The 72089-nt window shown below is 40.6% G+C and overlaps 1 long non-coding RNA gene and 1 pseudogene across 1 annotated transcript; both read left to right on the top strand.

Moving 5' to 3' along the window:
* Positions 1–42753: 42753 nt before the first annotated feature.
* On the top strand, positions 42754–43478 carry LOC109173343 (annotated as a pseudogene).
* A 318-nt stretch (positions 43479–43796) lies between these two features.
* LOC109173344 lies at positions 43797–44312 on the top strand. The gene is made up of 3 exons (XR_002052881.1): positions 43797–43960; positions 44032–44086; positions 44209–44312. It is a non-coding gene; the product is annotated as an uncharacterized LOC109173344 (long non-coding RNA).
* Positions 44313–72089: the final 27777 nt, after the last annotated feature.

Raw genomic sequence — 72089 nt, 5'->3', positions numbered from 1 at the left:
AGCCCAGGTGTGGCATAGCACCCCGAACACTTGTATTATATTCTGGGATTTAATAAGATTCTACCTTTATTATAAGCTTTAAAAAGTCTAAAAAAATCTGGGGTGTTACAGAAGGCCGATTGGCCAAACTCTTGAAGTTAACCGCCACAGGCGTGTCAACCTATGGCCGGAAGGCTTGGATTGGTACCCGAGACTTGGGGTACATGGACTATCTAAGTTACCTATTGGGAAGAAACGACGGGATCACATGGCCAAACAAGCAAATGTTGACCGCCGAACAAAAGCTCTTGGTGATGATTGTGACAGGCAGTCTCTTGCCCAATAACAATAAAAGAAAAGACGTGGGGAGCCTCGAGTGCACCTTTGCTTACTTCCTTAAGCACAAGGTCAAATTCAATTTGCATGCCCTCATGCTGAAACACATTGAGTTTTGCAAAACTAACAACAGGTTGAGTTTTCCCTATGGCATGATCCTGAGTTGGATCATGGTGAGAAAAGGGATTGATGTGAGCCAAACCGAGGCTAAAGCCATAGGTGGTATGGTTTTCAATGCCCAAAACCTCCAGCGCAGCAACATCTACCATGTTGGCGAGGGAAATTACATCACCCTCAATGAGGTTTGCAGGAAACCCGCGGACGGCAGAGATTGCTCGTGGAGCGGTTGAGCATCCCGAACAAGAAGTTGAAGCAAGCCGCCCAAGAGGTGGAGGAACATGAAGAACATGGAGAGCAGGAGGAAGAAAACGCCGAACCAAGCAACCCGAAACCCGCACAGAGAGGAAGGAGAACCGAAGGGGAACATGCCGGGATGTCGGTCAATGAGCGCATCCTAACACAAACTCACAAGACAAAACCAAATCATGGTAGAAGGGTTCTCCTCCTTGAATGTCTCGATTAGATCCTTGGATCAGAGGGTTGCAGTGGTGGAGGCCATGGGCATACCCGGACCATCAGGAGCCTCCAGCTCGGGAGCTAGGAACCAAGGTAAACTCACTCCATAACTTATTAATCTCCGAATGTAATACTCGCGATCTGCATGATGCGTAGAATTGAGCCAAGCCAAATTACATTCCAATTTGCTTAAATCACGTTGTGCTAGAGTGTAACACCCCGTGTTACGCCTTCAAATTCGGATTAATTATTCAATTGATTATGCTAAAAGAATAGCTAAAAATAATTTAATTCAGTCAGGGTTCCTTAAATAAATTAGTGCGATCCACGGTTGTAACACCCCGTGTTACGACCCCTAAAACCAATTAATCATTTAACCAATTATCCAAAGAAAGAATTAAATTACAATAATTAAATTGGAAAGGCCCACCATAGTCCATGGGCCCCCCACCTCTAAAACCCAACCCCTAGCCCTAAAGGGAATAGAATTAGCAAGCCTATAGTATTTAGATCCTAATAAGGACTCCTAGGTATATAAATAGGGGACATAAGAGGCACCTAGAACCCCCACCACAATAATCCCTCACCACACAAGAAGTTCCAAGAATTCCCTTAGGAGAAATCAAGAAAGAAGAAAGCTTAAAGAAAGACCCTTCATAGCCAAGGAATTAATTAAGGCTAAGAGGTAACCCATGTCTCAACAAAACCTATTTTTCTAGCTATGATCTCCCTCTTAGGCATCCTCCTATATTCTTGTGTCTTGATGAATTGTTATAATATTGATGATGCGATCTTGATAATTGGTGATATGATTTTATCTTGATATCCTTGATGATGATAAGGGTTTCTTGATGATTGTGTGATGTTTTTGATGAATCTTGATATTTCTTGATATTAAAAGATGGGTTACGTTCTTGATGATTTAATTGTGATTAGAGCCCTAGGATGTAACGTGAAACTCGTATGATGTTATTCTTAATGTATTGGGTGGGAATTCGCATGTTTGGGGTGTTAATTATGTTTAGAAAGCATGATAGGATATGTGTGTAACACCCCGTGTTACGGCCCTTAATCCTGAATTAATTATTTAATTAATTCCATTAATAATAATTAAAAAAGATTTAATTTGATTAGAAATCCCTTTAATTAATTAACGTGGTCCACCACGGATCATGGACCCTTGCCTAAACTAGAGTCATAAGCCTATTAGGAATAAAGAAAGTATACCTTTACTATTCAGATTATGGTTAGGATTCTCTTTAATTAATTAATATGTTCCACCATGGTCAATGGGCCCTTATCCCTAAAGTCAACCCCTTAGTCCTATAAGGAATAGAATTAGTAAACCCATGCCACTTAGACCATAATTAGGACTCTTAATTATATAAATAGGGACATAGAAGGCACCTAGAACACACACCACAAATAATCCCTCGCCACACAAGAAAGTTCCAAGAAATCCCGTAGTAGAAATCAAGAAAGGAGAAATCTTAAAGAAAGACCCTTCATAGCCAAGGAAATTAATTAAGGCTAAGAGGTAACCCATGTATCAACAAAACGTATTTTCTTCGCTATAATCTCTTTCCTTGGCCTCCCTCTATATTCTTGTGTCTTGATTGATTTCTTCTATGATAATTATGTTATGTTCTTGATGATTGATAAGATGATTTATATGCTTTCTTGGGAATCTTGATGACCTTGATGTTAAAAAGTTCTTGATTATGATATGATGATTCTTGACGAATCTAGATATTTTCTTGATATTAAGAATAAAATATGTTCTTGATGATTTGGGTGGGATTAGAGCCCTAGGTTGGAGTGGGAATTTGTATTGAGGATGTTCTTGATTTATATTTGGGTGGGAATTCGCATGTTCGGGTGTTGTTTATATTTAGAAGTCATAATAGTATAAGTCCTACATGATTATTGCTTTTGATCCGTTAATTGCTTATCTGATGTCGTTATTTGCGTTTAAAAGTGTCTAAGCATGGTTTCGGGTTCCCCAAAGGATCCCGGGACGAATTTGTGATGAATGAGTCAGTGGGGGGGTAGGTGGGGGTGGGGGGGTAGGTGGGGGTGGGGGGGTAGGTGGGGGTGGGGGGGAACCCACCACCTACCCGCTGCCCAAAGAGGCGCTGCCCGGCAGCGGGCAGCCACCGGGCAGCCGGCTACCCGCTGCCCGAAACAGCGCCCACCGGCGGGCAGCCGGCGGGTGACCCCCACCCACCGGCTACCCGCTGGTCCACACCCCACCCCGGGTCCCCGGGTCCCCGGCTTCCCCGTTTTATGTTCCCCGTTCCCCATGGTGTCCCAACGGACCCCGTTTGTCGTGCCTGAGTCTAGTCTGGAATTTCATGTATCATTCGTAGGTTAAACGAGTCTTAGGAATTGCATGCTAGTTGAAGTGGTAACCCGTGGACCTAGGTGGAAGTTATATGAGCCCTTAGGAACTATTCTTAGAATGTGAATGATCACATGTAAGCTTAATTATATGTTCCCCCTTCCCTATGTGAACAATGTGTCATTATGTGCTATTGTGTGTTACGTGATGCATGACCCCAACTTGGTTAAGACCAATTGGGCTATACAGGAAGTTGAATGGGCTGAGAACCATCCCAACTGTTAACTAGGCCGGTTAAGATCGGTCAGGGATATTGATATGATGTAGGACTGAGGTCCACTATACGGGCAGTTGAATGGGTTGAGAACCATCCCAACTGTTAACCAGGCTGGTAGAGACCGGTCAGGTATATAAAGATTATGTATAGGACTGAAGGTCCACATGGGCCTCGGTGATATGACCCACCGACCGGGATGCGCCAGGCGGTATGGGGCCAACAAGCCGAGGAAGGTTGTAGTCCACCGACCTGAGTAATCAGGCGGTGTGTAGGGCTACGACTGGCTGCGATCCACCGATGGGACATCGGTATGCAGGACCGTAGTCTCTGAGGATCTTTGCCCACCGACTGAGTTTAGCTCAGCGGTGTGTCGGGCTTGATCCGCTACAGCCTGCCGATTGTGCGCACCAACGGTGTGTAGGGTCGTAAGTCCCCCCTTGTAAAGGGGATCACGGTCCACCGACTGGGCGCGCCAGCGGTGTGTCGAATCGTGGTCCGACGTTGAGTTCGTCAGCGGTTCTCCAAGGATTGGTTGTGATCAACTCCCCTCGTACTGCGGTACTGAGGTAGGGTGCTGCGGGGCCATGTTAATGCTATAGGCATTAACCCTCATGTTCGGGGCATGCGATTGGTCCCGTGGCGCCATCGATGATTATGTGCTATGAATGATGATTGGATGACGATGTGGATTGGAATTGAGAAGTGGCTTGTGACCGTAAGTGCGTATTCCTTATGATGTTGTTATTATTGTCAGATATGCTTATCCCTATCTGTCGAGTCTATTCCGGTTTTGAAACTAGAGTTTCCTAGGATATCTCTTCCTGCTTCAAAATGGTTTTTCCTATGTCTATATCTATACATATACCTATATTGTATTTTAACGCGTTGGAGTGGGTTACCAGCATCTCTCGCTGAACAGATATATTTGGCTTTCAGGCACAGGGGAGTAGGCACTGGAGCGCGCTAGAGACTTGGAGCGTAGAGTAGATAGTTTCCCTTTCGGCCTGCGTGCCATGCTTATGTATTTACATTATTGAGGATATTAGTTAGTTAGCCTGTGCACCTGAGTTCTCTAACTCAGGTGTGGCATAGCACCCCGTACTCCTTCATATTATGTTTTGGGATTTAATGAGAATCTACCTTTATTATATAAGTCTTAAAAATTGAAAAATTTCGGGGTGTTACAATGTGCCGTATGATTCTCGCTTTTGATCTGTAAATTGTCTACGTTTTAAAGTGTCTAAGCATGGTTCGGGTTCCACAAAGGTTCCCGGGGCGTCATTGCTGAAAAAGAGTCAGTGGGGGGTAGGTGGGGGTAGGTGTAACACCCCAGATTTTTAAGACTTTTAAAACTTATAAAGTAGAGGTGAAATCCCATTAAATCCCAAAACATAATACAAGAGTATGGGGTGTTATGCCACACCGGGGCTAGAGAACCCAGGTGCACAGGCGGTCTAACTAATATCCAACGAAACATAATGCATAACATGGCACGCAGGCCGAAATGGAGACTATTCTACTTCTACGCTCCAGTTCTAGCGCGCTCCAGTGCTCTAGTCATCTGTGCCTGAAAGCCAAATATATCTGTTCAGCGAGAGATGCTGGTAACCCACTTCAACGTGTTGAAATACAATACATATAGAGATATATATAGGTATACGAAAACCATTTTGAGCATGAAGATATATCCTACGAACTCTAGCTTTAAAAACCGGGAATGACTCGACAGATAAGGCCAGACACAAGCAATAGTCATAACGAGCATATGCAGTTCACAACAGATGAGGCAGTTAGGGCAAGGCATAGACAATAATCATAACCCAATATGAACAATCCCCAATATAAACCCCATAGTCACATCCCCAAGATACTCATAATAACAACTCATCCATATCTCATCACATAGCACACTTTGTTGGCGCCACAGGACCAATCGCATGCCCATACATGAGGGTCAGCGCATATAGCTCTGACACGGCCCCGCAGCACCCTGCCCCGTATCACCACACGGAGGGGTCGATCGCAACCGACCAATGAACCGCAACTCATAAGAATGTGTAATCTGACTGTAGCCAGGAATTCCCATCTGACTACAGCCAGCCTCCGAACCGCTGTTCGGGAAAATGTCATCTGATTGCAGCCAGGAATTCCCATCTGACTACAACCAGCTTCTGGACCGCTGCCCAGGATACCGTCATCCGACCACAGCCAGGAATTCCCATCTGACTGTAGCCGGCTTCTGAACCGCAGCTCAGGAATAACCAATCCGATCGCAACCGAATTGGGGTAACACGCACACATATCACATAGCAAGCACATGCAACCCACATTACACGTTGGGAAGGGGAATAAACGTATAAATAAACCTATGCGTGAACCATCACCAACTAAGAATAGTCCTAAGGGGTTCATACTTCTTCCACCTAGGTCAACCGGGTACCAATTCAACTAGCATGCAATATAATCGACTCATAAACCTACGAACGGTACCCGAAATACCAAACTAGACATAGGCACGACAAACGGGGTCCATTGGGACACCACGGGGATCGGGGAAACATCAAACGGGGAAGCCGGGGTCCCGAGGGGGAAGGATTCCAGCGGGTAGCCGGTGGGTGGGGGTCACCCGCCGGCTGCCCGCCGGACATTACTGTTCCGGGCAGCGGGTCGCCGGCGGGTAGCTGCCCGCCCGCCGGCTGCCCGCTGCCGGAACAGTGTTCTCGGCCGTGGGTAGGTGGCGGGTCCCCTACCCCCACCTACCCCCCACTGACTCTTTTCATCAACTTTTCGCTCCGGGAACCAAAGTGGAACCCGAAACCATGCTTGGACACTTTACAACGTAATTAACGGCAACACGTAGACAATTAACGGATCAAATACGAGAGAAACGAATTACACTTATCCTATCATGCTTTTCTAACATAATCAACTCCCAAACATGCGATTTCCCCACCCGATAATCCAAGAATAAGATTATACTATACAACCTAGGGTTCTAATCACTTTTATATCAACAAGAATACGGTTCGTCTTCTAATTGCAAGATTCGGTAAGAATAACACATAATTATCAAGGATACCAATTAATCATCAAGAACATTATAATCGTCAAGCACATAATCACCAAGAATACCAATTAATCATCAAGACATCATAATTATCAAGAAACTCCCAATATCAAGATTATCAAGATTCCCCATGGAATCATCAATCAACGTTAATAATAATCACCATAATTTCGCCATTCACAATAATATGGGGGAAACCCTAAGGGGAATTCATAACTATGAAAATAGGTTTTGTTGAGACATGGGTTACCTCTTAGCCTTAATTAATTCCTTGGCTATGAAGGATCTTTCTTTAAGCTTTCTTGATTTCTTGATTTCTCCTAGGGGAATTCTTGGAGCTCTCCTGGGGTGATTGGGGCGTCTGGGCGTGTGGGAAGTTCTAGGTGTCTCCTAAGCCCCTTATTTATATATCTAGGAGTCCTAATTAGGAACTAATATTATAGGCTTGCTAGTTCTATTCCTTCCGGAACTAAGGATTGGGTTTAGGGGTTGGGTTTCTACATGGGGCCCATGGGCTATGGTGGGCCTCTTTCCTAATTAGTCATTATGATTTATCCCTTCACTTGGGCTAGAGATTGATTAATTAAATGGTTTTAGGGGCCGCAACACGGGGTGTTACACTCTCCCCCCCTTACAAGGGGCTTCGTCCCCGAAGCCCGGTGTTATAGTCCACCCTTTCACCCCCTAGACACCTCGTAGCTTGGCCTCCCGTTTAGGGTTGCGGCCTTACGTTTGTCCTGGCTTGGGGAAGGCTGAACTTCTGACGGTGTTGTGATAGGGAAGTTTTTGGTTGTACCTTGGTTTCCTGTGCTGGAACTGGGTGCACCGCGTGTGCCCAAGGCGGCCTCGATCGCTGCTACCCTTTGGTCGAGTGCGTGTGTGGTGCGGATCAGGGATGAGAACCCTTCTTCCATGATTTGATTTTGTCGGTTGAGCTGTGCGAGTATGCGTTCGTTGACCGAACCCTCGTCTTGTCCCCTCGGGTTCCCTCCTGGCGGTGGGTGCACTGACGGGTTAGGCCCGTCTTCCTCCCCTTGTCCTTCATTTTCTTCCGTGCCTCCGCAATCTTGCATGGCCCGCTTGAGCTTTTTGTTGGAGATGTCCAACCATTCAACCAATTCCCTACGTTCCTCATCGGGTTTGTGGCAGATTTCTTCGAGGGTGAGATAGTGTCCTCCTTCGATGAAGTAGATGTCGTTGCGGCGGAGGTTTTGGGCATTGAAAACCATGCCATTGGCGGTTTTGACCTCGGTGTGGCTTAGGTCTACCCCCTTTTTCTCCATGATCCAACTTAGGATCATCCCGTAAGGTAGGCTAAGCCGGTTGTTTGTTTTGCAGAACTCTATGTGCTTTAGCATGAATGCCGGTAGGTTGAACTTGATTTTATGTTTTAGGAGATACGCAAAGGTGCACTCCAAGCTTCCCACATCCTTGCTCTTGTTATTGGTGGGCAAGAGGCTATCGGTTATAATCATAACCAATATCTTTTGCTCCGCCGATAGCCATTTCCGGTTTGGTCGGGTGGCCGAAGTGAACCCATCCTCTTTCCCGAGTAAGTACCCGAGGTAGTCCTTGTATCCCGTAGTTTGGGTGTCAATCCACCCCTTCCGGTCATAGTTGGACACACCCGTGGTGGTCAATTTCAAGAGCTTGGCCAAACGGCCTTCGGAAAGCACAATTTCCTTGCCGCGGACTTTGGTGGTGATTTCTACCTTGTCACCCCGTTTGGTGGCTACAAGGTGTCGATAGAACTCCTTCACCAATTCGGGGTACGTATCCCCCTTGATGGTGAGATACGTATCTAAAAGTCCTTGGTGTTTAAGCATATCAACCAATTCCGGAGAGAATTGGTCGGGTTCAAGTGCTTTACCTCCGATCACGGTGTAATCGGCATTGTTCCACTCCGGGGTGCGGATTCCGAGGGGTTTCTTTGGCATTGCGATAGGTGGTACTTTTCCGGTGGATTTTCCGGCGAGGTTTCCGGCGAGATTTCCGGCGAGGTGTGGAGGCGGCGTCTTCCGATTGCGGGGGAGGCGGCGGCGAGGCGGGATTCACGAAGAGGAGGGGGTGGCGTTCGGTGGAGGTGGCAGCGGGTCTCGGCTGGGCGGACTCCGGGCGGACGGCGGGTGGTCTCCGGCGGCTTGGTCTGGACGGCGGCGAGGCGAGCGGCTCTGCCGGGGTGCGTCCGGGCGGTGGCGGCGTCGGTGGGAGGTGGTGGCTGTGGTGGGGCGGGTATGCGAGAGGGAGGAGGAGAGGGTGTGGGGAGAGAGAGAGAAGAAGAAGAAGAAGAAGAAGAAGAAGAAGAAGAAGAAGAAGAAGAAGAAGAAGAAGAAGGGTTTTTGATTTGGGGATTTTGTGGGTTTTAGGGATTTAGAGGGGTTTAACAAGGGAGTGTCCCTTGAGGTTTCAAGAAACACTCATGGCTTTGTGGTTAGGGGCTTGGACTTGTAAATAGGAGGTCTGGGGTTCAATTCCTAATGGTGCCATTAGGTATTTCTTGATGAGGTGATTTTTGTCCTTTTCCTTGTTTCGTCTTTTAGTGAGGAAGGGTTGGGTGGATGGCATAACTTGTGTTTTATTCTCGTAGTGGAATCGGAATTTGAACGAAAAGGGATCTTTATTCATAACACCATCTAAGTGGCTAAGCTAAGTAGGCATAATGCTCCCGAAGTAATTAAACTAAATAAGTGGTCTATACGATACAGGGGGCGGTTACAAGGGGGTGATGGCTTATCCTAGACAGAATTCGTTTTCGGGGTTTTCTTCGGCGGGATCCGTATGGTCCTCGTCTTCAGGGATTGGGTTTTCCCCTTCTAGGTCTTCTTCGTTTCCGAGGTTGGCTTGCGTTTGGCTCATGACGAATACTTTTCCGGGAGCGCCGTAGCCCCCTTGGTGACCGGTACCCCCGTGTTGGCCCGTGGTGGTGGGACGCGGTCTTTGGGGCCGAGCGCATTGAAAGGCCCTGTGTCCTTCCTCCCCGCAGTTGAAGCATCGCCAGGGGTTGCCTGCGCAGTCCTTGCCTCTGTGACTTTTGTTGCATCTTGGGCAAGGAAAGTTTCTTGGGTTCGCTTCGTTGCTTCCCGGGGGCGGCCTTAGGTTAGTCGGGTTGTTTGACTTCGTACCGATGTCGTTCCTTGTTCTTTTCCCTGGTGGTGCCCCACTCCCGGGGTTCCTTCTTCGCATCTGTTCTTGAACTCCGCGTTGGAGTAGTTGGATTCGATAGAGGTTCGCGGCACTGGAGTAAGCCTCATTAAGGGTTCGGGGCCTGCTTACCACTAGCGCCTTTCGAGCTTCGAAGTTGAGGCCTGACACGAATCTCTCTATCTTGGTTACTTCGGTGGGGACTAGCTCTGGCGCGAAGCGTGCCAGCTCTAGGAATCGCTTATGGTATTCCATGACGGTGGCCGTTCCTTGTTTTAGATGAAGGAACTCTTCGTACATGGATGCTTTTACGTGGGTTGGATAGAATCTCTCTCGTAGATGCGTCTTGAGGTTCTCCCATTTGAATCCCGGTTCTTGTTGATAAGTGGGCCCCTCGTGGATCCACCAGAGATCGGCCTCGTGTCCGAAGTAGAACGAGGCTATCTCTACGCGGCGTTCCTCCGGGCATTCTACTACCCCAAAAATCTTATCAAGGGTTCGGATCCATTCTTCTAGAATCGCGGGATCCTCTTCTCCCGAAAACGTGGGTGGTCGGTGATTTGAGACTTGTCGGGCGACGTCTGAGCTTGCGTTTGGTGGGGGCCTGTTGTTGCGAAGGGCCGCGTCACTTAGTGCCTGCGCGACTTGTGTTAGCTGCTGTAGGGTTTGGGTCAAGGGGTCGCCTGTGGTGGGCTCTGGAGTTCTTGATTGCCTTCTGTTTGGTGCCATGCTATCGTCTTTCTGGTCAGTGTTCCATAAGAATGTTGAATTAGAGTCTGATGCACTTCTTATGAAGTGATAAGTGGGGAAGGGTCTTAGAATGTGGAAGAGTAAGGTGTAGGGGAGTTGTGTGCAGGTTTCACAATCTCACCGCTCGTCCAAAGATTCCTGAGTCCTATGTTCCTAGGTTCCTGGAGTTCAAGCCTAGTGTTCTAAAGTCGGGTCTTACGAGTCTTTCCCTAGGGTCAAACTTAGGCTCTGATACCAACTGTAACACCCCAGATTTTTAAGACTTTTAAAACTTATAAAGTAGAGGTGAAATCCCATTAAATCCCAAAACATAATACAAGAGTATGGGGTGTTATGCCACACCGGGGCTAGAGAACCCAGGTGCACAGGCGGTCTAACTAATATCCAACGAAACATAATGCATAACATGGCACACAGGCCGAAAGGGAGACTATTCTACTTCTACGCTCCAGTTCTAGCGCGCTCCAGTGCTCTAGTCATCTGTGCCTGAAAGCCAAATATATCTATTCAGCGAGAGATGCTGGTAACCCACTTCAACGTGTTGAAATACAATACATATAGAGATATATATAGGTATACGAAAACCATTTTGAGCATGAAGATATATCCTACGAACTCTAGCTTTAAAAACCGGGAATGACTCGACAGATAAGGCCAGACACAAGCAATAGTCATAACGAGCATATGCAGTTCACAACAGATGAGGCAGTTAGGGCAAGGCATAGACAATAATCATAACCCAATATGAACAATCCCCAATATAAACCCCATAGTCACATCCCCAAGATACTCATAATAACAACTCATCCATATCTCATCACATAGCACACTTTGTTGGCGCCACAGGACCAATCGCATGCCCATACATGAGGGTCAGCGCATATAGCTCTGACACGGCCCCGCAGCACCCTGCCCCGTATCACCACACGGAGGGGTCGATCGCAACCAACCAATGAACCGCAGCTCATAAGAATGTGTAATCTGACTGTAGCCAGGAATTCCCATCTGACTACAGCCAGCCTCCGAACCGCTGTTCGGGAAAATGTCATCTGATTGCAGCCAGGAATTCCCATCTGACTACAACCAGCTTCTGGACCGCTGCCCAGGATACCGTCATCCGACCACAGCCAGGAATTCCCATCTGACTGTAGCCGGCTTCTGAACCGCAGCTCAGGAATAACTAATCCGATCGCAACCAAATTGGGGTAACACGCACACATATCACATAGCAAGCACATGCAACCCACATTACACGTTGGGAAGGGGAATAAACGTATAAATAAACCTATGCGTGAACCATCACCAACTAAGAATAGTCCTAAGGGGTTCATACTTCTTCCACCTAGGTCAACCGGGTACCAATTCAACTAGCATGCAATATAATCGACTCATAAACCTACGAACGGTACCCGAAATACCAAACTAGACATAGGCACGACAAACGGGGTCCGTTGGGACACCACGGGGATCGGGGAAACATCAAACGGGGAAGCCGGGGTCCCGAGGGGGAAGGATTCCAGCGGGTAGCCGGTGGGTGGGGGTCACCCGCCGGCTGCCCGCCGGACATTACTGTTCCGGGCAGCGGGTCGCCGGCGGGTAGCTGCCCGCCCGCCGGCTGCCCGCTGCCGAAACAGTGTTCTCGGCCGTGGGTAGGTGGCGGGTCCCCTACCCCCCACTGACTCTTTTCATCAACTTTTCGCTCCGGGAACCAAAGTGGAACCCGAAACCATGCTTGGACACTTTACAACGTAATTAACGGCAACACGTAGACAATTAACGGATCAAATACGAGAGAAACGAATTACACTTATCCTATCATGCTTTTCTAACATAATCAACTCCCAAACATGCGATTTCCCCACCCGATAATCCAAGAATAAGATTATACTATACAACCTAGGGTTCTAATCACTTTTATATCAACAAGAATACGGTTCGTCTTCTAATTGCAAGATTCGGTAAGAATAACACATAATCATCAAGGATACCAATTAATCATCAAGAACATTATAATCGTCAAGCACATAATCACCAAGAATACCAATTAATCATCAAGACATCATAATTATCAAGAAACTCCCAATATCAAGATTATCAAGATTCCCCATGGAATCATCAATCAACGTTAATAATAATCACCATAATTTCGCCATTCACAATAATATGGGGGAAACCCTAAGGGGAATTCATAACTATGAAAATAGGTTTTGTTGAGACATGGGTTACCTCTTAGCCTTAATTAATTCCTTGGCTATGAAGGATCTTTCTTTAAGCTTTCTTGATTTCTTGATTTCTCCTAGGGGAATTCTTGGAGCTCTCCTGGGGTGATTGGGGCGTCTGGGCGTGTGGGAAGTTCTAGGTGTCTCCTAAGCCCCTTATTTATATATCTAGGAGTCCTAATTAGGAACTAATATTATAGGCTTGCTAGTTCTATTCCTTCCGGAACTAAGGATTGGGTTTAGGGGTTGGGTTTCTACATGGGGCCCATGGGCTATGGTGGGCCTCTTTCCTAATTAGTCATTATGATTTATCCCTTCACTTGGGCTAGAGATTGATTAATTAAATGGTTTTAGGGGCCGCAACACGGGGTGTTACACTCTCCCCCCCTTACAAGGGGCTTCGTCCCCGAAGCCCGGTGTTATAGTCCACCCTTTCACCCCCTAGACACCTCGTAGCTTGGCCTCCCGTTTAGGGTTGCGGCCTTACGTTTGTCCTGGCTTGGGGAAGGCTGAACTTCTGACGGTGTTGTGATAGGGAAGTTTTTGGTTGTACCTTGGTTTCCTGTGCTGGAACTGGGTGCACCGCGTGTGCCCAAGGCGGCCTCGATCGCTGCTACCCTTTGGTCGAGTGCGTGTGTGGTGCGGATCAGGGATGAGAACCCTTCTTCCATGATTTGATTTTGTCGGTTGAGCTGTGCGAGTATGCGTTCGTTGACCGAACCCTCGTCTTGTCCCCTCGGGTTCCCTCCTGGCGGTGGGTGCACTGACGGGTTAGGCCCGTCTTCCTCCCCTTGTCCTTCATTTTCTTCCGTGCCTCCGCAATCTTGCATGGCCCGCTTGAGCTTTTTGTTGGAGATGTCCAACCGTTCAACCAATTCCCTACGTTCCTCATCGGGTTTGTGGCAGATTTCTTCGAGGGTGAGATAGTGTCCTCCTTCGATGAAGTAGATGTCGTTGCGGCGGAGGTTTTGGGCATTGAAAACCATGCCATTGGCGGTTTTGACCTCGGTGTGGCTTAGGTCTACCCCCTTTTTCTCCATGATCCAACTTAGGATCATCCCGTAAGGTAGGCTAAGCCGGTTGTTTGTTTTGCAGAACTCTATGTGCTTTAGCATGAATGCCGGTAGGTTGAACTTGATTTTATGTTTTAGGAGATACGCAAAGGTGCACTCCAAGCTTCCCACATCCTTGCTCTTGTTATTGGTGGGCAAGAGGCTATCGGTTATAATCATAACCAATATCTTTTGCTCCGCCGATAGCCATTTCCGGTTTGGTCGGGTGGCCGAAGTGAACCCATCCTCTTTCCCGAGTAAGTACCCGAGGTAGTCCTTGTATCCCGTAGTTTGGGTGTCAATCCACCCCTTCCGGTCATAGTTGGACACACCCGTGGTGGTCAATTTCAAGAGCTTGGCCAAACGGCCTTCGAAAAGCACAATTTCCTTGCCGCGGACTTTGGTGGTGATTTCTACCTTGTCACCCCGTTTGGTGGCTACAAGGTGTCGATAGAACTCCTTCACCAATTCGGGGTACGTATCCCCCTTGATGGTGAGATACGTATCTAAAAGTCCTTGGTGTTTAAGCATATCAACCAATTCCGGAGAGAATTGGTCGGGTTCAAGTGCTTTACCTCCGATCACGGTGTAATCGGCATTGTTCCACTCCGGGGTGCGGATTCCGAGGGGTTTCTTTGGCATTGCGATAGGTGGTACTTTTCCGGTGGATTTTCCGGCGAGGTTTCCGGCGAGATTTCCGGCGAGGTGTGGAGGCGGCGTCTTCCGATTGCGGGGGAGGCGGCGGCGAGGCGGGATTCACGAAGAGGAGGGGGTGGCGTTCGGTGGAGGTGGCAGCGGGTCTCGGCTGGGCGGACTCCGGGCGGACGGCGGGTGGTCTCCGGCGGCTTGGTCTGGACGGCGGCGAGGCGAGCGGCTCTGCCGGGGTGCGTCCGGGCGGTGGCGGCGTCGGTGGGAGGTGGTGGCTGTGGTGGGGCGGGTATGCGAGAGGGAGGAGGAGAGGGTGTGGGGAGAGAGAGAGAAGAAGAAGAAGAAGAAGAAGAAGAAGAAGAAGAAGAAGAAGAAGAAGAAGAAGAAGGGTTTTTGATTTGGGGATTTTGTGGGTTTTAGGGATTTAGAGGGGTTTAACAAGGGAGTGTCCCCTTGAGGTTTCAAGAAACACTCATGGCTTTGTGGTTAGGGGCTTGGACTTGTAAATAGGAGGTCTGGGGTTCAATTCCTAATGGTGCCATTAGGTATTTCTTGATGAGGTGATTTTTGTCCTTTTCCTTGTTTCGTCTTTTAGTGAGGAAGGGTTGGGTGGATGGCATAACTTGTGTTTTATTCTCGTAGTGGAATCGGAATTTGAACGAAAAGGGATCTTTATTCATAACACCATCTAAGTGGCTAAGCTAAGTAGGCATAATGCTCCCGAAGTAATTAAACTAAATAAGTGGTCTATACGATACAGGGGGCGGTTACAAGGGGGTGATGGCTTATCCTAGACAGAATTCGTTTTCGGGGTTTTCTTCGGCGGGATCCGTATGGTCCTCGTCTTCAGGGATTGGGTTTTCCCCTTCTAGGTCTTCTTCGTTTCCGAGGTTGGCTTGCGTTTGGCTCATGACGAATACTTTTCCGGGAGCGCCGTAGCCCCCTTGGTGACCGGTACCCCCGTGTTGGCCCGTGGTGGTGGGACGCGGTCTTTGGGGCCGAGCGCATTGAAAGGCCCTGTGTCCTTCCTCCCCGCAGTTGAAGCATCGCCAGGGGTTGCCTGCGCAGTCCTTGCCTCTGTGACTTTTGTTGCATCTTGGGCAAGGAAAGTTTCTTGGGTTCGCTTCGTTGCTTCCCGGGGGCGGCCTTAGGTTAGTCGGGTTGTTTGACTTCGTACCGATGTCGTTCCTTGTTCTTTTCCCTGGTGGTGCCCCACTCCCGGGGTTCCTTCTTCGCATCTGTTCTTGAACTCCGCGTTGGAGTAGTTGGATTCGATAGAGGTTCGCGGCACTGGAGTAAGCCTCATTAAGGGTTCGGGGCCTGCTTACCACTAGCGCCTTTCGAGCTTCGAAGTTGAGGCCTGACACGAATCTCTCTATCTTGGTTACTTCGGTGGGGACTAGCTCTGGCGCGTAGCGTGCCAGCTCTAGGAATCGCTTATGGTATTCCATGACGGTGGCCGTTCCTTGTTTTAGATGAAGGAACTCTTCGTACATGGATGCTTTTACGTGGGTTGGATAGAATCTCTCTCGTAGATGCGTCTTGAGGTTCTCCCATTTGAATCCCGGTTCTTGTTGATAAGTGGGCCCCTCGTGGATCCACCAGAGATCGGCCTCGTGTCCGAAGTAGAACGAGGCTATCTCTACGCGGCGTTCCTCCGGGCATTCTACTACCCCAAAAATCTTATCAAGGGTTCGGATCCATTCTTCTAGAATCGCGGGATCCTCTTCTCCCGAAAACGTGGGTGGTCGGTGATTTGAGACTTGTCGGGCGACGTCTGAGCTTGCGTTTGGTGGGGGCCTGTTGTTGCGAAGGGCCGCGTCACTTAGTGCCTGCGCGACTTGTGTTAGCTGCTGTAGGGTTTGGGTCAAGGGGTCGCCTGTGGTGGGCTCTGGAGTTCTTGATTGCCTTCTGTTTGGTGCCATGCTATCGTCTTTCTAGTCAGTGTTCCATAAGAATGTTGAATTAGAGTCTGATGCACTTCTTATGAAGTGATAAGTGGGGAAGGGTCTTAGAATGTGGAAGAGTAAGGTGTAGGGGAGTTGTGTGCAGGTTTCACAATCTCACCGCTCGTCCAAAGATTCCTGAGTCCTATGTTCCTAGGTTCCTGGAGTTCAAGCCTAGTGTTCTAAAGTCGGGTCTTACGAGTCTTTCCCTAGGGTCAAACTTAGGCTCTGATACCAACTGTAACACCCCAGATTTTTAAGACTTTTAAAACTTATAAAGTAGAGGTGAAATCCCATTAAATCCCAAAACATAATACAAGAGTATGGGGTGTTATGCCACACCGGGGCTAGAGAACCCAGGTGCACAGGCGGTCTAACTAATATCCAACGAAACATAATGCATAACATGGCACACAGGCCGAAAGGGAGACTATTCTACTTCTACGCTCCAGTTCTAGCGCGCTCCAGTGCTCTAGTCATCTGTGCCTGAAAGCCAAATATATCTATTCAGCGAGAGATGCTGGTAACCCACTTCAACGTGTTGAAATACAATACATATAGAGATATATATAGGTATACGAAAACCATTTTGAGCATGAAGATATATCCTACGAACTCTAGCTTTAAAAACCGGGAATGACTCGACAGATAAGGCCAGACACAAGCAATAGTCATAACGAGCATATGCAGTTCACAACAGATGAGGCAGTTAGGGCAAGGCATAGACAATAATCATAACCCAATATGAACAATCCCCAATATAAACCCCATAGTCACATCCCCAAGATACTCATAATAACAACTCATCCATATCTCATCACATAGCACACTTTGTTGGCGCCACAGGACCAATCGCATGCCCATACATGAGGGTCAGCGCATATAGCTCTGACACGGCCCCGCAGCACCCTGCCCCGTATCACCACACAGAGGGGTCGATCGCAACCAACCAATGAACCGCAGCTCATAAGAATGTGTAATCTGACTGTAGCCAGGAATTCCCATCTGACTACAGCCAGCCTCCGAACCGCTGTTCGGGAAAATGTCATCTGATTGCAGCCAGGAATTCCCATCTGACTACAACCAGCTTCTGGACCGCTGCCCAGGATACCGTCATCCGACCACAGCCAGGAATTCCCATCTGACTGTAGCCGGCTTCTGAACCGCAGCTCAGGAATAACTAATCCGATCGCAACCGAATTGGGGTAACACGCACACATATCACATAGCAAGCACATGCAACCCACATTACACGTTGGGAAGGGGAATAAACGTATAAATAAACCTATGCGTGAACCATCACCAACTAAGAATAGTCCTAAGGGGTTCATACTTCTTCCACCTAGGTCAACCGGGTACCAATTCAACTAGCATGCAATATAATCGACTCATAAACCTACGAACGGTACCCGAAATACCAAACTAGACATAGGCACGACAAACGGGGTCCGTTGGGACACCACGGGGATCGGGGAAACATCAAACGGGGAAGCCGGGGTCCCGAGGGGGAAGGATTCCAGTGGGTAGCCGGTGGGTGGGGGTCACCCGCCGGCTGCCCGCCGGACATTACTGTTCCGGGCAGCGGGTCGCCGGCGGGTAGCTGCCCGCCCGCCGGCTGCCCGCTGCCGAAACAGTGTTCTCGGCCGTGGGTAGGTGGCGGGTCCCCTACCCCCCACTGACTCTTTTCATCAACTTTTCGCTCCGGGAACCAAAGTGGAACCCGAAACCATGCTTGGACACTTTACAACGTAATTAACGGCAACACGTAGACAATTAACGGATCAAATACGAGAGAAACGAATTACACTTATCCTATCATGCTTTTCTAACATAATCAACTCCCAAACATGCGATTTCCCCACCCGATAATCCAAGAATAAGATTATACGATACAACCTAGGGTTCTAATCACTTTTATATCAACAAGAATACGGTTCGTCTTCTAATTGCAAGATTCGGTAAGAATAACACTTAATCATCAAGGATACCAATTAATCATCAAGAACATTATAATCGTCAAGCACATAATCACCAAGAATACCAATTAATCATCAAGACATCATAATTATCAAGAAACTCCCAATATCAAGATTATCAAGATTCCCCATGGAATCATCAATCAACGTTAATAATAATCACCATAATTTCGCCATTCACAATAATATGGGGGAAACCCTAAGGGGAATTCATAACTATGAAAATAGGTTTTGTTGAGACATGGGTTACCTCTTAGCCTTAATTAATTCCTTGGCTATGAAGGATCTTTCTTTAAGCTTTCTTGATTTCTTGATTTCTCCTAGGGGAATTCTTGGAGCTCTCCTGGGGTGATTGGGGCGTCTGGGCGTGTGGGAAGTTCTAGGTGTCTCCTAAGCCCCTTATTTATATATCTAGGAGTCCTAATTAGGAACTAATATTATAGGCTTGCTAGTTCTATTCCTTCCGGAACTAAGGATTGGGTTTAGGGGTTGGGTTTCTACATGGGGCCCATGGGCTATGGTGGGCCTCTTTCCTAATTAGTCATTATGATTTATCCCTTCACTTGGGCTAGAGATTGATTAATTAAATGGTTTTAGGGGCCGCAACACGGGGTGTTACAGTAGGGGACCCGCCACCTACCCGCGGCCAGGATGGACGTCAGCGGGCAGCTGGCGGGCAGGCGACTGCCCGCCGGGCACCCGCTGCCCGGAAATTTGCCACCGACGGGCAGCCGGCGGGTGACCCTTCACCCACCGGCTACCCGCTGGAAATAGTCCCAAATCGGGATCCCGGCTTCCCCGTTTTATGTTCCCCCGACCCCCATGGTGTCCCAACGGACTCCGTCTATCGTGCCTATGTCTAGTTTGATGTTCGGGTACCATTCGTAGGTGGAATAAGTCTTATATATTGCATGCTAGTTGAATTGGTATCCCGTTGGCCTAGGTGTAAGAAGTATGAACCCCTTAGGAATATTTTTAGTACGTGGATGATCACGCATAGGTTTCGTTATACGATTTCTCCCCCTTCCTAATGTGTCAATGTGGGTTGCATGTACTTGTTATGTGTTATGTGTGCATGATACCCCAATTCGGTTGCGATCGAATTGGTTATTCCTGAGCTGCGGTTCAGAAGCTGGCTGCGGTCAGATTTACACTCTCGGGCTGCGGTCCACCGTTTGGTTGCAATCAAACGTTTTACATGAGCTGCGGTTCATATTCCTGGCTGCGGTCAGATGACTACTCTTGGGCTGCGGTTCACTGTTTTGTTGCGATCAAACATTATGATGAGCTGCGGTTCATCGGTCGGTTAAGATCGAACCCTCCGTGTTGCGATACGGGGCAGGGTGCTGCGGGGCCGCGTCAGAGCTATATGCGCTGACCCTCATGTATGGGCATGCGATTGGTCCTGTGGCGCCAACAAAGTGTGCTATGTGATGAGATATGGATGGTTTGATGTTATAAACGTTATGAAATCATGACCATAGGATACATGCTAGTAAACCGTATATGTTTTGTTATGACTATTGGCTGTGCTTATCTCTATCTGTCGAATCTGTTCCCTATGCTTGTGAATTGTATATGCTTGATTATGACTGTTGGCTGCGCTTATCCCTATCTGTCGAGTCTATTCCCTGTTTTAAAAGTTAGAGTCTCTTAGGATATATCTTCATGCTTCGAAATGGTTTTTCATATATCTATGTATATATCTATATGTAATGTATTTCAACGCGTTGGAGTGGGTTACCAGCATCTCTCGCTGAACAGATATATTTGGCTTTCAGGCACAGAGGAGTAGACACTGGAGCGCGCTAGAATCTTGGAGCGTAGAAGTAGATAGTTTCCCTTTCGGCCTGCGTGCCATGCTTATGCGTTTACATTGTTAAGGATATTAGTTAGTTAGCCTGTGCACCTGAGTTCCCTAGCTCAGGTGTGGGATAGCACCCTGTACTATTTATATTATGTTTTGGGATTTAATGAGAACTTACCTTTATTATATAAGCTTCAAAAGTTTAAAAATTTCGGGGTGTTACAACGGTGGACCGTGGATCCTTGCCCATATTAAAGCCTTAAAACCTGTTAGGATAAAGAAGTTGGGCCCAGTATTAATCATATTCTAATTAGGAATCCTAGATCTATATAAAAGGAATAGAAAGCTTTAGAACTCCCTCCCATTCCCTATCCTAAACACGAAAACCCGTCCCTGAGATCATGCAAGGGACTCCCCGTCACCAAGCTTAGGAAAGATTGATAAAAAAGAGAACCTCGAGGAAAGACCATAGAAGTTGTAAGGAGTTTTAATTAAAACTACCAGGTAACCCATGTCCTACAAAACCTATTTTCCTTGCTATTGTTTATTGATTGGCTCTGTTGGATGATTGAATGTGTGATTTGGTATGTTTGCCCTGTTAGGGCTTGTCTTTAGGATTTATGGTATGAATTCTTGTTGTTCTTGATATTCTTGGTGGCCTTGTGGAATTGATTGCTAGTTCTTTTATTTAGTTGAGTCTAGAGCTTGTCCTTAGGATTTGTACGGTGAATCTTGTTATTGAATACGTTCTTGGCATTCTTGGGTGGGTTTATGCATGCTCGGGTGTTATTCTAGGTTTACGGCTTGTCGTTTAAACTTGGTATGATCGAGTTCTTGAGGTTCTTGATGTTCTTGAACCATTGTGTATTTATTCTTGATTCTTGGCATGATCAGTGATAGTATTTGGGGTTTAATTGTGTGGTTTCTTGGCTTATTCTTGTTGATCAAGTCCCCATTGTTGTTGTTGTAATTTGGGAAGTGTTTGGACTTGATTTTGGGTGAATTGGATGAATTCCTGGATAGGGATAATTGGCCAAGAAGCAAGTTCCAGCGGGTGGTTGGTGGGGGGAGGAACCCCCACCTGACCACCTGCCGGCAAGAGAAGAAGATTCCAGCGGGTGGATAACCACCCGCTGGGGGCGGCGTGGTTCCGCCAGTGGGAGGTCGGCGGGAGGTTCTTCTCCCGCCGTACCCCCTGCGAGTACAAGCCTGGAGCAGGGTCGTTCGATCTCCGCGGGTCGAACCCCATGGCCCGTTATGTATCAGTTGGCGTGTATGAGTCTCGCATGATGTTTTAGGTACCGTAACGTGATTTGTGAGTCGTGTCTAAGCATGTGGTCTAAACTTGTATCGTGTGGTTTATGTTACTCCCCGTAGGTTGCATGTAGTGGAAATCCTGTGTTTTTATCGCATGTTGTGCCCTTTCCCGGCTACCCCGTGATGTAATTGTTGTTGAGTCTTGATTGTTGTGCTTTACTCATGGTATTGAAAAGATGTGGAATCGGTGGAAAAGATTTGTTGGTGGTTTTACGCACTGCGAGTGCTTTGATCATTGTGTTATAGTCATAGATCGCATGATTACTGTGCTATAGGTCAGATCATGTTATTTTTGGCATTGCGAATGCCCGGTTATTGTGCTATAGGCACAGACCACTTGATCATTGTGCTATAGGCATTGGTCAAGCTATGATTGGCACTGCGAGTGCTGTTTTGTTGGTGGATTGTTGGAGGTTTTGTTGGAGGGGAGCATGCGCTGTTCCAGAGGGATAAGGTTGGCGTTATAAGGGTGGCCTGGAGGTACAGGTTGGAACTGATATAAGGATGGAGAGGCGTAAAGGTTGGAACTTGGCATAAGGTTGGAACCCGGGCATGTCTTGTTGTGTGGCCTGGCTGTGACTTGTTATTGTTGTTACCTCATTTTGTATTGCAAGCTGTGTCTTTATGCTTCGTGTCGTGTTAAGTCTATTGTTATGCCTTGAGTTTGATTCCTAGTTTTAAAGCTAGAGTTGTTAGGGCTATATTATGTATTCCCAAGTTCCAAAATGGTTTCTTATATCTATACTTATTGTACTCAACGAGTGGGAGTGGGTTGCTTAGCATTATTTGCTAACGGTTGTAATACCCGCATGTTTTTGAGGTACTGATTAGACGATCGAGAGCGTGCTAGAAGGAGCTACGGTTCCTGGCTTAGATAGTATTACTTTAGTCTAGTCGGCCTGTGAGCCTTGCCAGCATTCGGTTACTGATTATGGATTGTACTTTGCTTAGGTAGCTAGCCTGTGCATCTAAGTTCTCTCGCTTAGATGTGGCATAACACCCCAACTCTAATGTTTAGCTTCCGCTCTATTTGGACATTAATGTTAGTCTTGCCTTATTTCGTAAGCTTTAAGGGTTTTAAATTGTGCTGAAAATTGGGGGTGTTACAGTTGGTATTAGAGCATAAGTTTGACCCTAGGATAATGCCTTTAGGACGGGACTTCAAGATGATAGGTTTGAATTCTAGGTGTTTAAGTACTTAGGGTAAAAAGACTTTTAGGACGCGCGGCGAGATTTAGAGTTTATTTATCTCTTTCTGTTAAAAATTTCCCGTACTTGCTCTCTGTTTAGCTTTTATTCGTGTATCTGAGACTCCAGGTATGGGTACTTGCTCCTAACCCACATCTATAAACGATGTCAACCATGTAGATTTTAAGATGGCACCAATAAGAAACCGCGCAAGGACCCCTGAGACGCCGACTAACGAACAGTTGGCTTAGAACTTGCATCAGTTAACTCAGATCGCCCAAGCCCTGAGTGACAACCTCCTTAATCACAATAACCATCCACCACACAACGGAAACCACGACGTGGCTCGCCAAGTGCCAAATCATCGCCCCCTAAGACACGTGTAGGCATCTAATTGATAAGATAGACCGTAGTCTAAAAAGCATAATCCCAGTAGCGCTGTGGAACTGAAGCCTGAGCCATGAGAGCCAGACCCGTCTCCACAACGTGACGATGCCTACGTTCAACCCTACCATTCTGCTCATGGGTATAGGCACATGATTGCCTATGATTAATACCCAAGGAAATAAAAGCACGGTGCAACCGCTTATATTCTCCCCCTAAATCAGACTATTTGGAGACAATCTTATGACCATATGAATGCTTAGCATTTGTTTCTTGAATACTAGCTCTTGTCTCTTGTTGGAATAGTTGTGTTTCTTGTTGAAACTGCAAAGTATTAGTAGCAAGCGTTTAACAATATCTTCGAGATTCATACTTGGGCCAGAGCTTTGGACTGATTGTTGTCTTGGAGGAAAAGGTTGTCTATTCTGTTGAAAAGTGGAACGATTCTGAACAAACTGGTTCCCTTGTGAGTTCCCATAGCTAAGGTTCGGGTGATCCCACCATCCAGGATTATATGTATTGAAAAATGGATCATACTTACCTTGAGGTTGTCCAGGAAAACCTCCACATACTTTTACGGTTTGCATATTGCCTACAGCTAATTGACGAACAAGAGTAATTAAACCAGAAATTTGTTGTTCAAGAGCAGAAATATTTACCTCATTCAATTGCTTAGACAGTTGGACAAGTCTATTGCCAAACTATTGAGAATTTGCAGTCATGTTTGCAATTAGAGTTCTTGCAGCGTCTGGTGTCTTATCAACTAAAGCACCACCGCTTGCGGCATCAATCATGCTCCTATCTGTCGAAAAAAGTCCTTCATAAAAGTATTGAATGAGTAATTGATCACTAATTTAATGGTGTGGGCAGCTAGCACAAAGTTTTTTTTAAACGCTCCCAATATTCATACAATGACTTTCCATTGTTTTGCCTTATACCACAGATTTCCTTTCTAATGTTGGCCGCCCTTGAAGCTGGGAAATATTTTTCAAGAAACACTGTCTTCAAGTTATTCCATGTGGTGATTGTAACACCCCCCAAAAACAAGGCCCAATTGAAGCCCTAACACAAGCAGATTAACAACAAAACTAGCACAGCGGAAGATAAACGGAAACTGGATAAAAGAAATCCAAAAAGGGGTGTTATGCCATGTATACCACACTAGGTAACGCTAAGGCAACAATCTGCAAGTGTATAATACTATCCCAATACATCAATCTAAAACAGTCTAAAAACATTGACGCACATGCCACAAAAACACAAAGGTGCTAAGCTACCAGGCTCTAGACATCGCGCTCGTCTAAACATCACCTGAAAGATACAAAGATAAACATGGGACGACGCCCGGTCAGCGAATAATGCTGGTAACCCACCAATACCGTTAAGTATCATAAATAGGTAGATATAAGATATAAAAACCATTTTCGAAACGGAATACATATATATAAGTCAAAAGCAAGATCACCAGTCAACACAAAACTCATCACTCTCAAGACCACACGGGAACACATCCCAAACCACAAAGGTTAACCACACACAAGGATAAAGACTCACCCAACGGCAACACAAGCCAAACAACACAAGCCTCCGTGACTACACACGTCACGAGAGAAGATCACACAACGCCGGCTTTACAAGCCCTCGCAACATCACCCATCACGAGTTGGTATGCCTTCCTTATGCCCTGTTCCAACCTTATGGCTACCCCCAACCTTGTACCTTCTTTCCAACCATTACCTCCAGGATCCCCTGTACAGCCAAGTCCAACCTTATTCCACTGGGACCGTCGTCCCCCACCGATAACCACCAACGAACCACCACCAATCACTTGTTATCCCCCAATCACGTGGACCCATCACTCAGGCCACAACTCCATAATCACGTCACGGCCACCACGAGGACCGCTGCAGTACCTTGGTGACTAGTGTCCCATACCACTAATCGTGCAATCCAGGTAAAGCCACACACGCCACACCTCAACAAGAATCAATCAAAGGATTGCAATGAAGGTATGAAACATACTCAATCAAGGAACGGGTCACAACCCAACAACATCAACGATGAATAACACAAGTTATCATCAACCAAACGGAAGGTACAAACCACACACACGGTAGTATTAAGACAACGAACTAGCATGCTTAATAACGGGGAAACTCAAGATAGTTCCGAGGAACACACAAGACACCTCTTGGTCCAACGAAACACAATGTTGAACACTTAGCACGATTCAAGACACCAAAGTCCTACATGGATACCTACCATAGTGCTCTAGACTTACGAAACATCAAGAAGGCGCTCAAATAGTTCCACAAAAGAACAACGAGAAGCCAAAAGATCAAATACCGAGACAAACAAATCACGGGGAACAAATCCCGAATGACACACCACCGTGTACCCCGCGGGTGGACCCACGGGTAGTGCCCCACCCGTGGTTCCACCCGCGGGAACACTTCCCATGAGGCTGTGTACCCGTGGGCAGGCCGGCGGGTGGTGCCCCGCCCGCCGTTCCGCCCGCGGGAACACTCCTGTTCCACAACTAATCCCTTCAGGGATTTTCTTCTCCAAACACAAATTCAAGTCCAAAACATGCCAAATCTCACCAAACACAACAAAATGACTTGAACCAAGGAAAATGCCAAGCAATGGCACAAAGGAACCCTAAACACAAGCCCTAGATATGCAATATCACAAGATAAATGCATAAACCCCTCACATTTCATAGCAAAGAACAAGTAGAATCCAAGAAATCACATATAGGTAAGCAAAATAGGTTTTGTAGAGCATGGGTTACCTCTTGAAGACCAAAAGACTTCACTTTACACCACAACAAGCTCTCCACTAGGCTCACTTCTCAAACCCACTTCAAGATAAAACCAAAAGATCATAAAGATCCTACCTTTAAGAAAAAGACAACTAAGATGGAACCAAAAACACAAGACAAGCTTAGATCTTACCCTCCTAGATGCCCAAATAGGTGAAAGGTTGAATCTTGGAAGCAAAACTTGGAATCTTGACAAGGGTCTCAACTTGGCTTGGAGAATAAGCTACACTTCTTTTCTAGAGAGAAGGTAGAGATATTTTCTTCTAGGGATTGTAAGGAATGAAATGAAGAAGTCTTCTAGGTTAGGTTACAATACTAACTCTTGGTGAAAAGACAAGGATACCCTTACTAACTCTTAGAAAGTGTAAGGAACAAGGGAACTCCCCTCAAAGCACAAGGTACAACACAACTTAAAGGTTGACTAGTCAAATTCCAGTCCTTGAGTATTAAAGATCAGGATTTTAGGAATCAATTCCTCAAAAGAATTAGAATTAATTACTCAATTAATTCATGGATTGGAGTGTGGATTTTTGGGGTGTCACAGTGATGCTCACAGAAGGTAGATAGTATAGTCAATCCTTCGCTGAATCTTTCAATAAAAGAGAAGGGCTCTCAACTTGATTTGTTCTTCAGTAACCCCTGTGGGTTTCATACTTGAACACACCACATGGAATTCCTTTAAGTGTTTGTGAGAATCTTCACCTGCAAGTCCATGAAAAGAAGGCAAAAGATGAATTAATCCATATTTTAATTCAAATTATACATTGGCATCTAGAGCGGGAAAAGTGATGCATAAAGGTTGTTGATCTAAATTTGGAGCTCCAAGCTCTTTTAAGGTCCGATTTGAGCCATGGGTTCCTCTTCTAAATCAGAATTGGTAGAAGATTGGGGATCGGTAGCCAGATCACTAAACTCCAATTTCCTCAAAGCTTGTTTCCTCCACCTGCGTTTAGTTCTTTCAAAGCCCTTAGGTTGTGCCACATAGATATCTTCATGCAAATATCCATTCAAGAACGATGTCTTGACATCCATGTAACACCCCGTGTTACGAGTCCTAAAACCAATTAATTAATTAATTAATTAATAGCCCAGGAGAAAGAATAAATTATAATGATTAATTAGGGAAAAAGGCCACCGTAGCCCATGGGCCCAAATATATAAACCCAACCCCTAACCCCAATAGGATTAAACTCTAAATAAACCCTTAGATCTATAAATAGAGGACTTAGGGAGCACCTAGAACCCCCCCACACGCCTAAACGCCCCACCACCCCAGGAGAGCTCTAAGAATTCCCTTAGAAGAAAGCAAGAAAGCAAGAAAGCTTAAAGAAAGACCCTTCATAGCCAAGGAACTAATTAAGGCTAAGAGGTAACCCATGTCTCAACAAAACCTATTTTCATAGCTATGATTTCCCCTTAGGGTTTCCCCCATATTATTGTGCATTAATGACTTGTGATGATTATTGATGATGATTGATGTGATGATCCCATGAGGGATCTTGATAATCTTGATATTGGGAGATTCTTGATAATTATGATATTCTTGATGATTATATGGAGTTCTTGATGATTATGTGTTGTTCTTGATAATTGGGTGATGCTCTTGTTGTTCATGTGTTATTCCTACCGAATCTTGCAATTAGAAGACGAACCGTATTCTTGTTGATATAAAGGTGATTAGAACCCTAGGTTGTATCGTATAATCTTATTCTTGGATTATCGGGTGGGGAAATCGCATGTTTGGGTGTTGACTATATTTAGAAAAGCATGATAGGTTATGTGTCGTTCATTTCTTGTATTTGATTCGTGAATTGTCTACGTGTTGTCGTTAATTGTGTTGTAAAGTGTCTAAGCATGGTTTCGGGTTCCATAACGGTTCCCGGGGCGTAAAGTGTGTGAAAAGAGTCAGTGGGGGGTAGGGGACCCGCCACCTACCCATGGCCGTAAAACACCGCCCGGCAGCGGGTGGCCGGCGGGCAGGCAGCTGCCCGCCGGCGACCCGCTGCCCGGAACAGTAGAATCCGGCGGGTGGCCCACCACCCACCGGCTACCCGCTGGAAAATTGTCCCACCCGGGACCCCGGCTTCCCCGTTTGACGTTCCCTGTTCCCCGTTCCCCGTGGTGTCCCGACGGACTCCGTTTATCGTGCCTATGTCTAGTTTGATGTTTCGGGTACCGTTCGTAGGTTTATGAGTCTATTATATTGCATGCTAGTTGAATTGGTATCCGGTTGACCTAGGTGGAAGAGGTATGAACCCCTTAGGACTATTCTTAGTAAGTGATGGATCACGCGTAGGTTTTGTTATACGTTTTCTCCCCCTCCTAATGTGTAATGTGGGTTGCATGTGCTTGCTATGTGTTATGTGTGTGCTACCCCAATTCGGTTGCGATCGGATTGGTTATCCTGAGCTGCGGTTCAGAAGCTGGCTGCGGTCAGATTGATACTCTTGGGCTGCGGTCCACCGTTTGGTTGCGATCAAACGTTTCTATACGAGCTGCGGTTCGTCCTTTTTCCTGGCTGCGGTCAGATGACATTCTCTTGGGCTGCGGTCCACTGTTTGGTTGCGATCAAACACTATGATGAGTTGCGGTTCATCGGTCGGTTGCGATCGACCCCTCCGTGTTGCGATACGGGGCAGGGTGCTGCGGGGCCGTGTCAGAGCTATATGCGCTGACCCTCATGTATGGGCATGCGATTGGTCCTGTGGCGCCAACAAAGTGTGTTATGTGTTGTGATATGGATGAGTTGTGATTATGAGTGTCTTGGGGGATGTGACTATGGGATTTATATTGGGGGTTGTTCATGTTGGGTTATGATCACTGTTTATGCTTCGCCTTATCTGCCTTATCTGTTGTGAACTGCATATGCTCGTTATAACTGTTGCTTGAGTCTGGCCTTATCTGTCGAGTCATTCCCGGTTTTAAAGCTAGAGTTCGTAGGATATATCTTCATGCTCAAAATGGTTTTCGTATATCTATATATATCTCTATATGTATTGTATTTCAACGCGTTGGAGTGGGTTACCAGCATCTCTCGCTGAATAGATATATTTGGCTTTCAGGCACAGAAGATTAAGTCACTGGAGCGCGCTAGAACTTGGAGTATAGAAGTAGATAGTTTTCCTTTTGGCCTGCGTGCCACGTTTACGTAATTACGCTTTGAGGATATTAGTTAGTTAGCCTGTGCACTTGGGTTCTCTAGCCCAGGTGTGGCATAGCACCCCGTACGCTTGTATTTATATCTTGGGATTTAATGAGATCCTACCTTTGTTATAAGTTTTAAAAAGTCTTGAAAATCTGGGGTGTTACAATCCATCTAAAACAGTGTGAAGCCCAGTATGCATGCTATTGCTAGTAAGATTCTGATTAATTCCAATCTAGCAACAGGTGCAAATGTTTCATCATAGTCAACTACTTCTATTTGGGTATACCCTTGAGCAACTAACTGAGCTTTTTTTCTTGCAATGTTACCAGCCTCATCAGTTTTATTTTTGAAGATCCACTTTGTTCCGATTATGTTTACACTGTCAGGTCTTGGAACAAGATCCCACACATGATTTCTTTCAAACTGATGCAGTTCCTCTTGCATTGCCTTAACCCATAGATCATCCTGCAGAGCTTCCTTCACATTTTTTTGTTCTATTTTTGAGGTATAACAGGCAAAGCCAGCTATTTCTATCAAATTACTTCTCAACCTGCTTCTGGTGTGAATTACATCTGTTGGATCACCAATGATGTTATCTGAAGGATGATTTTTCTGAGTTCTGGTAGGCTTATTTTTTCCATCTAGATCAGAGAGCGGCTTATCAGTTTTTAGATTATCCCCGTCTTCTTCTGATGATTCATGTGTGTCATTCAGTTTGCCTGTGTCAGATAATTTTGATGGGTCACTGATGAGAGAGTCTGACTCTGAATTAGCCATTGTTGCTCCATTTGGTTCTTCTTGATTGTCATCAATAACCACATTTACTAACTACATGACCGTTTGAGTTCTTTTGTCGTAGACTCTATAAGCTCGACTATTTGGTGAGTATCCAAGAAATACTCCCTCATCACTCTTGGGCTCAAACTTTCCTCTTTGTTCCTGATCAATTAGAATGTAGCACTTGGTTCCAAACACATGAAAGTATTTCAAGTTTGGCTTTTTACCTTTCCATATCTCGTATGGTGTCTGAGAGGTACCGGGTCTGAGATAGGCTCTATTGACTGTACAACAGGCAGTATGCACTGCTTCAGCCCAGAAACGTTGAGGTAGATGTACGGCATGCAACACTACTCTCGCCATTTCTTGTAAGGTTCGATTCTTCCTTTCCACAATGTCATTCTATTGTTCAGTTCGTGGAGCAGAGAATTCATGAGCTATCCCATTTTCTGAGCAGAAATCTGAGTACAAGGTGTTCTCAAACTCCTTTCCATGATCACTTCTAAGCCTTTGAATTTTGACCATGGATTCATCATTTTCTTTCTGTAATCTTATGCATAGTGTTTTGAAAGCATTAAAAGCCTCAGATTTTTCTCTCAGGAAATATACCCAACAGAACCTTGAGTAATCATCAACACACAAAAAGATGTATTTCTTTCCTCCAATGCTTTCAGTTTGAGTTGGTCCTATAAGGTCTATATGAACCAGTTCTAGACATCTCTCAGTAGTAATCATTTTTACTACTTTGAGGGGAGTCCTGATTTGTTTTCCAATAGCACATGCACCACAAACTCCTTCATGTTCTACTTTAAGCTTTGGTATCCCTCGAACAACATCAAGTTTGATCAATTTGTCCATATCTCTGAAGTTTACGTGCCGCAAACGACGATGCCACAGTTTTGATTCGTCTACATTAGACATAAAACAAGTAGTATCATTTGTTAAAACATAGCAATTGTCAGAAGAACGAGTTCCTTCCATTACCATTTGATCTGCCTTATCACGAACACTACAGCAGTTTTAAACACACATTCCAATTCTGATCACACAGCTGACTAATACTAATAAGGTTTGCTTTCAGGCCACTAACCAAGAGGACTTCGTCCAGATGTGGCAGCCCCGGCACATTTAGAATACCTTTACCAACTATCTTTCCCTTTTGTCCGTCCCCATACGTCACTAATCCACTACTAGGTTGAACAGACATAAGACACTTAGCATTCCCAGTTATATGTCTCGAATAGCCGTTGTCGAAATACCATATTGCTTTGGTCATAGAGGCAATCAGTACTATTGTGGGATAGCAGATTACTTTTGATTTTCTGACCCAAACTTGTCTTGTGAAAGGGGTGATAGACTTGTTCCGATATTTTTCCTTCCTTTGATCTCTGTAGAAGAAGTAGCATTCAGGTCTGGTGTGCCCTTTTGTTAGACAATAGTGACAGATTGGTACATACTGTTTAACTTTTACATACTTAGTCTTAACCTTTGAGTGTTGAGACTGAAATTTGACTCTGCCAGGTTCAGCCTCAGTGATCAGAGTAGACACGCTTCCTTTCTGATAAAACTGAGTTGATCTTGATGATTGGCCCCGTTCATGACTGAGTACTGACCCACCACCAGATGTGTAACACCCCGTGTTACGACCCCTAAGATCAATTAAATCATTTAATCAATTACCCAAAAGAAAGAATTAAATCACAATAATTAATTAGGAAGGCCCACCATAGTCCACGGGCCCTTATCCCTAAACCCAATCCTTAGTCCCAAAAGAAATAGAACTAGCAAGCCCATAATATTAGTTCCTAACTAGGACACCTAAATATATAAATAGGGGACTTAAGAGGCACCTAGAAACCCCCACAAGAATAACGCCCCACCTCCCCGAAGAGCTCCAAGAATCCCCCTAGAAAAAATCAAGAAAGCAAGAAAGCTTAAAGAAAGACCCTTCATAGCCAAGGAATTAATTAAGGCTAAGAGGTAACCCATGTCTCAACAAAACCTATTTTCATAGTTATGATTCCCCCTTAGGGTTTCCCCATATTATTGTGTATTAATGACTTGTGATGATTATTATTGATGATTGATGTGATGATCCCATGGGGGATCTTGATAATCTTGATATTGGGAGATTCTTGATAATTATGATGTTCTTGATGATTATATGGAGTTCTTGATGATTATGTGTTGTTCTTGATAATTGTGTGATGCCCTTGATGCTTATGTGTTATTCTTACCGAATCTTGCAATTAGAAGGCGAATCGTATTCTTCTTGATATAAAAGTGATTAGAACCCTAGGTTGTATCGTATGATATTATTCTTGGATTATCGGGTGGGGAAATCGCATGTTTGGGTGTTGATTATGTTTAGAAAAGCATGATAGGTTATGTGCCGTTCGTTTCTCGTATTTGATCCGTTAATTGTCTACGTGTTGTCGTTGATTGCGTTGTAAAGTGTATAAGCATGGTTTCGGGTTCCACAATGGTTCCCGGGGCGAAATTGTGTGATAAGAGTCAATGGGGGGTAGGTGGGGGGTAGGGGACCCGCCACCTACCCACGGCCGGAATGGTGATCCCGGCAACGGGCAGCTGCCCGCCGGCGACCCGCTACCCGGAATAGTGAATCCGGCGGGTGGCCCCCCACCCACCGGCTCCCCGCTGGAATTTTCCCCATCTTGGGTTCCCGGCTTCCCCGTTTGATGTTCCCCTGTCCCCCGTGGTGTCCCAACGGACTCCGTTTATCGTGCCTATGTCTAGTTTGATATTTTGGGTACCGTTCGTAGGTTTATGAGTCTAGTATATTGCATGCTAGTTGAATTGGTATCCCGTTGACCTAGGTGGAAGAAGTATGAACCCCTTAGGACTATTCTTAGTATGTGATGGATCACGCGTAGGTTTGTTATACGTTTTCTCCCCCTTCCCAACGTGTTAATATGGGTTGCATGTACTTGCTATATGTTATGTGTGTGTGTAACCCCGAATTGGTTAAGATCAATCGGGCTATACGGGCAGTCAGGTGGGCTGAGAACCTTACCGGCTATTAACCAGGCTGGTAGAGACCGGTCAGGTATATAAATATTATATAGGACTAAGTTCCACTATACGGGCAGTCGGATGGGCTGAGAACCATACCGGCTGTTAACCAGGCTGGTAGAGACCGGTCAGGTATATAAATATTATATAGGACAAAGGTCCACAATACGGGCAGTTGAATGGGCTGAGAATCATCTCAACTGTTAACCAGGCTGGTAAAGACCGGTCAAGTATATAAATATTATGTAGGACAAAGGTCCATCAGTCGGTTGCGATCGGCTCCTCCGTAATGTGAGACGGGGCAGGGTGCTGCGGGGCCGTGTCAGAGCTATACGCGCTGACCCTCATGTATGGGCATGCGATTGGTCCTGTGGCGCCATCAAAGTGTGCTATGTGATGAGATATGGATGAGTTGTGTTTATGGGTATATTGGGGGTTGTGACTATGGGATTTATGCTGGGGATTGTCTATGTTGGGTTATGATTATTAATTGTGCTCAGCCTTATCTGTCTTGCCTGTTGTGGATTGTATACGCTTGATTATAACTGTTGCTTGTGTCTAGCCTTATCTGTCGAGTCATTCCCAGTTTTAAAAGCTAGAGTCTCGTAGGGTATATCTTCATGCTTCAAAATTGTTTTCGTATATCTATATATATCTCTATATGTATTGTATTTCAACGCGTTGGAGTGGGTTACCAGCATCTCTCGCTGAACAGATATATTTGGCTTTCAGGCACAGAAGAATAAGTCACTGGAGCGCGCTAGAACTTGGAACGTAGATGTAGATAGTTTCCCTTTCGGCCTGCGTGCCATGTTTATGCATTTACTTTACCAAGGATATTAGATAGTTAGCCTGTGCACCTGAGTTCTCTAGCTCAGGTGTGGCATAGCACCCCGCACTCTTGTATTATGTTTTGGGATTTAATGAGATTTCACCTTTATTTTATAAGTTTTAAATACCTTGAAAATCTGGGGTGTTACAGTTGGTATCAGAGCCTAAGTTTGACCCTAGGATAACACTCTTAAGACCGGACTTTAGGACAATAGGCTCGGACTCTAAGTGCTTAGGAACATAGGATTTAGGAATCCTAGGACGCGCAGTGAGATTGTGAAACATACACATAACCCCCCTCCTCACTTTATCCCTCTCTAACTTAAAGGAACTCCCCCCTTCACTTATTGCATCACGGTAAGGACACAAAATAACATCGACCTATGAACTCCAGGATGGCACCGAGAAGAAGACAGGTAGGAACACCAAAACTCCCCACTGAGGAATTCCTGACTCAGAATCTGCAACGCCTGGCCCAAATTGCCCAGGCACTAAGTACTACCGTGCCCCAGCCTTTACCGAACGAGAACTTGGAAATCCACCACCAAGTCTCGTCACACCAACCACCCACCCTCTCAGGAAACGAAGACCCCACGACCCTCGAGGAGTGGATCGGAACTTTCGACAAAATATTCAGGGCAACTAAATGCCCCGAGGGCCACCAAGTAAGAATGGCCTCCTTCTACTTCAGACACGAGGCCGACACCTGGTGGGCTCACGAAGGACCCACCTGCGAACAAGACCCCGGATTCAACTGGGAAACCCTAAAAACGCAGCTACGAGAACAATTCTATCCCAGCCACCTAAGAGCCACCATATACGAAGAATTCATCCACCTAAGACAAGGTGCAACCTCGGTCACGGAATACTACCAACAATTCCACCAACTGGCTCGCCTCATCCCCGAGCTAGTACCCACCGAGAGGGTCAAGATCGAAAGGTTCATAACGGGCCTTGACCCCGAATATCAAAAAGCCTTAGCCACACAAGAGCCAGGAACCCTCAGGGAAGCCTATGCCAAGGCATCCCAACTACAACAAGTGTCAAACCAACCCCGGGAAACACGCCTGGGAAACAAAAGGAAATCAGAAGGAAATCACATGAACCCTACCCGCAGCCTTAAAAGCCCCAGGGCCGCCTCACCCCTCCTAGTCACAACGCCAACCGCTCAAGGAAGAATCCTCACTCTAAGCAAAGCCAAAATTGGGGATAGCAACATAGTCTCTGGAACCTTCCTAGTACACGCACCCCCGCCACAGTGTTATTTGACTCAGGGGCTACCAACTCATTTATAGCAACCGAGTTTGCCACTCGGCTCGGCCTCAACACCAGCACCAAGGTCCGACTCCAGGTCAAAGTGGCCTCCGGCGTAATCCTAGAATGCGACCGCATGTACAAGGATATAATGATCACCATACAAGGGATGGAATTTCCCAGCAACTTAATCCGATTCAAACTGGATGGGGTGCAAGTGATTTTGGGCATGGATTGGCTAGGAAAATACCAAGCACAAATCCTATGCGGAGAACAAAAAGTGGTCCTACGAGGACCAAACGGTAAGAAGGTATCTTACCATGGAACCCACCAGGAAGCCGGGATCAAAGTGGTGAACATGATGAAAATGAATAAATACCTAAACAAGGGAGGCGAGGCCTTCCTATGTTCGGTCGAGGACCTCAGCACCAAAACCCCCGAACCACAAACCATCCCAGTGGTAAGCGAATTCACCGACGTCTTCCCGGACGAAATCCCCGGGGCACCCCCAGTCAGAGAAGTCGAGTTCACCATAGATCTCGTACCGGGCGCTGCCCCAATTTCTAAACCTCCCTACCGATTAGCACCAAAAGAAATGAAGGAACTAAAGACACAACTGCAAGAATTGCTAGACAAGGACTACATCCATCCTAGCACCTCCCCATGGGGAGCGCTAGTGTTGTTTGTTAAAAAGAAGGATGGGAGCATGCGCCTATGCATCGACTACAGGGAACTTAACCAAGTCACGATAAAGAATAAGTACCCCCTTCCCCGAATCGACGACTTGTTCGACCAACTTAAAGGGGCAGGGGTATTCTCAAAAAATTGATCTAAAATCCGGGTATCACCAAATACAGGTGGCCAAACCGGACATTCAGAAAACAGCCTTCCGGACACGTTACGGTCACTATGAATTCACCGTAATGCCCTTCGGACTCACCAACGCGCCTGCCATATTCATGGACCTCATGAACCGAGTGTTCCGACCCCACTTGGATGACTTCGTCATTGTATTCATTGATGACATCCTAGTCTACTCCCGAAACAAGGAAGAACATGAAAGACACTGTAACACCCCAGATTTTCAAGACTTTTTAAAACTTATAATAAAGGTAGAATCTCATTAAATCCCAAGATATAAATACAAGCGTACGGGGTGCTATGCCACACCTGGGCTAGAGAACCCAAGTGCACAGGCTAACTAACTAATATCCTCAAAGCGTAATTACGTAAACGTGGCACGCAGGCCAAAAAGGAAAACTATCTACTTCTATACTCCAAGTTCTAGCGCGCTCCAGTGACTTAATCTTCTGTGCCTGAAAGCCAAATATATCTGTTCAGCGAGAGATGCTGGTAACCCACTCCAACGCGTTGAAATACAATACATATAGAGATATATATAGATATACGAAAACCATTCTGAGCATGAAGATATATCCTACGAACTCTAGCTTTAAAACCGGGAATGACTCGACAGATAAGACCAGACACAAGCAACAGTTATGACGAGCAAATGCAGTTCACAACAGATAAGGCAGATAAGGCAAAGCATAACCATAATCATAACTCAACATCAACAATCCCCAACATAAATCCCGTAGTCACATCCCCCAAGACACTCATGATCACCACTCATCCATATCTCAACACATAGCACACTTTGTTGGCGCCACAGGACCAATCGCATGCCCATACATGAGGGTCAGCGCATATAGCTCTGACACGGCCCCGTAGCACCCTGCCCCGTATCGCAACACGGAGGGGTCGATCGCAACCGACCGATGAACCGCAGCTCATCATAGTGTTTGATCGCAACCAAACAGTGGACCGCAGCCCAAGAGAATGTCATCTGACCGCAGCCAGGAAAAAGGACGAACCGCAGCTCGTATAGAAACGTTTGATCGCAACCAAACGGTGGACCGCAGCCCAAGAGTATCAATCTGACCGCAGCCAGCTTCTGAACCGCAGCTCAGGATAACCAACCCGATCGCAACCGAATTGGGGTAGCACACACATAACACATAGCAAGCACATGCAACCCACATTACACATTAGGAAGGGGGAGAAAACGTATAACAAAACCTATGCGTGATCTATCACTTACTAAGAATAGTCCTAAGGGGTTCATACCTCTTCCACCTAGGTCAACGGGATACCAATTCAACTAGCATGCAATATAATAGACTCAAAAACCTACGAATGGTACCCGAAACATCAAACTAGACGTAGGCACGATAAACGGAGTCCGTTGGGACACCACGGGTGTAACACCCCGTGTTACGGCCCCTAAAACCATTTAATTAATTAATCTTTAGCCCAAGAGAATGAATAAATCATAATGACTAATTAGGGAAAAGGGCCCACCATAGTCCATGGGCCCTCATGTAGAAACCCACCCCCTAAACACAATCCTTAGTTCCAAAAGGAATGGAATTAGCAAGCCTATAATATTAGTCCCTCATTAGGACTCCTAAATATATAAATAGGGGACTGAAGAGACACCTAGAATCCCCCACAAGATTAACGCCCCACCACCCCGAAAAGAGCTCCAAGAATCCCCTTAGGAGAAATCAAGAAAGCAAGGAAGCTTAAAGAAAGATCCCTCATAGCCAAGGAATTAATTAAGGCTAAGAGGTAACCCATGTCTCAACAAAACCTATTTTCATAGTTATGAATTCCCCTCAGGGTTTCCCCCATATTATGTGAATGGCGAAATTATGGTGATTATTATTGATGTTGATTTAATGATTCCATGGGGAATCTTGATAATCTTGTTATTGGGAGATTCTTGATAATTATGGTGTTCTTGGTAATTATATGGAGTTCTTGATGGTTATGCGTTGTTCTTGATAATTATGTGATGCTCTTGGTGTTTATGTGTTATTCTTACCGAATCTTGCAATTAGAAGACGCACCGTATTCTTGTTGATATAAAAGTGATTAGAACCCTAGGTTATAACGTATGATCTTATTCTTGGATTATCGGGTGGGGAAATCGCATGTTTGGGTGTTGATTATATTTAGAAAAGCATGATAGGTTATGTGTCGTTCGTTTCTCGTAATTGATCCGTTAGTTGTCTACGTGTTGTCGTTAATTGCGTTGTAAAGTGTCTAAGCATGGTTTCGGGTTCCACAACGGTTCCCGGGGCGCAATTGATGAAAAAGAGTCAGTGGGGGTAGGTGGGGGGGTAGGGGACCCGCCACCTACCCGGTGCCGAGAATCACCGCCTGGCAACGGGTGGCCGGCGGGCGGGCAGCTGCCCGCCGGCGACCCGCTGCCCGGAACAGTAAAACCGGCGGGCAGCCGGCGGGTGGCCCCCCACCCACCGGCTACCCGCTGGAAATTTATCCCGCCCGGGATCCCGGCTTCCCCGTTTGATGTTCCCCGTTCCCCGTGGTGTCCCAACGGACTCCGTTTATCGTGCCTATGTCTAGTTTGATGTTTCGGGTACCGTTCGTAGGTTTATGAGTCTGTTGTATTGCATGCTAGATGAATTGGTATCCCGTTGACCTAGGTGAAGGAGGTATGAACCCCTTAGGACTATTCTTAGTAAGTGATGGATCACGCATAGGTTTGTTATACGCTTTATCCCCCTTCCCGATGTGTAATGTGGGTTGTATGTGCTTGCTATGTGTTACGTGTGTGTGCTACCCCAATTCGGTTGCGATCGGATTGGTTATCCTGAGCTGCGGTTCAGAAGCTGGCTGCGGTCAGATTGGTATTCCTGGCTGCGGTCAGATGACGTTCTCTTGGGCTGCGGTCCACCCTTTGGTTGCGATCAAACGTTTCTATACGAGCTGCGGTTCGTCCTTTATCCTGGCTGCGGTCAGATGACACTCTCTTGGGCTGCGGTCCACTGTTTGGTTGCGATCAAACATTATGATGAGCTGCGGTTCATCGGTCAGTTGCGATCGACCTCCCCGTGTTGCGATACGGGGCATGGTGCTGCGGGGCTGTGTCAGGGCTATATGCGCTGACCCTCATGTATGGGCATGCGATCGGTCCTGTGGCGCCAACAATGTGCGTTATGTGTGTGATATGGACGAGTTGTGACTATGAGTGCCTTGGGATGTGACTGTGGGTCTCATATTGGGGATTGTTTATGATGGGTTATGATTATTGTTTATGCTTTGCCTTATCTGCCTTATCTATTGTGAACTGCATATGCTCGTTATAACTGTTGCTTGTGTCTGGCCTTATCTGTCAAGGCATTCCCGGTTTTTAAGCTAGAGTTCGTAGGATATATCTTCATGCTCAAAATGGTTTTCATATATCTATATATATCTCTATATGTATTGTATTTCAACGCGTTGGAGTGGGTTACCAGCATCTCTCGCTGAACAGATATATTTGGCTTTCAGGCACAGAGGACTAGGGCACTGGAGCGCGCTAGAATTGGAGCGTAGCAGTAGAGTAGTTTCCCTTTCGGCCTGCGTGCCATATTATGCATTATGTTTCAATGGATATTAGCTAGACCGCCTATGCACTTGGGTTCTCTAGCCCAGGTGTGGCATAGCACCCCATACACTTATGAGATACTTGGGATGTAATGAGATATTACCTTTATTATGTAAGTTTAAAATGTCTTGAAAATCTGGGGTGTTACAGTTGGTATCAGAGCCTAAGTTTGACCCTAGGAAAAGACTCTTAAGACCGGACTCTAGGACGTTAGGCTTGAACTCTAAGTACCTAGGAACGTAGGACTCAGGAATCTTAGGACGCGCGGTAAGATTGTGAAACCTACACATAACTTCCATACACGTTGCCCTTCCCCATTCTAAAACCCTTCCCCACTTATCACTTCACCAGAAGTGCGTCTAACTTAACATTCTTGTAAACACTGACCGAAGGATCTTCTTGAAAACTCTTTCATCTGTAAACGGTTCCCCAAGTACTGATGCTCTATTCATCAAATTCTGAACACGACTGTGGAAGTTAGATACACTTTCTTCTTCACTCATCCTGAGAGCTTCAAATTCTGATAGGACCATCTAGAGCTTTGACTGTTTGACATCACTGGTGCCCTCAAATCTGGTTTCAAGGATTCCCCATACACGTTTTGCCTCTTTTATTCCTGTAACCAAAGTGAAGACTGATCCATGTAGAGATCCTACAATAGAATTCAGTGCTTTATTATTCAGATCAGAGGACGACATTTCATCTTCAGTCCAAGTCTCTATTAGTTTGATCCCAGCGGTTCCATCAGCATTCTGGACTGTCGGAGGGCTCCATCCAGTGAGGATAGTATGGTAAACTCTGGTGCCTTGAGCTTGAAGGTAAATCTCCATTCGAGCCTTCCAGAAAGAATAGTTGTGACCATCCAATTCTGGTGGTTTCATATTTGCATCCATCTTGATCCAAACAGACGACCAGCCAGAACTCACAAGCAGAGAGTAGTCCAAATCTCAACAGACAACCAAGCAAACAGCTTCTTAAAGAAAGAAAAAAATGCAAAAAGTTTTTCCCTTATGGATCAAGTCATTATGTAGACTTAAAAGCTCTGATACCACATGAAATTTTGCATATTCTCTTAAATTGGAATTATTGATTTAGTTTCTTGCAAACTGAATAGGTGACTGACAAACTCATATACACAATCAAGCAGTCATTCAGATAGATACGCAGATATTATGTAATGCTGAAAACTAAGGCAGAAAGTAATTCAACACATATGTTTGTTTACCCAATTCAATACAGTGTGTATCTACATCTGGGGTACGATCACCGATGCGTCCAATCCACTAACTCAGAATCCAATGTACAAAGGTAGAGAAGAACAATCTCACCCAAGTGCCCCACACAAGGTCAGTACCTAGTCTACAAAGGTTTAGTGGATTGTTGAAGTCGGAGAGTCACGCATTCAGAAGTCCAATGAAATCCCTTCAATTGGAGAGCTAACTCTGATGCAGTCCGCTTCAATGGCGCAGTCCCACGTTGTTCCCACAACTGAGTGATCTTCGCGTCCAATCGGTTAAGTAGTGTTGACACTTCTCAAGTTCTTCTTCGTAATCACCATGAACTTATTGTTTTGAGAAGAGCCATGACAACCAGAGATGTGTATTTTGTTTAGTATAGAGTGTTGCAGCTTCAATCAATGCAACCCTAACTTCACTACTAGAATGTTAACATTTAGCGACGTTTTTTAAACGTCACAAAAAATTTAAAAAAAAAAAACGTAAGTAAATGTATTTACTGACGAAAAAAAAAAGCGTCGCCCGGACCGTCGGGTTAGCGACGTATGGAAAGGTATTACTGACGAAGTTATGTTTTCGTCACTAAATATTACTATTACCGACGTTTTTACTTGGCCTTGATAATGTCATGGAATACACACATTTTGATACGAAAGATTAACAAAAACGTCAGTAATAGATTATGACGAAATAAAATATTTCGTCAGAAAATGTTTCTTTTACTGACGTTTTTCATAAAATGAAGTTGTCATGAATAAATTTAATTGGCGACGAAAATTGAAATGAAATATCAATTTGTCAATAAAAATACATTTACTGACGTTTTTTTTTTTTGTATTTGTAATCATCACTAAATTTTATATTTAGAGATATTTATAATTTTTTAAATAATTAATGGTAATTTACATGTAGTTGTAACTAAAAATATTTACACAACAATTTCATGTAATTGAAATAAAATATTTTAACATCAATTAAAATTTCAAAATAGTGCAATATTTTTCAAAATAGTACAATATTGAATTACAAGAATCTAATGTGATATAAATATTTCTTTAAATAAGTTGGTCAAACTAGACATGAGAATATATGTAATTCTATGCACATAAAGATAGATAATAATTCTCATGTTTATCAAAATTATTGAGGTCGGCACTTTGGAAGTCATTTGTCTTGAGGAGAAGGTCCGATCTGATGTCAAGATATGCAATAATTCCCTGCCATTAAAAACATAGATGTTTTTGAAGCATGAATAATAAATTATTCAAAACTATATATTCAACTCAATCCGATAGTTGATTTGCATCACTTTTATACTTTCTTGTGCTTATATTTAATTTCTAACGTAACTTTCCTTTGCTAATATTTCATTAGTTGCTTATAGCATGTAATCGTATTTTATTCCACTAGTCTACTGCCCAAAACTACAATTTATATAAATAAATGTTAAATAAAGTTCCAAACTATGGGTTATACCTTCAAATTTTGGTATGCTCCTAATTGACATCATTAATTAAGTTGTAAAAACTTAGTACATACCCATGAAGACCTCTACAAGATCAAATCCAAGCTAACTCATTGTAGAATCTCCACGTTTAGAAGTATCCAACTTTTAGGAACACCTGCAAGCTAAGTGATAAGAAAATTTTAATTTTCTCTTTGAAAAGTTTATATTCTTCTGACAAACATTTCTTGGGATAGCAAAGGGAAAACAAGTATTCTCATGGCAAACATTGTTAAAAAAAAAAAAAAAATTCAAATGTTAAACATTACGCCTATAAGTTCTAGCAAAATGTCAAAAGAGAATCCAAAGCTAATATGTTAAACTTAAAACCTGAAGTTTAAAGACAAAACTTGCTAAATAAAAAATAAAAAAAAAATCAGGAGAAAATCACTATAAAAGTTTAGATATCAAGTTATTTCATCCATAGCAATATGTACCTTGTTGTAGATCAAGTTGCAATCCTGATGCTGCCATATATATACTTCACCTCAAATTTATAATTTTAATTTCCTAAGAAATAAGAACACCACAATTATGATCAAACAAAAATTAAGAAATAAAACTAAAAGCAAACCGCATAAAAATATTAGAATACCATTGAAAGGAACTTAGTGTAAACAACAACAAAAAATCAGTAGCAATGTACTTTACCTTGTAATTCACAAAAAATATCATCTATCTCATTAATCTGAAAAGAGATTACAAATTCACCTCACAAAAAATGTCATCCATTATATCACTCCAAAAATACACCCTGAGTATGTACGCTCCTGCTGTGAAGCTAGCCTGAAGCGCCTTCAAGTTGACTACACTGATCTTTGCTATGTACATCGTATTGACACAACTGTGCCTATTGAGGAAACTATGAGAGAACTGAGGAAATTAGTTGAAGAAGGTAAATTAAAGTATGTTGGGCTATCTGAAGCTCACCCAGACACAATAACGATGGCACATGTTGTTCATCCTATCACTGCTCTACAACAGGAGTATTCCCTATGGACTCGTGACATTGAGGAAGACATATTCCTCTTTGTAGGTCTCTTAAATTTACAGGGAACTTGGAATTGGGGTTGTTTCATACGGCCCTGTTGGCCGTGGACTTTTTGGTGGAAAGGCTGTTGTGGAGAGCTTGCCAGCTAGCAGTTTCCTGGGAACACAACTACTCAACTTGCTATTGCTTGGGTTCTTAATCAGGGTGATGACTTTGTACCCATTCCCGGAACAACTAAGATGAAAAACCTTCAGGATAACATTGATTCTGTGAAGGTGAAGCTCACTAATGATCCAACAGAACAAGAAACCACAATCAATTCATATATTGTCATACTGTGTCCAAGAACCATGAAACACATTGTATAGAAATAAATATATAGACTTAGTCTAGAAGCATACCACATGAATCATTAATCTTTTTTGCCATTTCATTGATTTCCTTATCAGCTTTCTTTATGCTTGTTGAATAAGGTCTCAGACCTGCAGAAATCATTTAAATACCAAAGCTAGTTACTAAAGCAATTTAATGAAACACAAGGATATTAAAACAACTTTACTGAGGGAAAATACTTCTATAGTACACCAAATTTAGAAATTCAGCAATTTGATAGAGTGAGAGATTTCCAATGAAATATTTTTAATATTGATTCATTGATAAAAACCTCTCTGATATTGAACTATCGAAGCAACACCTCAAGTAAATGCTTATATAGTATCTAAATAATAAATATTGGACTACTTGACTACACTAATGGGTTCAACAGGATGAGTTCTACATTGAAATGGTCTCTACAGAAGCAACAATCCCAGAGTTAGGGCAGAGGCTTTACTGTTGGAGCAAGAAGATTTGCCCGGTGATAACGATGAGGACATACCTCACTTTTAAGATGTTGAAGCATTGGTGAGAAAAGGTTATATCTTCCCAGGGATAGGATTTTATCTATGAATTCAATACTAATGTGCTTTTTGCAGATCTTTAACATGGACCTGAGCCCCGATGACAAAGACATCTGCTTTCATAAGGAATGTAGGTCTCAATTTATTCTCATTTGGTCATTAATGTTTGCCCCTTTATTCTTGACAGAGGATTTGCTGATTTAGTCATATCAAAGTTCATGATCCACTGTTTTTTGTTCTCTCAACTTGTAGTTGCAAAATATCAACACCAGCAGACTAAAAAAACAATCAATGAGACTGCAGTGGGGTGCCGAAGCTCATATACAAAGAGTGATTGCAGCTCAAGGAACATCTGCTGTTTTATATAGCAGCCACTCAATCATTTAATTAAAAAAAAAACAGAGGTATTATAGTTTTTTGACTTTTCTCTAATCATATGATAATGTATACCTATTGCTTGAACAAGCTTCTCTAGATGTCATCGGTTATTTAAAAATATCATGTAGCAGACCACCTAAAATACTTGCAACATCAATACATCATCCCCTAACCTCACATCAAAACCAACATCCAGCCTCACCTCAAAATCACCTGCAAAAACCCAAATCCTACCCCAAAATCTGCTACATCCTACAACCAAAACTACAGGATGTATCAATACCCTAGGTTACAATAATTCCACCCAAAGAAGACTTAGCTACCAGCTCAAATTTTGCATATGAGACACCAAATCATGGGAAAAGGGAACTCTTAAATTTCTAAACTCATCACCTACGTATGAATAATTAATAAAAAAAAATTTAAATATATATAATAAAAAACAAATCACATCTGAGCGGATGCTGTAAGCTTCAAATCTGAGCGGCGGCTGTAAGCTTCAAATCTGAGCGGCTGTTGTAAGCTTCAAAAAAAAAAAAAAAAAAAAAAAAAAAAAACTAGAGAGAAAGTTATTAGTTGATTAGGGTTTGTATTTACCTAGACATGAATCAAATCTAAAGTAACTAACCTGATGCGGCTGCTGTAAGATTCAAAAGCTCATCCATCTTAGAGAAAGTAGTGAACCATTGGCTTAGAGGATGATCTTGTTGCGGTGGAAACGGTGGTGCAAAGAGATGCATGTGAAACCATAATAAAACATTTAGGGACGTTTATTATAAAACATCATTGAATCTATATCTTTACTGACAAAATAATTATATTTCGTCAGTAAATATTTCAAAATTATTCACTGCCTTTACCAAAATATATAGTGACGTTATTTAATATAACGTCGCAATTTGTTATATTTAGCGACGTTTTTTAGAGTGTCGTTAAAATTTTCGTCGGGAAATGCAAGATTTCTTGTAGTGCTTCTGAACGAATAAGTATATTTATACTTCTTGATTTCGACACTCTCCAAATATATCTCTGGTTGTAGATGGTAGGACCTTTTGTGAAGAAGAAAATCTTAAGATTCGGTCCATACCTCACAAGATGATTCGCTAATATTCTTTCCAAAATCATCATCTCATAACCGCGTACCAGCTTTTAGAAACTTTCCTTTATCAGTCCTTCGGTGGCTTGATCTAGAGGTGTGTGTATTGACTTCACTGATCAATCAGTCTTCTTCAAGACGGACAGACACCAAGCTAAACCCTATCTTAATTTGCCATAATAATATTGTCAATTATATGTTGGGGTTTTTCTTAAAGAAATAAAACACTAACACCCTTCAAGCTTTGCCCTATTCTGATTGAAACTAGATTCAACAATATTAGCTTTAGAATTTCCAGAATAGGTAACCAACCTATTTTCACGAATTGAGGCTTCAATGTTGATGGATTTCACCAACTCTTCCAACGTGATACCCTTTGAATTATGCTTCATTTTGTTTTGGAAACTTTCCCAGGAATCAGGCAATTTCTCTATTAAAGCATCACATAGAAATGTATCATTTACCTGGGTACCTTCTGAAAGCATATCTGTTACCAGATTTTCGTACTCATGAACTTGCTCCAACATTGGCTTCGAGTCTGTCATTTTGAAATTAAGCCATCGTGCAACAGCATATTTGCGACGCCCGGCATCATCAGAACCATCCTTATTTTGTAGGAAATCTCAGATTGTTCTTGCATACCTTTGTTTGGAGTAGATGTCAAAAATGGAATCTATCATATTCTGCAGCAGGGTTACACAAACATATTTGTTGTCCTTGTCGTACTTGTTGCGAATTTCATCAGTGATTGCAGTATCTTTTGCAGAAGATACGTCAGTAGCGGTGCCCTTGTCCACAGCACTCTTATCGAAAGCAGCAGACCGCGGGTCCGAGCTCTGAACAAGAGTCGTCGTAGGCTGCTGCGTTGAGATTGACGAAGGTACGAGATATTTGGACGGGTCCTGAAACAGCACGTAGTCCGTCTCAGTCTGCTCGAAATGCATGAATATCTTTGCAGACCACCTGCGAAAGTTCAAGCCATTGAGTGGCTCAAGCTTGGCAAGATCAACGGCGGGCTTGGAGATAAGAGAAGACATTGCCATTGGGATTGCTTTTAACGGTTATATTTTGGGTGTGAACAATGTCTGTGAAACTGATAGGAAGATTTTAATAGGGAAAATTCTGCATTGTGTCGTGTTCGTGGGAACACTCCCTTAAAAGCAATTCCCGACCCCGCGATTTCTTTCGACTGGTAACACAGCCTCACTAGCTTGCACACAAGCTGTTAATATAGCTCAAACAAACATGTATGAACGCAGCAATTTGGATGTTTAACAATTTGGATGAATAGTATAGGAAGCAACAAAAAGAAAATTGGCAGATGATTAATGCACAATGAGAGGCTTTTTATAGTGTAGAGGTGCAACAAATCTCACCTCAAAATGACGTTAGTGGAAGTAATGGCGCAGCAAAATTAGGAGATCAAGACTGAAGGCTATAAAGTTATTCTTTGGACAAGGAAGCAGTCTTTCCAAAAAAAAAATAAAAAATAGGAGTAATAAATATTTGCTTTTAAACAATATATTTGGATAACCATTACTAGTAGGCCAAATATTATTTGCATGCTACTTTTCTATTAATGTATTCCAACATACCGTTGGACGTTGCACATGGCAACGTCGTTGGCGTTGCGACCAGGAGAGACGGCGACGGCAAAGCTGAGTTTCCGGCGGTGGCGTCATCGCTGCTTCTCTTCTTCTTCTTCAGGCGACGGAGCTTGGAGTTGCAGCGACCATGAGAGACGGCGGACGGTGAGCGACGTCTTGAATGAGGGAGACGACGAATGGCGACGGCAAGGAATCGGCTTCGGCCGGCTTCTTTTCTCTCCATACAGTTGCGTCTCCCTGCCCCTTTTTTCTTCAGTCGCATCTGTCTCTCTTTCTCTCTGTTTGGCTGAGAAGAAGTGATATTAAAATGCCACAATATATTGTCTTTTAGTAATAGTACTTTTCTATTTCAAAACATTTAGAACAAGAATGTGTATATTCTATTATTATTACACATATCCTTTCAAAATTTGGATTCTATACAAAATTTATAGCATACTTTGGAAAAGTAGCAACAAAAAAATTATATTCTTCACTGGTGGGTGTATGCTTTCCAATCTTTACTTCTGTTTTCCGTGTCCAGCGTCCAACGGTAAACACCGCCACCACCCACCTCTGCCATCTCTAGCTTCGCCACCAACGGATACCGTAACCGGCAAAAAATCCGGTGATTTTTCCAGTGAACAAGTAGCAAGGCAATAGGATTATTTTACGGTGGCTCAGCGGTGAACGCGAAGAAGAAGAAACACATAACTTTCCAATTTTTTTAAAAACGTAAAAAGACCATTTTGCCCTTATGAATAAAAAAATTAAAAAGGTTTAAGTTTTTCCAGCCACATTTGGCCGGGAGGACCAAATCTGTTAGAAAAACATAGTTAAAAGACTAAATTGTTAGTTTTAAAAATCACGGGCCAAAATTAACAGGCCCCCTATAGTCATTGGACCAAAAGTGTAATTTGCTATATATATATATATATATATATATATATATATATATATATATATATATATATATATATATAGAATCGTACTCAGGTGCGAATGCTTCGCCCAGGCGCGAAATAGGAATGAATTCTGTTCGTCCACGTGTCCAGATCTAATGGATGAGAAACACTGATTTTTTTTAAAAACACGGTGGCATTTTCGTAAATAATTGAGCATCGAAGTGCAAGTAAAATGTATTACAAGTGCATGTAAAATGTATTATAGGTGCAAGTAAAAATTTACACTGAGCATCAATACTCAGTTGCACCTATAGTTCTAAGTAGTTGCACCTATAGTTCTAAGTAGTTGCACCTATAGTTCTAAGTAGTTGCACACATAGTTATAAGTAGTTGCACCTAGGTGTATGAATGTTTGCGAGTGGTTTTCAGGGGTATTACTACCCGCTGAACTCAGATCAATGAATGTTAACAAGGCAAAATTACATGCACTTATAGGTGAAAGTAGGTGCACCTATAGTTATAAGTAGTTGCACCTATAGTTATAAATAGTGCACTTGTAAGTGATTTTACTTGCACTTCAATGTTCAATTATTTACGAAAATGCCACCGCTTTTTTTTTAAGTTATTAGATCTGGACACGTGTCACGCGCTGATTCATTCGCATTTCCCTCCTGAGCACTTATTCGCACCTGAGTGCATCCCTATATATATATATAAAGCATAATCCTAGCTACAAGGTTTTCCCTCCAAAACTTTAGCAATGGGATAGGTTTGGCCCAAAATTTTTAAAAAATGTAATTTTATACAATGTTGCAAAACACGCTAGGCGCCCCCTAGGTGCCAAGGGGGCGCCTAGGCGCCGATTTTTTTTTATTATTATTTTTTATTTTTTTAATTAAAAATTAAATTAAAAATTAAATTTTTTTAAAATTTAGTAATAAAACATAAGGTTTCCATAGTTATTTCTTAGAAATTATTTACGAAAGTGGTTGTAAAACTGTTCAAAAGATTGTTTAAACCATCAAAATATATAAAAAAAAAAAAAAACTAAAATTAAGAGCTAAAGAAGAATTTTTTTGAGAAATTAGTGGACCAAACCGCCTTTGGCGGTTTGCGGTGGATAGATCTCGAAAAAATACGCGATTTGAAAAAAAAATTGTCCAAAATGGACAACCGAGTCAAAAGTTATGCCTTCCCGAAGTTTTCGCAATTTAAAACGCAAAAGAAAAAAAAAAAATTAAAAGCGCGGGGCAATGGCGCCTAGGCGCGATTTTTGCAACATTGATTATATATATATATATATATATATATATATATATATATATATATATATATATATATATATATATATATATATATATATATATATATATATATATATATATATATATCCGGATAAGGTGAGGACCTATCCTTAGGTGAGGACCTGAGGACTAATCTGATCATTTCATTTAATTTAAGTCAACGGTTGTGATTTAATTATATGCAATGAATTTAATTTTTCGTACTCAGTTTGTTGTGCATTCTGTGTTTGTTTGTTGTGCATTCTGTCCCAGTTTGTTGTGCATTCATAGTATGATTGCTGTGCATCCATCCCACTTTTTTGGACAAGGTGATCTGGATTAGTCCTCATGTCCTCACCTAATGATAGGTCCTCACCTGATCCGGAATATATATATATATATATATATATATATATATATATATATATATATATATATATATATATATATATATATATATATATATTAATAAAACAAATGTTGGGCCAATATATAATTATATTTTTTAAAAATTTCTAGGCCTATATATATATATATATATATTGTTGGTCCCGAATGGGTGGCGAGAAGTCTAGAGGGGGGGTGAATAGACTTCTCTAACTTTTCAAAATCTTTCGCAAAACACACAAGGCAAATAACACTTTAATTATATCAACTCTAAGTAACAAGCATCATCAAGATAAACAACTTAGAGTGTGCAGCGGAATAGGTAGCGGTATAGTGTTATGCTTAATAGTGTAGTGCTCAAAGAGAGATTCTAAACATGCAATACGTTAGAAGCACTTAATATGGTTCAAATATTATGTACGCAAAGTTTGGCTCGCATGCAAACGTGGGAACTATCAAACCCAGACAGATAAAGATACGCGATTAATCGTAATCGGGTTAGTTCGCAGTTAGAATGAGCATGCACAAAATATATGAGCAGTAAGTAAATAGAGAGAGAGATTTATAGTGGTTCAGAGGTGGTGTAATCCTCCTAGTCCACTCTTCTCCTTTTCACTTCAAGGAGGAAATTCACTATTCTTCGATCACCCAGATACAATAGTGAATTAAGTGTCCACCGACACTTCTCCGAGTGCTTCGCACAAAGCTACACTCCTCCAAGGTTTTTCGCAAGCTCCTCTTGTTACTCCGCCTTCCCGAGTACTTCGCACCAAGCTGTACTCCTACACCACGAGAACTACGCACAAAGCTACGTCCTCCAAGGGTTTTCACAAGCTCCTCTTGTTACTCTGCCCTTAACCACGAGTGCTACGCACAAAGCTACACTCAACCAGGGTTTTTCACTCTCTCTAGTTACTCCGCCCTCTTTCTACACTCAGTAGAGAAATCTACAAAGAGATAAAATTTTTCTCTCACTCAGACTTGAATTTATTCGTGTATGCTCAATATATCACTTGATGATTGATCTATTTTTGCGTTGTTCAATCCCCGAATCTCTTTGTCTTCAAGTCTGCTTGGGCATTTTATAGCCAAAGAAAGCTATTTGCCCGTTGATCAACTTTCGATCTCGATCGTCCATTTTGAATTGTAGTTGATCAGATAAGATTGTCAACTTGATCTGCAATTGTAGGTAGATATCATTTCTCCTTTTGTCAGATGATTTGAATAAATTGCCCGTTGCCGTGTCTTGAATTTTGTAGCCTCCAAAATTTGAATAAGTTCGGCGCGGCGTGCTTGATTTTCTTCTCCTTCATAAATGCTCTGACATGTCAAGTTGATCAAATAATTTATCTGCTGATTCTTGCTTGAGTATAAAATAATTTCTCCGCAAATCAGCCTTCTTCGAGCGTCTCCGGTTCCACCGTAAAAACTTGATGTTCAGATGAACATATATCAGATATTTTCTCCTTCATGATCCTTGTAAAATAATATACTGGAACCTCTGTAAAAACTCCATTGTTGTTCATGGTGAGATGCTCTGTTTCGACTTTCAGGCTTGGTCCACCATACTTGGTACGTTTCTTTGTATGGTGCAAGGCTTCTGTGAGACTTGTGTATTTTACTTAGCTAGTCTCCATTAGTTAGTCTCTCCTTAACTAGTCTCCTTTTAGCTAGTCTCTCCTTAGCTAGTCTCCTTTTAGCTAGTCTCTCCTTAGCTAGTCTCCATTCCAAGCTAGTCTCCATTCTAGCTAGTCTCCTTTTAGCTAGTCTCCATTCTAGCTAGTTTCCATTTAGCTAGTCTCCTTTTAGCTAGTCTCCATTTTAGCTAGTCTCTATTTCAAGCTAGTCTCTTTTTAAGCTAGTCTCTATACGGTTTTGTATACTTGGAGCTAGTCTCTCATACTTGGAGTTAGTCTCTCATACGGTCCAGGCTAGTCTCCCATACGGTCCAAGCTAGTCTCCAATACAGTGAAGCCAGGCTAGTCTCCCATACGGTCCAAGCCAATACAGTGAAGCCAGGCTAGTCTCCCATACGGTCCAAGCTAGTCTCCAATACAGTGAAGCTAGTCTCTCATACGGTGGAGTTAGTCTCTCATACGGTCCAAGCTAGTCTCCAAAGCAAGCTTAAAAAGTGCTTCACTTGAGATTTGAACTAAGGATCATTTAACTTAGCTTACACGCGTTTCTTCCAACTCCTCTAGCATGGTTCTTGGTGACTTCTCCGCAACATAATTGTGTTAAGCTATAATCCCGCTTAACATCGAAAATCAAAATATGATTTTCCAAAACTTGGGTTGCATGATATTGGTGCACCATACTCCGTAGACCAAAACTGACTCAAATAGAATAAAATTGGGGACTACTTGATTTTTCAAACACACATTCGGCTCATCAAAATTTACAATATATTCCTAACAATTTCCCCCTTTTTGATGATGCCGAAACTTATACCCATGTCATTTTGGCTTTGTCAATTTTGAAAAATTTCTTTTTAATCGATTTTATTTCGACTAGCCAATTGACGGGTTTACAAAAATTGTGACTTAGAGATTTTAATTTTGGACGACCCTAAACATATATTGAGACTATAACGCGGGGTTGCGTATTGATTTTTATCTTTTAATTTTTCTTCCCCCTTTCAATTTTATTTTCTCAATTATATGCCTCACATGCAATTCCTAAGTCCAATTTTAAAATCTTGTGACATAAACACAAAAAAAATAAAATGACTAAGACACACTTAGTATGGTACGAATAGATATCATCATGCATTAAAAACCCATTTTAGCTTAGCAATATATAATATGTCAAAAAGTGCTAGCTAAAATATTTTTGTACACCAAAAAATTGAAACTTGTCTTTCGAATTTTTACCTTCTCTTTAGCTTGTCATTGATGAACTCCCTCAATTTCTTGAAGTCCCTTTCTAGCTCTTTGTTTTGAAAAGGTGCAGTTACTTGCCCCGTAACATAGTTGCCATATGCTTCCCGTATGTTGTTCCCTTTTAGAACTCCTGCTTCATGCCAGAAAATGCATTCATCAAATGTTCGGCCATCACTCATTTGGTCACTTCGGTGTCCGAACTCCGTTTGAAGCTCTTGCAATTTTTGTATTCTTGTTGCAATTGGCTTCGGCATTGGAACAATTGGCGTCGGTGGCAACACTCCTAAAGATGTAGAACTTTGGCTTGGACAAGTTCCCTTGAGGTAATCAATCATACTCACACGGCTTGGAGCTCTTGGTGTCGTTGGCCGAATTAGCTCAACCAATGGTCCTCTTGTAGCTCGGGGTTGCGCATATGCTTGTGGCACAAAATGACGTGCCAATCCTTCCCCCTTTTCGGCAGCATCCATGAAACGTTGAAAGCTCTTTGTGGAAGAATCTTGCCTTTCACGCACTCCCTCTAGAAGGTCCATATGAATACGCGATTGCGTGAGTAAACCTTGTACTTGTTGTTCCAAAAGTTTGAGCCGCGACGTAGTATCGGACCCATGCTTTCCCATTTCATTGAACAACTTCAACACATCTCGCTTCAACTCTTCCTTGGCCGTGTCAATTTCGGTCTTTAATAGGCCTTACCTATTAAACAATTGTGTTGCACGCTCCACCATTTCCTTGTGGTAGTCATCAAGCTTTGTATCCATTGTGTCCATCTTTGTTCTCAATCCACCCGAAGACTCTTGTACAATTGCCTTAACATCTCCAACAATTTCTTCTCTTAAGGCTTGAATATTGTACAAGGGTTCATGTTGCACGGGTTCGGTTGGAATTGGCAAAGGGTGTGCAAAATCATCTCTTGGTGTGGTGATCATTGTATTGGCAAGATTTGCTTCGGCTTCTTCGGGGTTGTAGCAAATCATCAATGTGTTTCGGATCCTCGGATGATCTTGATCATAAAACTCATAGGAAGGAGGCAAAGTTGGCAAATTTCTTGTTTCATCCAAGTTCAAAGAGATCCCTTGACTTGGTGCATTCCCTTCCTCAAGAATGGATCCCGTAATCTCCGTTTCGGGATGTGGAAAATAGGACTCAAAGCTTAAATTCTCATTTAAGTTTGCATCTCCAAAATTCGCAGGATATGGATCAAATCCTAAGGGCCTTTCTTCATCATTTCTTATCAAGGATCCTTCTCCGGGTCCTCTTCGTGTATCAATCAAAGACATGGCGGTGGCACGGCGAATATGATTCGGATCAAATTCTCCTAAAGGTTCTTCGGTAGTAGCCTCAATCATCACATCTTTTTCGGTCCTTCTCTTCTTGGCAAGCTTGGTAGAAAAACAAGACTTAATAACCGAAAGTCGGGTAGCCTTTGCAAGATCTCTTGTGCTCAACCAACTCAACACAAATTCTTCATTTTCCAAAGTATTTGGCCCTATTGTTTCGGCCAACACACTATGGGTTCCCAATCTCCATGATCTCCAATCTAGTGCTCTTTTAAATTCTTCCAAGAGCACACAATCCGCCCCGAGAGTAGAAACTTCATCATCACTTCCAACTACAATCTCATCATCCTCAACAACATTCTCCTCAATTCTATTTTCAAAACCTTGACTTTCAAGAATGGGGTGGTTCAGGTGGTTCGGGTTTTGGGTGGGTAAGGGTGTAGAGCTTGGGTGGCTATGATGTTCCTCATTGGATCTAACGGCGGGAGAATTCGAACCTTCATTACTCGGTTCTCGGATAAATTGCCTTAGATTTAGGAAAGGGTTGGGTGTTTTTCTCTTTCGGTTGGGTTTAGGTAGGCTTGAGGGTAAGGAGGGATTTTTAGGCTCATTTGAGTTGGGTGGCCGAAACAAGTAGCTATGGTTGGTAATGTGTTTGGCTTTTGTAAGGGTTACATTTTTGGTTCTCAAAATCTCACCAACGGCAAACCCGTAACCAATCTCTTGTTGGAACCATCCCTCAACTAAAGGTTTGGCCTTCCTTATAGATTCACACAACCTCCCAAATATGAAAACTCCCCAATCCACACAAACATTGTTCAAGAGAATATCCATAATCATCAATTTCTCCTTAGACAATCTATCACGGCAATGATAACGTGATTCAACACACTTATGAATTATATCCAGCAACAATCCATAATCCTTTTTCAAGTCTCTTTTAACACCATTAACCTTCGGAGATAGCGGTGCGTTTGCATCGCGTACCTCGGCCCATACGGCATTAATATCATACACATGGTTTTCAACTCTCAAATTTGATTCAACAAGGTGAAACATCCTCCGAAAATCACCGAGATTAATTTCCACATCAACTCCTTTGATCATGGAAATAATAGAATCATTCTCAATTCTAGCATTCATATATAATTCGGTCACTTCATCCTTATAAAATCCAACATATCTAAAAGTGCAAAAATTTAACAACCCACTAGATTCGAGAGAGTTGATAATTTTTACCCCAATAGACTTGTTCTCCACATGCTTGTTGAAGTCATTGACATCTAGGATCATCCCGCTTAGCACACGGCTTGACCTTCTTGATCCTCCGGTTGTAAAAGACTCCATCTCCACTTGATGAGCATCCATTTGTGTAGAAGAGAATTTTTAGAAAATTTTTGGGTGCAACTTTGGGTATTTCGGCAGTGAGGTCCGAAAATAAGGTAAGAGGGGATGGGTTTTTGTGTAGAGAGGTTATTTAGGTAGGATTTTGGGTTTGGGTGATGGGTTTTTGTGTGTAGAAGATTTTAGAGTAGAGAAATTTGAGTGGGTATTTGAGCAATGGTGAAATTTTGGCTTCTCCTTGAGCTTGAATTTCGGCCGGCGAGAGGAAGAATGGAGAAGAGATAGATTTCTTCTTGAGTTCTTCTTTCTACCCGTTAGAAATGAGGGTGAAGGGTGTAAAATTACTCCTTTGCCCTCTAGTGGGTAGAGAGAGAGTCTTGATCTCCTTGGGGATAAATTCGACCTTCCACATGATTTAAATTTGCCAGCTCAGATTTTTATACTTCATTTGTGAGTACATGGCGCCAAAAATTGTGCTTCAAATAACCGCCAACCTGGAGCAAATCAGATAAAAAATATCTCGAAAATAATCTGTTAGTCCAATAAATATGCTCCAGATAAATAAAATTGATTCAATTTCATATTTCAATAAAGCTGATTTTCTGAAAAGTTTATCTGATAAAAATTTAACTGATCTGACAGATACCTAATATCAGCAAAGAATAAAATTTCAAGTTCCCAAATTAGTTGACTTTGCAAATTGGGCCATCAATTTTGACTTTTGAGATCCAAAGCTTTGTGGGCATTTAACTTCTTCAGAATAAGCCTTTTTTTTTTTTTAACAACATAACCCATTTAAGCATATAAATTCCCCCTTAATCACTTACTTAGCATAATTAACCTAAATAAAAGAAAATTCCCCCTAAATTGCATACTAATTTCAAATAAGCAAATTGGGCAAATAAATTACATAAATTAAATATTTCAAAAACATGACAAATTAAACACACGTACGTAACATACAAATAAATCGCAAAATTTAGGTACGTAGACTTCGTAAGATAAAATTATAACACATTTAGGCACATAAATTATACGAAAACATGTACACAATTAAACACATATCATACGTACATACCAATTAAAATTAAAACACATAAGACACATAAATCACATGCACAGTACGTATCAAAAATTAACAAAAATTAAAAAAATTAAGAGTTTAGAAATTGCTTAGCTCATTTCGATCATTCCCATTTCATGCCTTAGAGTAGCAAAACGAGATTCACACAACGGCTTTGTGAGAATATCGGCAATTTGATTTTCCGTGGGAACATGATCGATTTTCAAATCCTTCTTTTCGACGTGATCGCGGATAAAATGGTGTCGGACATCAATATGCTTGGTTCGCGAATGAAGCACTGGATTTTGGGTTATGACGATTGCACTTGTATTATCGCATAAAATGCTAACATTTTCGCACTTAATCCCATAGTCCAATAATTGTTGCTTCATCCACAAGATTTGTGCACAACAACTCCCAGCTGCAATATATTCGGCTTCTGCAGTGCTCGTAGCTATGGAGTTTTGCTTTTTGCTGAACCAAGAGACCAATCTTCCCCCTAAGAACTGGCATGTCCCTGAGGTACTTTTTCGGTCTATTTTACAACCTGCAAAATCTGCATCTGAATAACCCGTTAGTGTAAAATCTCCTTCTTTGGGATACCATAATCCCACATTGATTGTTCCTTTGAGATATCGGATTATCTTCTTGGTTGCAATTAGATGACTCTCTTTGGGCTTTGATTGGAATCTTGCACATACGCCAACCGAGTAAGATATGTCTGGTCTGCTCGCGGTTAAGTATAGTAACGATCCCATCATCCCTTGATACATCGTTTGCTCGACATCTTTTCCTTCATCATCTTTATCCAATTTTTGAGATGTGCTCATGGGGATTTTGACTGAGAATTTTCCATCTATGCCAAATTTCTTGATAAGATCTCTTGTGTACTTGGCTTGATTTATGAAAATTCCTTCTTCAAGCTGCTTGACTTGCAATCCCAAAAAGTAATTTAATTCTCCCATCATACTCATCTCGAACCTATTCTGCATGAGCAGGCTCGCGGAGCTTGTTTTAACCCATACAATGCCTTCTTTAATTTGTAGACTTGATCACCAACGTCTTTTACCTCAAAACCGGGTGGTTGTTCGACGTAAACTTCTTCTTCAAGTAAGCCATTTAGAAATGCGCTCTTTACGTCCATTTGATATACCACAAAATTCTTGTGCACTGCGTATGCTAGGAATATCCTAATTGCTTCGAGTCGTGCGACGGGGGCGAATGTCTCATCAAAATCAATTCCTTCTTCTTGTGAATACCCCTTCGCAACTAATCTTGCTTTATTCCTAACAATGACGCCGTCTTCGTTTGCTTTGTTCCTAAAGACCCATTTAGTGCCAATCACATTTTGGTGCGTTGGTCTTGGAACAAGTTTCCATACGTCGTTGCGCTTGAATTGATCTAATTCCTCTTGCATGGCATCTATCCAACTTGGATCGGCTAAAGCTTCATCAATTTCTTTTGGTTCCAGTTGAGATAGAAAGCATGAGAACATTGCATCTTGTTGTTGGTTCCTAGTAGATGATCGCGTCTTCACTCCGTCACTTGGATTTCCAATGACTAAGTCATGTGTGTGACTTCTTAGCCATTTTCGATTTGGTTGGAAACTTGTTGGATTCTCAGAGTTTCCTTCTTGTTGTGATTCCACTTGGTGTGACACCACTTGTTGTATAATATTGACGGGTGCACCTTCGGGTTCAACTACTGGAATTTCTTCTTCTTGAATTCTGGGTGCAATTTCGGTTGCAACAGGCATGCGTGACATTTCGGGTTCCTCATTGCATATCGCCTCAAATTGTTGAATACCCATGTCACTTGATTCTTCTACTTCCTGCAACACATCATCTTCGACCAACTCATTAGAATTATTCAAATCACAATTACCTTCACCATTTTTGCCATTTTTGTCGTGATTCTCGTCGAACACAACATGAATTGATTCTTCTACCACCATTGTTGATTTGTTGAATATTCTGTACGCTTTGCTGGTGGATGAATATCCCAAAAATATTCCTTCGTTCGCACGTTCGTCAAAAGTCTTTAATTGAGACTTTCCATTAACAAGTACAAAACATTTACAACCAAATGTATGAAAATAGGTGAGATTGGGTTTTCTCCCTTTCCATAATTCATATGGTGTTTTGTTATAGGACTTGTGGATTAGACTTCGATTTTGAGTATAACACGCCGTGTTGATAGCTTCTGCCCAAAATCTCTTTGGTAGTTCGGCGGCCGCTATCATGACTCGTGCGGCTTCTTTGAGCGTTCGATTTCTTCTTTCAGCTACACCATTTTGTTGCGGCGTTCGTGCGGCAGATAATTAATGTAAAATTCCTTGTGAATTGCAATAAGATTCAATTACTCTGTTCACGAACTCTGTTCCTCGATCTGTTCGAATTGTCGCAATCTTCATGTCTTTTTCAACTTGCAGTAGCTTCAATAGTTCTGGCAACTTTGATAGAACTTCATCCTTTTTCTTGATGAATATTGTCCATGTGTACCTAGAAAAATCATCAACAACAACCAAAGTATATTTCTTACCACTTATACTTACTGGGTCTACTGGACCAAATAAATCCATGTGCAGTAGACTTAAGGGTCTTGATGTTGACTCTTGAGCTTTGACTTTGAATGATGCTTTGATTTGTTTTCCTTTCTGGCATGCATCACAAATTTGATTTTTCTTGAACACAATGTTGGGTAGTCCTTCGACTATATTGTTTCTTGCAAGCTTGTTGATGGTTTTGAAATTCAAATGATTTAGCCTTCTGTGCCATTCCCAACAAACTTCATTCGAATTATTTGCCATCAAGCATACGGATTCCTTCGTTGTGCTCCAATCTACAACATACATATTTTTCTTTCTCGATCTGGCGAGTACGACTTCATTCGTGGATTCGTCCTTTACTTGACATTTGCCTTTGTAAAATTCTACGAGATATCCTTTGTCGCAAAATTGACTTGTACTAAACAAGTTAAATTTTAATCCTTCGACATAAGATACGTCATCAATTCGTAGACCATTTTTCACAATTGCGCCGGTTCCTTTTGTTATTCCATATCGATCGTTTCCATCGAACACTACTTTTGGTCCTTCGATACTTTTGAACTCAACTAGACTAGCTTTATTGCCGGTCATGTGTCGAGAGCATCCGCTATCGAAATACCAAATTTCCTGCAAGAAAGATTAATTATTTTTAGGTACCCATGCTTGATTGGGTCCTTTTGTGTTAGTAATTTTTGGCATCCAAATCCACCTAGATCCCATTGATCCAAGAATAGGTGATCTGTAACCATTATAAACATTATAATTATAACGCACTTTCGAATAATGATTCGGTGCGGGTTGGGAAGCTGATAGTTGCTTGACTCTATGAAACAAATTAAATCTGGACTTGGTCCATGGTTTATGTTCAAGCGACCAATCTTCTTCTGAGGGATATAATCTCCCAGCCCCAATTCTCGGAATTCTTCCCATATTCCTATGAGGTTTTATTGCACTAGACTCGTTGGTTCTCCTTTGAGATACAAATTTTTGCCTTTTAAAATTTTGTTGTCTTGCCAAAATATCACTGTGATGTTTCGGCCTAGCAACAACTTTCTGGGCATTAATTTTGTTTCCAACTCCTTGTCTCATTGTGCTATGTTGACTTTTTACAAATTTTACCACTGGAACTTTATTAATTAAAGTAGTAGTAGAATTAGTCAACTTTTGAGGGGTTTTAGAACATGATGGATCGTAGCCAAGTCCGGCTTTATCTCCAGCGGGTTTTTGCATGTTTACCATTTTATCCATTATTTTGGATGAATGCGTAAATGATGCAATTACTTCCCGAAGGTTATGTTCTCTAACCTCTCTAGCTTTGCACTCTTCTTGAAGTCGAATATTTTCGGCTTTCAATTTACTCATTTCATTTAGAGCATTTAGCAATTTTTGTGACATTTCTTCTTTTTCAAGAGTTAACGTATTATTGCGCTCTTTGATTTGAGTATGAGTGGCCATGACTTTTTGACAATCTTCCATAAGACTTTGAAATGATTCTTGAGTCTGGAAAGAAGTGTCAACTGAACTAAAAGAACTAAAAGAGCTAGAAGATACCTCTTCGTCGGTTTCGCGCGCCATTAAACATTCTTTATGTTCGAATGATTTTCCAACTAAGCACAGTAGCGCCGTATCTTCTTGTGAGGAATCACTTTCATCACTAGATGAATCTCCAGATTCACTTGCTTCTAGCGGATCACTTATCAACGCCTTTCGTTTGTCCTTCTTGAATCTCTTTTCCTTTGACTTGTATTCTTCCTGTGAAGGGTTAGTAGCATTCGAATTTTTGCTTACCTTGGGGTGTGGACATTCTGCCATAAAATGTCCAGGCTTTCTACAATTATAACACACATTTGTGTTATCTTCGATCGGTTCCTTTCTTGATCTTCTATTTTCTCGAAAGAAACTTGCTTGTGGTGATCCTTTGTTCTTTCGCATGAACTTCCTGAATTTTCTAACAAATAGAGAAAATTGTTCGTCAGATAAAAAATCATTATTTCCTACTGACCTTGATGTAGACGGTTGATCGGCCATCAATGCGGATGTTCGTTCATCGCGCTCTTCTTCATTTCGTGTCTTCATCTCGAACTCGTACGCCTTAAGATCACTAAAGAGTTTATCCGTAGATAATGTCCTTAGATCTCTATGATCTCGCATCGCTGTTACTTTCATATCCCAGTTAGAAGGTAGTCCACGCAAGACTTTGAGTGATATTTCCTTCTGGGAGATGGTTTTTCCAAGATCACTTATTTCACCAAGAATCTTGACTAAGCGTGCTTCCATGTCGGTAATACTTTCGTTAGAAAGCATTTTGAAATCTTCAAATCTTTTCATGGCGATGGTTAGCTTGTTGTCTTTTTCTTGTTCGTCGCCTTCACCGATGCTTATGAGCGTATCCCATATTTGCTTTGCCGTAGTGCACTTTCGAATCTTTGGGAATATGGTGTCATCGACCGCTTTGAATAAAATATCTTTGGCAATGTTGTCCAAATTATTTCGCCCTCTATCTTCCTTTGTCCACTCCATTTTTGGCTTTGGAATATATCGTGGAGCATCTGGATCTCATGGAGTAGCAGTATTGGCTTCCATAATTTGGATAGGACCATTTGCGATGACTTCCCACATTTCATCATTTAACGCAGATAAGTGCACCTGCATACGTATTTTCCAATCATCAAATTTATCAAGTGAGAAAAGCAAATTTTGAGCAAGAGCCATATCTCTCTTCATCTTGAAGATTTTGAGATCTATCTAGCAGTCAAAATTGACTCAAATAGACAACCGCTCTGATACCACTTGTTGGTCCCGAATGGGTGGCGAGAAGTCTAGAGGGGGGGGTGAATAGACTTCTCTAACTTTTCAAAATCTTTCGCAAAACACACAAGGCAAATAACACTTTAATTATATCAACTCTAAGTAACAAGCATCATCAAGATAAACAACTTAGAGTGTGCAGCGGAATAGGTAGCGGTATAGTGTTATGCTTAATAGTGTGGTGCTCAAAGAGAGATTCTAAACATGCAATACGTTAGAAGCACTTAATATGGTTCAAATATTATGTACGCAAAGTTTGGCTCGCATGCAAACGTGGGAACTATCAAACCCAGACAGATAAAGATACGCGATAAATCGTAATCGGGTTAGTTCGCAGTTAGAATGAGCATGCACAAAATATATGAGCAGTAAGTAAATAGAGAGAGAGATTTATAGTGGTTCAGAGGTGGTGTAATCCTCCTAGTCCACTCTTCTCCTTTTCACTTCAAGGAGGAAATTCACTATTCTTCGATCACCCAGATACAATAATGAATTAAGTGTCCACCGACACTTCTCCGAGTGCTTCGCACAAAGCTACACTCCTCCAAGGTTTTTCGCAAGCTCCTCTTGTTACTCCGCCTTCCCGAGTACTTCGCACCAAGCTGTACTCCTACACCACGAGAACTACGCACAAAGCTACGTCCTCCAAGGGTTTTCACAAGCTCCTCTTGTTACTCTGCCCTTCACCATGAGTGCTACGCACAAAGCTACACTCAACCAGGGTTTTTCACTCTCTCTAGTTACTCCGCCCTCTTTCTACACTCAGTAGAGAAATCTACAAAGAGATAAAATTTTTCTCTCACTCAGACTTGAATTTAATCGTGTATGCTCAATATATCACTTGATGATTGATCTATTTTTGCGTTGTTCAATCCCCGAATCTCTTTGTCTTCAAGTCTGCTTGGGCATTTTATAGCCAAAGAAAGCTATTTGCCCGTTGATCAACTTTCGATCTCGATCGTCCATTTTGAATTGTAGTTGATCAGATAAGATTGTCAACTTGATCTGCAATTGTAGGTAGATGTCATTTCTCCTTTTGTCAGATGATTTGAATAAATTGCCCGTTGCCGTGTCTTGAATTTTGTAGCCTCCAAAATTTGAATAAGTTCGGCGCGGCGTGCTTGATTTTCTTCTCCTTCATAAATGCTCTGACATGTCAAGTTGATCAAATAATTTATCTGCTGATTCTTGCTTGAGTATAAAATAATTTCTCCGCAAATCAGCCTTCTTCGAGCGTCTCCGGTTCCACCGTAAAAACTTGATGTTTAGATGAACATATATCAAATATTTTCTCCTTCATGATCCTTGTAAAATAATATACTGGAACCTCTGTAAAAACTCCATTGTTGTTCATGGTGAGATGCTCTGTTTCGACTTGGGCTTCTGTGAGACTTGTGTATTTGACTTAGCTAGTCTCCATTAGTTAGTCTCTCCTTAGCTAGTCTCCTTTTAGCTAGTCTCTCCTTAGCTAGTCTCCTTTTAGCTAGTCTCTATTTCAAGCTAGTCTCTTTTTAAGAGAGTCTCTATACGGTTTTGTATACTTGGAGCTAGTCTCTCATACTTGGAGTTAGTCTCTCATACGGTCCAGGCTAGTCTCCCATACGGTCCAAGCTAGTCTCTCATACGGTGGAGTTAGTCTCTCATACGGTCCAAGCTAGTCTCCAAAGCAAGCTTAAAAATTGCTTCACTTGAAATTCGAACTAAGGATCATTTGGCTTAGCTTACACGCGTTTCTTCCAACTCCTCTAGCATAGTTCTTGGTGACTTCTCCGCAACATAATTGTCTTAAGCTATAATCCCGCTTAACATCGAAAATCAAAATATGATTTTCCAAAACTTGGGTTGCATGATATTGGTGCACCATACTCCGTAGACCAAAACTGACTCAAATAGAATAAAATTGGGGACTACTTGATTTTTCAAACACACATTCGGCTCATCAAAATTTACAATATATTCCTAACATATATATATATATATATATATATATATATATATATATATATATATATATATATGTTTGTAGCCATCATTTTTCTAATAGCCAATAATGGCGGGAAAAAAATAGTCAATAACAAACAAAGGCTCTTTGGTTACTGGATTACATTTATTAAATTAATACCGATGGGACTCTTTGATATCTACAATAATTGAAAATAAGTATTGATGGTCCAATGAGACTCTTTGGTATCCACAGTAATTAAAAATAAATATAAATATCATATAAATACCACATCTTCAATGTCAAAGTTAAATATACCTTATCATGAAGAAAGTGGCAAAAAGATGAAACATTTACCAAAAAACAAAGGTAAGTACAGAATGTATCCTTTTTATTATGTTTATAGTTTATGTATACAATGAAAATTTCTTCTCCCATCTATATGCATACTTGCAGATTGGAAAAAAAGCTTTTTTTTGTCAATTGAAAAAATGTGGAGCTAGACGACCGAACAAAACCCAAATCATCTGCGGTAAGAGAGAGTACAAAGTAAGGTAAAACGATTGCTGTAAAATAGAGTACAAGGAAGAGGTTAACAAATTCAGAATAAAAAGAACTTATCTTCTATAATAACATCGTAATCTTGCAAAAAATCTTGTGGTATAACTCTATTTTTTTCCGATCCATCCAGTGTCGATAAGGATTTTTTCAGCCACTGAATTATTTAGAAGAACAGACGTGAGAAACATATCGTCCCCGTAGAGGATCTGGACGAACGTGACAAACATATCGTCCTCGTAGAGGATCTGGACGTTTTTCAAGAGACGGTGGAATATGAGTAGATTCTTTTGGTGGACATTTTTTTGATTGGAAGAATATGAGGAAGATGAACCGTTTTCAACTTATATAGAACTGTTATGGTTTAGGGTGTGGGTTGGGTTTGGGTAACAGTAAAATGGGCTTGGGAAAAATAATTTTATTAAGTCTCATTTGTTTATTAAATAAATTTTTGTTGGACTGATTTTTAATATGTAGTTATATTTTTTATTTTCGTTATAAGTTAGTGTGTGTGTGTGTGTGTGTGTGTGTGTGTGTGTGTGTGTGTGTGTGTGTGTGTATATATATATATATATATATATATATATTTATTTATTTATTTATTTATTTATTTATTTATTTATTTATTTATTTATTTATTTATTTATTTGTTTATTTATTTATCTTTATATTTAATAGGTATATTTTTTATTATGATTATTAATTTTGTAATCTTCAAAAATAATATTATTGCAAACCTATATTTCAACAACCTAATTAAAATTAAAATATTCATAATGGGTATCCTTATTCGAATTAACGAATATGTAGGCTTGTGGTTATACTATGGGCCGGGCTTTTGTTTATTATTATTGTATTTGGACCTAAATAATGGATTATTTATGAGTCCAAAATATTTCTTTAATTAGTAGGTAGCTATATTTTTATGTATGTATACAAGATTGTTTGTATTTAACTTTTTTTTGGATCTTCTTTATTACTCCGTATTATTTAGTAAATGGTGATGGTGATTAATAGTCATTCATATTTAAAAATACACATGCATATATTTATTTATGCATACTCATCTTTAATCCGTACATCGCACGGGGCAAATACTAGTATATATATATATATATATATATATATATATATATATATATATATATATATATATATATATATATATATATATATATATATATATATATATACTAATTTTTTACGCGCATTGCGAGATTGGGATAATGCCTAATATTTTTTTTTAAATAAATACTTTATAGTATATCAAAGCAAGATTATATTGAAATTGTTCATGCATAGATAATTGAATGATGAATTTGCATTTTTAAATAGGTAATTCTAAGTTTACAAATGCAAGATAATATAGTCAAGATTGATTATAATTGTCAATAAAATAATTGTATAGGTATGGTTGAAACCAAATACGAGACATAAGGGAGAGCAAATAAAAATTAGAGCATAAAATATTAAATATATACAATATTGAAGAGCTAACTGCTGATTGCCAAGGACATTGAGAGGCAGTTTCCAACTTCAATTTGTTGTGTGGTTTGGATACTCTTTTTGGCAATAAATCCCCCAAGTAGTTAATATGATTGGCTTAATTATATTTTTTATTTTTTAAAAACAATTGTTATTATTATTAGTATTATTATTGTTATTATTGTTATTGTTGTTATTATTATTATTATTATTATTATTATTATTATTATTATTATTATTATTATTATTATTATTATTATTATTAAATATATGTATTATTTTACATATGAATACTCTCTTTGTCAACAAATCGCTCAAGTAATTAATATGATTGGCTTTATTAATTATATTTGTTGTAATTTTTTCATGATATTAATAAAATACTTGGTAAATAAATATATAGCATTATTTTGTATATAACTGTGATATTTAATTTTTTTTTTAAATAGTGCACAAAAAAGATAATAGACAATGTAGTGAATATAATCAATTGATGAATTTGAATGTAAATAATTTTTACATTGGAGAAAATAAAGACAATATAACTAATAAAATTATTTCTCTTAATTAATTTATTGATAATGAATCATTTTTTTTAATAAAGACATTGTAGGGATAATGTAGCGAATATAATCAATTGATGAATATGAATGTAAAGAATTTTTATATTGGAGAAAAATAAAGAAAATATAACTAATGAAATTATTTCTCTTATTTAATTTATTGATAATGAATATATTTTTTTGAATAAAGACATTGTAGACACATAATTCTAAATTAAAGAAATGCATATGTATTATTTTTTGTTGTAGCTACTAAATTATTATTTAATTTTTTTTGAAAGCAAATTATTATTTCTACTATACTAATAAGATCCAAGAGAGTTAGGCCTATAATGGGTAGAAAAAATGGCAAGTCAAATTTTTTAATCAAATGAAGGGCTCAGATTGATCAGATTTTAATTTTTTCTTAAGATTTCTTAATTTATCCTTAATGAATATGATTTTCCGTTAACTTTTTCGTTAAATATTATCTTTTCTGTTAATTTCTGTTAGTTCAGCGTTAACTTACTCATTGATTTCAATAAGAAATGTCTTAGGTTCGAACCTCATTCTAATCAAAGTTGGCATAATTAGTACTCTATTTTACTCTTATTAAATAATATATATAATTTAGTAGCTACAACAAAAAATAATACATATGCATTTCTTTAATTTAGAATTATGTGTCTACAATGTCTTGATTCAAAAAAATTATTCATTATTAATAAATTAAATACGATAAATAATTTCATTAGTTATATTATATTTATTTTTTCCAATATAAAAATTCTTTACATTCAAATTCATCAATTGATTATATTCGCTACATTGTCCCTACAATGTCTTTATTAAAAAAAAAATTCTTCATTATCAATAAATTAATTAAGAGAAATAATTTTATTAGTTATATTGTCTTTATATTTCTCCAATTTAAAAATTCTTTACATTAAAATTCATCAATTGATTATATTCACAACATTATCTATTATCTTTTTTTGTGCACTATTTTTTTAATTAAATATCAAAGTTATAATACAAAATAATGCTATATATTTATTTACCAAGTCTTTTATTAATACCATGAAAAAATTAAAAAAAAAATATAATTAATAAAGGAAATCATATTAACTACTTGAGGGGTTTGTTGACAAAGAGAGTATTCAAATCACACAACAAATTAAAGTGAGAATTACCTCGCAATGTCCTTGTTTGACAATCAGCAGTTAGCGGTTAGCGTTAGCGGATTATATTAGTGAATTTAACTAGTGAATTATATCAACGGTTGGTAAAAAGATATTTGAAAAAATTAGCTGTTTAGATTAACATGTAAAATGACCTAAGCGTATACATATATTTAATAATAATAATAATAATAATAATAATAATAATAATAATAATAATAATAATAATAATAATAATAATTGTTTTATAAATAAAAAAAATTAAGTCAATCATATTAACTACTTGGGGGATTTATTGACAAAAAAGAGTATTCAAATCACACAACAAATTGGAGTGGGAAACTACCTCGCAATGTCCTTGTTTGGTAATCAGCAGTTCGCTCTTCAATATTAGTATATATTTAATATTTTATGCCCTAATTTTTATTTGATCTCCCTTATGTCACGTATTTGGTTTCAACCATACCTATACAATTATTTTATTGACAATTATAATCAATATTGACTATATTATCTTGCATTTGTAAACAGGCCCGGCCCTGGGCAAGGGCAGGCTGGGCCCTTGCCCAGGGCCCACGCTTGGAAGGGGCCCACAATCACATCCCACTATGCTTTATATATACTAATGAATTATGTGTAGGAAGTTAATATACGTCCATGTTACTAAAGTAGTAGTTAGTTTGATTGGTAAGGTTCTTCGTTTGCATGCAGTAGGGTAAGTGGTCGAACCTCTATATTTACATACATTTCGAAATAATCCTAGATATTTTATTCTATAGTAATAAAAATGTAGCTTATGAGTTATGACATTTATTTATATTAAATTTCCGACTCCAAGATGAATATAGATATATGTTAATTTCCGACTCCAAGATGAATTTAGATATATAATCTATAGTATAATAACAAAATCTTGGAATTTTAACTTCCCGCCCAATTCCTAAAAAATCTCTCATCCCAGTAAAATATATTGATTTCTACTTTCCCATTCATACAATAATTCTGGGTTAAAGTTCTATTCTAAAATTTTAAAATATTGTAATACAATTCCCTTTGTACATCTATACTATATATAATAACAAAATCCTAGAATTTTAACTTCCAGCTCAATTCCTAAAAAATCTCTCTTCCCAATAAAATATATTGATTTCTACTTTCTCATTCATACAATAATTCTGGGTTAAAGTTCTATTCTAAAATTTTAAAATAGTGTAATACAATTCCCTTTGTACATCTATACTATATATAATAACAAAATCCTAAAATTTTAACTTTCCGCCCAATTACTATAAAATCTCTATTCCCAATAAAATATATTGATTTCTACTTTCCCATTCGTACAATTATTCTGGATTAAAGTTCTCTTCTAAAATTTAAAATAGTGTAATACAATTCCCTTTGTACATCTATACTATATATAATAACAAAATCCTGGAATTTTAACTTCCCGCCCAATTCCTAAAAAATCTATCTTCCCAATAAAATATTTTGATTTCTACTTTCCCATTCGTACAATAATTCTGGGTAACAGTTCTATTCTAAAATTTTAAAATAGTGTAATACAATTCCCTTTGTACATCTATACTATATATAATAACAAAATCTTGGAATTTTAACTTCCCGCCCAATTCCTAAAAAATCTCTCTTCCCAATAAAATATATTGATTTCTACTTTTCCATTCGTACAATAATTCTAGGCTAAAGTTGTGATGTGTCAAAAGTTCGGCAAGGCATAACTTTTGACTCGGTTGTCCGTTTTGGACAAATATTTTTTTTGAAATCACGTATTTTTTCGAGATCTATCCACCGCAAACTGCCGCAGGCGGTTTGGCCCACCAATTTCTAAAAAAAATGTTTTATTAAATAGTTTCTAAGAAAAGAACTATGAGAACCTTATGTTTTATTAATGAATTTTTAAATTTTTTAATTAAAAAATTGTCCCGTGCATTATTTGATAATCTCTCTTTATTATTGGTCAAATTATTTAATTATGGTAAATTAAGGAATAATTAATGATGGTAATAGAAATCCTAGAAGAATATTAGAATTGAAGAATATTTAATTATTGTTATATTATTATTGTGACTCACGAAATACAATACAAGAATATTTAATTATGGTTATATTATTATTGTGCGCCTCACGGTCATTATATACTAACAAACTTGAAAAGAAACTAATAATAATAATAATAATAATAATAATAATAATAATAATAATAATAATAATAATAATAATAATAATAATAATAATATAATAATAATAATAATAATAATAATAATAATAATAATAATAATAATATAAGTGGTAAAAATAGTATTTAAACGTAATTAAGTGTTAATAATAATAGTAAGAATATTAACGTAAAAATTATAACATAGAATAAATCGTAATAATTAATAATTATAGTCTAGGATTAAATTTGGAATTGTCAGGAAAGATAAGCGACCTCTGGTGAAATTAACTCTTTATCGATTTAAATATTCTGAATATATTACAACAATTCTATTCCGTGAATCGCACGGGTGAAAATACTAGTTATGTAGTAATAAAGTTGTACTTTATGGAATTTATTTCTATTTTTAATTTGTATTTTTTATTAAATTTGTAACTTTGTGATTTTTTTTACTTTTTTTTTTTTATAATTATAGTGAAATTTATAATATAGATTGGTTTGTGATTCATATCATATTTTGAATCTATTTCAATTCGAGTAATTTACTATTTATATTTAGAATATGTGTTATTTTGTGAATTTTATAACGAGTATAATGTATATGTAATATAATTCGTGATTTAGTTATGAAAAATATGTTAAAAGATAGTTTACTTTTTTTTTTTTATGAATTATTTAGTCAATGTAGTTTAGAAGTTCTATTGTGTGCCATCGTATTCAAATTAATCTAGAAAAACTTCAAATTGATCTAACTAAAAGAAAAAAGTATTTAGATACGTGATTTATAATGTGTTTTATATTCAAACTATTTTATCTAATTAATTATGTTTCATATTTTATTATGAATATCTTTTATCACATTTAAAGTGTTCTGATTTATTGTTCTGAATAATTAAGATTTTATGCTCTACTCTTGTTTATAAGTTTAGTTTTATAAATTTTTAATAATAATTATTTTATTATTTATTATAATAATAATGTGTTTGCGTATAAGCTTATTTGGTTTCAAATTGTTTATTCGTTTTTATAAATTATATAATTGTTTATTTATGAAGGTACCGATGTGGTTATTGATTATTTTGGATTTAGGAAAGCATCTAGAATTGTTTTCATGTGTATGTAAAATTGTTAAAAAAACTTTTGAATCTTATTTCAAGTAATTTGACATTAGTATTTTCCCATATTTAATTTAAATTTTAGTTATAAAAATGTATATTAATTTCATGTAGGGCCTATTTTTGTGGCTACGCCCCGGGCCTATAAAATGATAGAACCGGCCCTGTTTGTAAACTTAGAATTACCTATTTAAATACGCAAATTCAACATTCAATTATCTATACATAGACAATTCTAATTTAATCTTGCCTTGATATACTTTAAAGTACTTATTTAAAAAAAAAAAATATTGGGCATTATCTCAATCGCGCAATGCGCGTAAAAAACTAGTAATTTAATAAGAATAAAATAGAGTATTAATTACTATAATGTAATAAAGTCGGTAACATTAAAAAAATAGAGTATTAATTATGCCAACTTTGATTGGGATGAGGTTCGAACTTAAGACCTTTCTTATTGAAATCAATGAGTAAATTAACGGTGAACTTACAAAAATTAACAGAAAAGATAACATTATTAAAATCTGATCAATCTGAGTCATTCATTTAATTAAAATTATAGACCTAACTCTCTTGAGCGGGTCATTTTGCCGGCAAGGAAGAAATTGAACCTGGGTTACGTGAAAAGGAAACTTCTTGCGTGTGATACGAAAGAGGGAATTTGTCTTTCTCTTAGGCGAGATAGCGGTTTTCATATCTCGCCTAAGCGAAAGTCGACATAGCATCCACTCCAGTGCTCCACCGTATGGTCCACCGTATTTGTGCAGCGTATTTACATATAACCAACGTATTTAGTTATAAAACATTGTATTTATAGTTGTAAATTGATGTATGTACGTTTGAACGATCGTATTACAATTTTGTTATATAAAAAAATGTCAAATAAAAATTAAGGTGTTCGATTATTTTGTTGATTTGATGTTTATTACAATAATGACGAATAAATAATTGATGCAAACTCCTCAAATAATTTAGCTATTGTGATTAATGTTGTTAAACTAAAATAAACTACTATTTACTAATTTCTTTTTTCGTCATTATAGATAACTCGATTGGCTACATTCCTCAGAGATACCGACGAGTTCGTAGACACTCCGCTTCAAATTGTTTGTGGATCACGAAAGCTAGAACTATATTTTGACACATCGTTAACTTTTTTCACAGAACAGTGGGAAGAAATAACAACACATTTTAATATTAATACAACCGAGGACGATGTCGTTTTGTTCAGTTTGGAGGACAACAGTGTTTTCCTGTTGGTCATTGGTACATGTCATGTTGAAAATATTTATCCATGGTCGGTTAAATATTTCATTAATGACCATGTCTATGGTGAACTTTACACTTTAGACGTATAGTAATAATCCTGTTACACGTTTCGATGATTTTATTATACTGTACCTATGTTTCACTTTTAATTATTATTTTTACTTGTGTTATTGTCTACTCATTAATTTTTTACTAAATATCACGACAATTTTATATTTAAATATTTAATTAACAATACAACATTATTATACAGGAGAACAAAATTATTACGGTATTATTATAAAAAATTACTAAATTAATACAGT

Source organism: Ipomoea nil, unplaced genomic scaffold, assembly GCF_001879475.1.
Source record: "Ipomoea nil cultivar Tokyo-kokei standard unplaced genomic scaffold, Asagao_1.1 scaffold0480, whole genome shotgun sequence".
Classification (NCBI taxonomy): domain Eukaryota; kingdom Viridiplantae; phylum Streptophyta; class Magnoliopsida; order Solanales; family Convolvulaceae; genus Ipomoea; species Ipomoea nil.
Note: the sequence above shows the minus strand (reverse complement) of the source record. Positions and strands in the feature narration are given on the sequence as shown.